This window comes from Hyalella azteca, unplaced genomic scaffold (genome assembly GCF_000764305.2).
Source record: "Hyalella azteca isolate HAZT.00-mixed unplaced genomic scaffold, Hazt_2.0.2 contig7276, whole genome shotgun sequence".
In the NCBI taxonomy this organism is placed as follows: domain Eukaryota; kingdom Metazoa; phylum Arthropoda; class Malacostraca; order Amphipoda; family Hyalellidae; genus Hyalella; species Hyalella azteca.
Window position 1 is genome coordinate 538547 of NW_025937404.1, and position 72089 is coordinate 610635.

The following is a 72089-nucleotide window of genomic DNA, read 5'->3' on the forward strand; positions in this document are numbered from 1 at the left end:
AAACTTCTCAGGCCATGATCAAGCTGATGCGCCGCCTTCGTCGTCCTCCGTCTCCAAGTCGTCGATAGGCAGGTCACCCCGCCCTCAGGTCCCGGATGTAACGTTGGACGTGTTCCATATGTTTGCCCTCCTTTGGGCCAGCTGATGCAAGATGCTCTTGCTTGTCACTTGATTAGGGTGGTTTCCCATAACTGGACAATCTGGGATCTTCTTCAGTAACTTATCCAGCTGTCTCATGAAAGTCGCAAGGGCAAACTCCCCACCTCTTAGCACCTTTGGCAAGGCGTTAAACAACCTTGGTCCGACCACGGACAGTGATCCCTCACGAAGAGTCTGTACTCTGGCCGCGGCACGGTTATTGAATGGGGGAATCCTGCACAGTCTTCCCCTTCTTTCGTTGTAATACGTCACAATTTTGGAGGTCTCTCATTTAAATTTGGGAGCTAGTCTGGTTATCATCTTCCAAGTGTACAGTATGATATACCTTTCTCTTTTCCTCTCCAGGGACTGCAGTCCCAGGTGTTTCAGCCTTTCACAGTCGTTCAGATCCAGCTCCCTCATGCCGCTGATCTTACACGTGAAGGTCCGCTGCACTGCCTCCAGTTTCCCCACGGCCCCCACCTTGAGCGGCGCCCTAAGCTGACAGCAGTATTCAAGATTGGGGAGCACGAGGGCTCTGAAGAGTGCAATCATTGGTGCTGCTTCTCTTGTTCGAAATGTCCGCCAGATCCACACCATCCTTTGTCTCCCTCGCCCAACTATTTCCTCGATGTGGTCATCGAACGTGGCTTCAGTACAGTACACATCAACACTCCGAGATCTCGAACTAGTTGCTTTTCTTCAATTTCTGTGCCATCCGATGCCATGTAGCCATGTGGCATCCCGGTCTTTGTGCCAACTCTGTATCTCATTACTTCGAACTTGGTGCCGTCGAATTGCATATTATTTACTAGGGTCCAATCATAGGTAGTCGACAAGTCATCCTGTAACCTCTCGCAGGCTTGGACCTCTGTGATCTTGTCGATATCGGCAATATTTATGGATGAAGAGGATCGGTCCAAGCACCGAGTCTTGTAGCACTCCGCTTTTCACCTTCGCTTCTCTCGATTTAGAATTTGCAATTGCGACAGCTTGTACTCTATCTGTAAGGAAGTTGTGGATCCACCCTAACAGGTTTCCTCCTGCCCCCAACAGTCTCAGCTTTCTGAAGATCACCCCATGGTCAAATTTGTCAAAGGCTTTAGCAACTTCATCCCCACCCACCCTCAGTATTCAACCCCACACACTCCCAGCCTCTTCATCCCCACCCTCCCCGTCATCCCGGCATTGTTATCCTCACGATGCATCCCGACGCTCGTAAACCCAGCAAAGCGGATGCGCGTTTCGAATTCTTCTGACCGCCGCTTGAGTGCACTCACGGAATTGAGTGAGACTTTGTCCAAAAAGCAATACCCTTTGTGCCCTTTTGCGTGTAAAACTAACCTATTTTGGCCTGCCAAAAAGTGGCTTAAGTTTTGTGTGTATTAAGTGTGTCACTATTTGCACAATGTGACTCAGTAATGTCTCTGAGTGTTCGGAAGACCGCCGCTTGAGTGGCTTATAAATCCGCTGCTGCGGACAGCCGAGAGATTGCGGCGCTTAGCAACTCCAGATCCGGTGATGCACTCAGAGAAATGAGTGCTTTTTGGCCATATATTTTGTCCACATATTTTTAGCAGATATTTTTTTCCAAATAGCGATGCCATTTTTGGTCTTGTGTGGGTCATCGTGACCCAATTTTGGCAGGCAATAAGGGCATATCTATAGTTTCTATACTACGTACGCTCTCTGTTTGCGTTGTGGATATGAAAGTGTGTTACTATTGGGACATTTTAACACATTCATTATTATAAGTGCGGCGAGAAGGGGTGGAAGAAAAGCCCTCAGTAGCGAGAAGGGCTTGAGCCTCGCCGTTTTAGTTGAGATTGTGAGCCCATGAGCTCTATATAATGAAAAATGTTCAACCCCTTTCGACATTGAGCCCGATTACCGTGCAATGGGCCCCAATGTTTGTGGTTCACTTAAAACCCCTCGATGTTGGGTTTCCTCTTCTTCGGTGTTTCTATTATGAAGTCGAAACTCCGCATTGAGGTATTTACGTTCACGTGATGAGGGATTTCAAAAATTTAGGGCTCAACCCTTCATTATTTCAGTTAATTCGCCTCTGTCCATCATGTCGGTGACCGATTAACCCCTCCACTATTACAAGTTAATTAAACTCAACCCATCATAATTGCGACGGGTTCAACCTTCACTTTTGTGTTTGTTAATTCAACTTAATCGTTATAACTATGATTCGTTCAACATCCCATTATTTGTGTTAATTCAACTCAACCCATCATAAATATCATAAGTTAAACAATTCATTATTTATGTTGATTCTGTTCAACCCATGATTGGTTTAACCCTTCACTATTTGTGTTAATTCAACTCAATTCATTGCTTATCCAAAATAAAGTTATTATCAATAATATTCTATAAATATTTCATAAATACTAATATACAATGGTACTATCTAATAAGTTGTTTCACCGCAGATTGGAGTTCAAGTTTTAGCTTCTATGTTGTTGAAGTGGTAGTGTCATTTGTATGAGAGTTGAAACTTGAGTTTATTCAACCTACATAAAGTGCTTCTATTGAACTGTTATGTAGAAACAACCCATCGTTCTGTGAATATTTTATTTATTATAACAATCATTTTAACGTTGACAAAATCTAGAAACGAAGTTGTTAACAAGGAACGATGTGAGAACTATAAAAATTTTGAATTATATTTTGAAAAGAAAGTGAAAATAGGAAGAAAAAATGTAAAGGTGAAAAACGCAACAAGAAATTAAAATATTTCGACTTGAAGAATCATATTAACACAGGAAAGTTCTAGAAGTTCAAAGTTTTAACTTCGAGTTTGATCGGAGATTGAAATTATAACACGAGTTTTAATTGGATTCTGACCAATTAATCTGCATTTCCTCACAACGACCTTCGTAAAACTAATAAAGGTGAGTAGCGTCTGATAAATGTAAGGAGTAGCGTCTGATAAATGTGAGGAGTAACGTCTGATAAATGTGAGGAGTAACGTCTGATAAATGTAAGGAGTAGCGTCTGATAAATGTGAGGAGTAACGTCTGATAAATGTGAGGAGTAACGTCTGATAAATGTGAGGAGTAGCTTCTGATAAATGTGAGAAGTAGCGTCTGATAAATGTTAGAAGTAGCTTCTGATAAATGTGAAGAATATCGTCTGATAAATGTGAGAAGTAGCGTCTGATAAATGTGAGAAGTAGCGTCTGATAAATGTGAGAAGTAGCGTCTGATAAATGTGAAGAATATCGTCTGATAAATGTGAGAAGTAGCGTCTGATAAATGTTAGATGTCGGGTTCGAGAAAAGTTTTATTGCGGGAACAATTTTCTGATGGAAGAAAAAAAGTTTGCTTTCCCGAAAGTTTCGACATTCGGAATTGCCAAGAAGGAATGTCTCGCAATCTTTAAGAAGCATTGCCGATTTATCCATTATACTTTGTTAATAAAACTTATTTTATGTTGAATCCTTCCAGTAACAAAAAAATTATTTGCGTAATGCCAACAAATATATTTTATGTCGTTCAAACATCCTTTAAGAAGCACGTCTTGGGCCACGTGCTATCGAGAATTATTTCTAACTTAAGGCTCTATTTCACCAATTTATTTGTTCTATTGATAGGATAGGTTATAACTACACGTTTTTTGATACGTTATAATTACGCGTTATATGATACGTTTTAATTACGTGTTATCGTATGAGTTTGACGCGCGTTATTTTATACGTTTTAATTACGCGTTATTTGTTACGTGATAATTACGCATTATTTGATACGTTATAATTACGCGTAATTTGAAACGTTATAATTACTAGTTATTCGATACATTACAATTAAGTGTTGTTTGATGCGTTGTAATTACGTGATATTTGATACTTTATAATTAGTAGATATTTAATACGTTTTAATTGTTGTTTGATTAGTTGCAATTACGTGATATTTGATACGTTATAATTACTCGTTATTTGATACGTTATAATTGCTGTTTGATGCGTTGTAATTACATGTTATTTTATACGCTTGCTACGCGCTGTTTTATACGTCAAATTACGCGTTATTTGATACGTTATAATAAAGCGTTGTTTGAAAGGTTTGCTAGGCGTTAATTGATGCAGAAAGTGATTGGCATTCGAATAGTCTTAATAAATTAGAAAGGAATAAGTTTAAAGTACGTTGATTGGCCGTTGTATTTGCACTCAAATATTAGTGATAAATTCTAGTGAGACCGAGATACTTACAGAATACGAGACAGTGATTGACAGGTGTATTACTTTCTAACATTATTTGTTATCGCTGGCTTACTTTTCAGAATCGACCAAAATTTTTACACTCCAGTCTCAAACATAAAATATCAAGACTGGCCTACTTTTAACTGCTAGATTCATTGATTGGCTTATGTATTAGCCATCACATCTTTTAAAACTAACATCAAAAAGCGAATATTTCATCAAATATCGGAGCTAACGACGCAAGAGGCCTCGTTAATCAAACACTCGACGAGGCTGAGGTTTTTTATTGTGATGAGAAAACCGAAGCCGGAGATGAAATGCAAGCAAACCTGAGGGACTTGAACCCGAGCCGCGAGATGATGGTGAACTTATGTACACGTGGCGGCCTAAGTACACGTAGTGGCCCAAGTACACGTAGCGGCCTAAGTACACGTAGTGGCCCAAGTACACGTAGCGGCCTAAGTACACGTAGCTGCCCAAGTACACGTATTGGCCTAAGTACACGTAGCGGCCTAAGTACACATAGCGATCCGAATGCACGCAGCGGCCTTATAGTACACGTAGCGGCAAAATACATGTATAGAGGCCTAATGCACACGTAGCGGCAAAAGTACATGTAGAGGCCTATGTACATGTAGCGGCATAAGTACACGTAGCGGCCTAAGTACACGTAGCGGCAAAAGTACATGTAGAGGCCAAATGCACACGTAGCGGCAAAAGTACATGTAGAGGCCTATGTACACATAGCGGCATAAGTACACGTAGCGCCCTAAGTACACGTAGCGGCCTAAGTACACGTGGCGGCCTAAGTACACGTAGCGGTCTAAGTACATGCAACGGCTTGAGTACACGTAGCGATCCCAGTGAACGTAGCGGCCTTAGTACACGTAAAGACCTTTGTACATGTGGAGGACTATGCACACGTAGCGGTCTAATTACACGTAGTACACCCGATTTCTCGTCTGTGTACACCCGATTTCTAGTCTATGATAGGTTGGTTGAAAAGCTACTAACTGAAAAGTTTACTTGTCTGGTCACAAATACGAGAAAATATCTCTTTTGTTTCAGCAGCAACTTATATCATATCAGTGGTGCACCTATGTTTTACCAGTCATACACTTGTACCAGTCATACTGAGTCTGGTTGTACAATATTGTATCACTTTATATAATATTTTATTAAATTGTGCAATAGTGTAACTAGTGGTTTAATATTGAATCAGGTCATACAATATTGTATCATGTTGTTCAATATTTTATCAAGTAGTACAATATTGTACCATGTTGTGCAATATTGTATCAAGTTGTATAATATAGTGTCAAGATGTACAATATTTGATATTGTTGTTCAATATTGTATCAAGTTGTGCAATAATGAATTAGGTCTTACAATATTGTCTCATGTTGTTTGATATTGTATCAAGTAGTAAATTTTTTCATGAAGATGCAACATATTGTATCAAGCTGTTCCATATTGTACCAGGTTGTACAATATTGCATCAGGTTTAACAATATTGTCCCTGGAAATGAGTAAAAGAAGCCTCAAAAAGTCGCATGAACTTTCTCTAACATTTTCCAACTTGTTTAAATTTAATTCAAAGCGGGACAACATTTTCTACAAGGCTGGATATCTTAATAAAAGTTTCAATATTTCCCGGAGGCGACAATTATTCTGTAATGACTCGCTTTTCACAGACGCCAAGGCCTTATTAAGGAGGCTGATTGATTTTCTTTAGAGGAAGCGAAAGATTTAGCTGTCCCCACAGAAAGTACTGAGAATAATTACGCCATTCCGATTACTGGATTTAATTGGTCTTAGATACGGATTTAATAGAGGACTTAGAAAGGGTCAAATTGGGGTTTAAAAGGATTTGAATAGTGATATAATTGACCTTACATTATAGTGTGTAAAGTTAAACTCTTCTAATCATGCGTTTCGAACTCATAATCATCGAGGCAAATAAGGATAATAATGATTATTAGGGTATAACTTCTGCTAAACAACGTCTTACACATGCACAACATCTGCACCAACATCTTACACATGCATAACACCTGCACCAACATCTTACACATGCACAACATCTGCACCAACATCTTACACATGCACATCACCTGCACCAACATCTTACATCAGGCACAACACCTGCACCAACATCTTACACATGCACATCCCCTGCACCAACATCTTACACATGCACAACACCTGCACCAACATCTTACACATGCACAACACCTGCACCAACATCTTACACATGCACAACATCTGCACCAACATCTTACACATGCACAACACCTGCACCAACATCTTACACATGCACAACATCTGCACCAACATCTTACACATGCACAACACCTGCACCAACATCTTACACATGCACAACATCTGCACCAACATCTTACACATGCACAACACCTGCACCAACATCTTACACATGCACAACATCTGCACCAACATCTTACACATGCACAACACCTGCACCAACATCTTACACATGCACAACATCTGCACCAACATCTTACACATGCACAACACCTGCACCAACATCTTACACCAGGCAGCAATACTCGACCTCATAAAAACTCCACGGAAATTGACGCCGTTTTTGCCATTGCCCCGCCGATCGTTTACGGAATTTTACTGCCACACAATGCGCAAAAAAGCTGAAATTGCAGCACTCCGGTGCTGGACGCTTAGAGTTGAATGCTTGGCGGTGATCGTTGAATGCTTAGCGTTACTTGAATGCGTTGAATACTTAGCATTTATCGTTGAAGCTTGGCGTTACTTGAGTGCGTTGAATACTTAGCATTTATCGTTGAAGCTTGGCGTTACTTGAATGCGTTGAATACTTAGCATTTATCGTTGAAGCTTGGCGTTACTTGAGTGCGTTGAATACTTAGCATTTATCGTTGAAGCTTGGCGTTACTTGAATGCGTTGAATACTTAGCATTTATCGTTGAAGCTTAGCCTTACATAATAAAAGCTTTGCGGTGATCGTTGAATGCTTATCGTTGGTCGTTGAATGCTTAGCGCTGATCGTTGAAAGCTCAGCGTTGTTCGTTTAATGCTTAGCGTTGATCGTTGAATGCTTAGCGTTGATCGTTGAAGCTTAGCCTTACATGTTAAAAGCTTAGCGGTGATCGTTGAATGCTTATCGTTGGCCGTTGAATGCTTAGCGTTGAGCGTTGAAAGCTTAGCGTGGACATTTGATAACTATTCGTATGGTAGTATTCATTCGTACTCGCAATGCTATCGTATTCATATGATACAAAACATTCTAATGCGTGATGCTACAACATTCGTACGGTCTTATTTATTCAGATGCAAAATACTACCGGGGTGTTAAGGTTTTCACTATAGCACTACTTCAAAAATAAATTTAACAAATAAAATACAAAAATAAAAATATATGAATTTACTTATAAGCTTTCTTTTTATTGAATTATTGAGAGCGTAATCACATTTTGGACAATTCATCATACAATTTTGATGAACACGTTTCAATTGAAAATATATATATTTTCGGCTTTTTATCAGCCATATTCTTTGTAATTGAAGGAGGTAGTACGAAGCTCAAGATGAGAAGGGGGTAAGGGGGATTTAAAGAGGAAAGATTATAACATTAACAGAGATAAGGGAGAGAGAAGAACTAAATAGTGAAGTTTGAAGTTGAAAGTTTGTGGGTTTGTTTGTGTGTTGTACTCGTAATCCTGGCTTCAAAAAAAATAAAAAACAAAGTAATCGTCCAGTATATTCATTATATCTTTATTAAAAATGTTTCGGCTACGGCTCCGTCATAATTTCAATAAGTACATATATGACATAAAAGTATTACCAGAAAAAATTTAAATGTACACGAAAGAAATCAAAACTCAAAAAGACGACAAAACGACAACGCGACACGTGAACCTATCGATTTGTATTTTCAAGAAAATCCTAACTGTACGCAACCTTGAGACAAGGTTTCCGTTCAAATATATGTAACGACTCTATAATCCTCTAATCTGAACCGCCATGGGCTATAACCGAGTATCTGGAAATTACTCTCAGACACATTGCATTACTCTTACTCTCACTGAATTACTCTATTACTCTACAATGGAAATTACTCTTACTCTCACATTGCACTGCTCTGCGTGAAGTCACACAGCAGAAAGGAAAGCTTAGAGAGTGGCATGTTTGAACGGAAAATCCAGCTGCAGAGTTCAGAAACCAGGATGAAGAAATTACGTCACGTCTTTCCGAAATACGCTGATGCGTAACGCCCACAACTGTATTCACAAACCAGAGAAGACTGCATGCGTGCCGGAATGCCATGTATATGAATAATGAACCAATTTTTAAAATTATTCTCCAGCAAAACATGCAAGTTAGCATTCGCAAGATATTTCAAAAATCATTTTTCAGTTTTCAGCACATTGTTTCACACAAGCTACCACAGTTAAGCTGAGTACAATAAATAGTTTTCCTACTATCAACCTCAATCACAAATTCAGAACATTTCTTTGTTTAAAAATTACTTTATTTTACTAAACACAAGACACAAGAAAATCAAGCATTTAAAATATATTACGAATAAATACGAATTCAGAATGCATTTCACGAACGGTGGAGCAAATTCAGTCAGTATCCGTCTGGGGCCATCCATATATTAGCCCAAGATAATATTTGGTTTATGATACAATGAAATATCGTAAATATTTTTCCAGTGCGCCTCACCAAGAGCAAACATTTCCATATAAGGCGCAAGCACCCCATTTGAAAGCTATAAAGCCTACATCATCGGCGTCAGCCGTTTTAGGCGAAGGCCTAGCCAATTATTCAGACTGACGTTCTCAGTATCATTATTTTCAAACACATGCTATTATAACGGTAAATATTTTCAACTATTTAACCGAAATATAAATAAACTCAAATACATACAAATATTATGAATAAAATTAAGAAAATAAAGCTAAATATTGTATAGAAACTGTGATCACAGTGTAACCACTGACATATGTTATCGATTATGTTGATGATATGGCTTCCTTGTGAAAGGATTTATCCAGAAGCCAAAAACGATTTCCTTGTCGATCGCCATGCGACAAGCGTCGTGCACTTAGGCGCGACACGAGGCAAGGTTATGCCAAGGCAGTATGTCAAGGCTCAACTGTTACTGCTACTCCTACCAGTTCCACCACTCCCGATATTTCCACCCCTCCAGCCACTCCCACCATTCCAGGCGTTCCCGCCACTCTCACAACGTCTGTGATGGCCGCCACTCCCTACACTCCAACAAATCCCGCCATTCCCGCCATAAACACCACTCCAGTGATTCCCGCTACTCTCACCACTCCCGAGATCCCTGCCACTCCCGCCATGCTCGCCACTTCTTCCACTCTCGCCAATAACTGAAAATTTTCAAGTTAATTATTTGATCGAACTCAAATATACGGACTTATTGGGCAGAAAGAATTCGACATTGGACAGAACCAGACTCTGTAAAACATCCGCTCACAAAAATAAGTGGGTTATTTTTGTCCAAATAATGGCAAACTTATTACCCAGGGTACAAACTGAAAGTAGCTTAAACGTAGCACTTTTTACAGAACACAACTGTGGCAAGATGACTCGCATGAGGGTAAAAGGGAATCGACATTTGGCCGAAATCCCACTCATTTCTCTCAGTGTTAGCTACAGTTGAGGGGAACTAGCCTAAAAATTGAGCAAAAATGATGGTAAGTGTTGGACCAAGGAGGTCAGCAATATATCAGCATTCCGTCAAAGGCGGATTTCTCACAAATCCAGGCCTGCGTGCCGATAAAACCGTGAATTTTAGTGACTCACTCAATGGTCGGGATTCAGAAAAATATTTATATATATTTGAAAAAAAAACTAAATTTTAGCTATGCCGTACATCTCGCTGACGATGATGGTTGCTGTCGTAAAAGTAGGGGTAAAACATCAAAGACTAAAAAAAATAATTTTTAAACTGTATATATTTCTTGCTGCACTTGTATTTTTGGAGTAAATTGTGTATTTATTCTAACTTGAATATTCCATGCGAATGCTCAGGCTACACTTTTTCCTCACGGTTGAAAAGTAAAATATAGAAAGATTTTACAATACACGAGTAAAATGAAGAATATTATTGGAACATGTTAGTTGCAGAATATATTACATTTTATCATAAATACAATTCATACAAATTATGCCACTGAACATGCATTCTTCAAGTGAGTCCAGCTTTTTACCTGAGGCTTATGTATAGATATCAGCTGTATCTCCGTAAGGCATATCTACAGCTGCCAGCGGGATCCCCCTGATGCATATTTACAGCTGCCAGCTGTATCTCCGTAAGGCATATCTACAGCTGCCAGCGGGATCCCCCTGATGCATATTTACAGCTGCCAGCTGTATCCCCCGATTCATATTTACAGCTGCCAGCTGTATCCCCCCGATTCCTATTTACAGCTGCCAGCTGTATCCCCCCGATTCATATTTACAGCTGCCAGCTGTATCCCCCGATTCATATTTACAGCTGCCAGCTGTATCCCCCGATTNCTTGCGTTCCAACTGAATGACTCAGTTGAATGCTTGCGTTCCAACTGATTAACTCAGTTATATGCTTGCGTTCCAACTGAATGGCTCAGTTGTATGCTTGCGTTCCAACTGAATGACTCAGTTGAATGCTTGCGTTCCAACTGATTAACTCAGTTATATGCTTGCGTTCCAACTGAATGGCTCAGTTGAATGCTTGCGTTCCAACTGAATGACTCAGTTGAATGCTTGCGTTCCAACTGATTAACTCAGTTATATGCTTGCGTTCCAGTTGATTGGCTCAGTTGAATGCTTGCGTTCAAACTGATTGGCTCAGTTATGAGCTTGCGTTCCAACTGCTTGGTTCAGTTGTATTCCAAATTAAGCCGGCTTAGCTAATGGCTTGTGCGTATAATTGTAAAATTAGTTACAGCTGAAATTTAAATAACGATCCAATTAAATTATCTATGAAATATCTAATTAACGGTACCGCCATTGCAACGCACTTTATGTAATGGCGATTTTTCGTCGGCCGTGTATATCAACGAACGCCGCTCAAACCTTCGCTTGTGAGGAAATTCCGAAATCCAATAACTCTAAAATATCAACAATATTTGCTATGAATTATTGTTCCTGTTAATACTGCTTCAGTAAATAATGCTCATTTGAATACTGAGCTATAAATATTGTTCATAAATGATGCTACATTAAGTATTCGCGTAAATGTTGCGCGTGTGAAAATTTTATTGTAAATACTGCACATATTAATGTTGCGCTTTAAATTATAACAATTTAGTTTAAAATGAATGAATTAAATCATAGGCAAGTCGAAAAAATCTTTGATATGCAAAGAAAATTTGATGTATCGGAGGATAATTTATGCTTTCAGTGAAATTGAATGCCTACATAAAGGCAAAAGCAGGAATTTGATTCTTCCTCGTCTTCGTATTGTCGTGGCGCACACACCGCCGCAGTCTATACGTGGCTACCACTCCGTAAAAGCCTTACCATCGCATAGTTTTGGTAGTACACTGCTGCCTTTTGGAGGATAATAAACAAGACAATAATCTCTGACGCTGAATTCATGAACTTTACACTGGGTACATATGTCATCCACAATCGACTTCCACTAACTAACTGACTCTTCTTGAAATATCCTCCCTAACGACAGACACCATTTCTCCAAAGAACCATTTGTTCAGTTCCTAAGTCTGACTAAGAATTGATACAAATACGTTAAGAAAAATAAAGAAAATTAAAGATGAGCTCATATAATTTCAGAATAACAAAAATAAATACGGATTCATATAAACAAACAATTATTATACGGTATTGTGATCATAACAGTATTAAATTGTTTTAAATTCTTCATCAATTTTTTTTTTGCTCCATAACTGTACTTTTTCCGTCTCTGGACTCTTTGCTGCAACAATGTGCAGGCATGTCTGGCGGGCACACTTCCCGCTGTCGACATGCGTCCAGCACAGAGTTAATTGGAGTGATGGCCTTTGTCCTACGGGACAGAGATGGGGCAGAGATGGGATTGGGAAGGGACTTAAATGGGACAGAGACGAGAAAAAGAAAGGGTATAAGTGAGGCAGAGACGGAACTGCGACGAGAGAAACATTGAGCAGAGATAAGGCAGAGACGGGTCAGATTACCAAAAGAGATATAAAAGAGCGTAAAAATACATAATAGAGATGCAGCAGAGACCTAAAAGCGATTTGAAAATTTATGGGACTTGACGGTACAGAGATCGTTCAGAGATTGCACTCAAATTTAGAATAATTACAAACATATCTCGTGTGAACTTGGCAGAGGCAATTACCAACTAGCATTATTATTGAATTCTTGCTTACCTATTGCTTTGATACTGAATTTATCGTTTGATAATCTCAAAGTTCGAATTAATTTTGAACTTTTACTCTAAAAAAGTACCTCAAATTAAGAAATATATCTTAAAATTTGTAGTTGGTACTTTATTATTATTTTCCACGATGTTGTTCTTTATTTGTTTCATATGGCGTTCTCGATGCGAAAAATTTCAGTTTCAAAGCTCAATTGCCCACTTTCCTCAGCCCTTAAAATATTTCAGATACAATTAATTATCGGCCTTTGTAATAAAATGGGTGATGACAACTGACAATGGGTGATGCACTGCACTTACACTGCACTGACAATGGATGATGAATGCAGTGTAACTTTATAGCACTGTTCTCCGCACCCGAAGATGTCTATCAAGAACACCTTCAATACCTCCTATTAACGACGTTCCTGTCGTAATAGTTCTTGGCTTATCCATGCTTTTTCACGGGTTACCCCGACACTTGCTCACCTGCCAAGCATCCTTTATGCTCAGTCATTCTTGTCGTCTCGGCCGTTCGCTCGATCATAAAGCTTTAGGCTACGATAAAGATGGCGCTCAGGTGTCCGCTGTATAGAGCAATACGAGACCCAACGCGCCAGTATTATTAAGAATAAAGCTTGACATTCCCAAAATAAATGACATTCCCAACACGCAGTGGTCGCAAAATGTCCCCACAGCGACACGCATTTGTGTCAGGAGTATCGGTGAGAGAGAATATTTTGTGAAAGATACATGTGAAAAATACCAGAGAAACATGCAGCACTGGGAGCATCAATGTAAATATCAATGTATAAATATTCATTTTTGTGTGTTTGCTTGCAGCTTGGCTAGTTTAAAAATACAGAGGGCGATTTAAATAACGCAAACTGGATCGAGAGAATAATGTTTTTTTAACTGGAACATGCATGGGGAATTGCAAACGGCGATCGGATTGAATAATATTGAAAAACTTTCTTTGAAACTTTGAACTTTCCCTCATTAAACTTTGAAGAAACATAGAACTTTGAAGTTTGAACTTTCCCTCATTAAAGAGGGAAAGAAAATACTCCAATTTATCAACACAAACATCAATAAGAAATTGAAAATTTATCGTTTTTTTTCACTTCAATGATTCGGTAATTGAAATCAATGATGAAAAAAATTAACAGCGGGAGAAGTACGTGACGCCCTCTTGGCGATCCAAAGTGGGTCAGTACGACCCACACCAAGGCATGAAATGCATCGCTATGTTGACAGAGTATCAATAATATCTCTGAGTTATCTGTGAAAATGTATTCACAAGGTCGAAAAGAAAGTTTAATGGCTTCAAGTTTTTATGCTAATGTGAAATCCAAAAATTCATTCCCGAAATTTTTTACCGTCTGATTCGATAGAGGAAATATATCGCTGAAATTAGACAGCGCAGAAATTGTGAACAAAATTAAGCAGTTTTTGACGTTTAACAGAAAAGTTTCGCGAAATTCCGACCAGCAATCGGCAAGCAGACGCAATGTTGCAATGCCCAGGAAAAAATATTGCAACGACGTTTCAGCCTCGCTCATGCGCTATAACGTTTGAACTTCAGCCACAACGTTCAGGCTTCAATCACAACGTTCAAATTTTAGCCACAACGTTCAGACTTCAGCCATAACGTTCATCCAACAGCGACAACGTTCAGATTTCAGCCACAACGTTCAGACTTCAGCCACAACGTTCAGACTTCAGCCACAACGTTCTGACATCAGCCACAACGTTCAGACTTCAGCCACAACGTTCAGCCCCCGTCTTACACTGCAACGTTTAGATTCTCGTCCAACGGTATGAAATTTTTTGACATTGCTACTACGCTGTCGCATAACGATGCACGAAAATGGAAAACATGCAAAACATGCAAAACATTAAAACACGCAAAAGGTGTAAAACATGCGAAACGTGTGAAACATACAAAAGATGGAAAATATGCAAATATACAGAACATGCTTATCACGCAGAAAATTCATCCAAAGCATGCAAAACATACAGTTCATGCCATACAAGCAGAAGATGGAAAACGTCGGAAACACACAAGAATGCAAGACGTGTCGAACATGAAAATATTTTCAGAACATGCAGAGACCAGAAAAAATGCCGTGCTCCGCTGACGCGGTCGTTCTGTTGCACTGCAAGATGCTTTGGAAGAAAGTCAATGCCAATGAAGTCCCCCAGGTATTCCATCCGAATGAAATTACTGTTTTAAATGCAGATAAGTTCGAGCTGAACCTCAGAATAACCCAATTCAGGTGCTAGAACTTAAATAGCAAATAAATTATACGTAATGTCAGTATTAACATACAAAAGCAATTTGGACAACAACTTCCAGTATTTCTTTTTGTGGTCGAGGACCAAGAGGGAATAAGGGAGTCAGGCCCCACCCTGAGGGGATTTATTTTCCTCCTGCTCAGCAGGTGATATTGAGCCTCACAAATTAGATATTAAAAGGGAAGCCCTCTGCTGGATGAGTTCTTACTTCTTTTATATTTCTTTTTCTTGTATAACCGTCATGACTGCAGATGATCTTTCACATGGAAAAACACAAAAAATTTCATACACAAAGAAATTCACAAAGATTTGTATCTATCATGCGTGTGCACGTTGCAGATTTGCACATTGTTCTTCATCCCACAAAAATACGCTGCAAATTTCTACATCTGCATGCAGAAATAACGTTCGGATTATTCCCCTTCACAAGGAAATGCGCTGCATATATATATAACCTTCAAGCTGAAATTCGCTGCAGATCCATACGTTTCACGTTTATATACGCTGTAGATTTGTACCCTTCATGCTGAAATGCGCTGCAAATTCGTACCCTTTGTGCTGATATACGCTACAGATTTGAACCCTTCACCCAGAAATACGCAGCAGATTTGAACGCTTCACCCAGAAATACGCTGCAGATTTGAACGCTTCACCCAGAAATACGCTGCAGATTTGTACCCTTCATGCTGAAATACGCTGCAGATTTGCACCCTTCGCGCTGAAATACGCTGCAGATTTGTACCCTTCACCCAGAAATACGCTGCAGATTTGTACCCTTCATGCTGAAATACGCTGCAGATTTGTACCCTTCGCGCTGAAATACGCTGCAGACTTGTACCCTTCTTACTGATGTACGCTGTAAAATTGCAGCAAGGTCTCCCTCTAAAGAGGAACGTTCACTCGATCGTGCACAGTTTCTGCTGAGGAACGAGGTTTCAAAAACTGGTGTACGGTTGCTCAATGCAGAGACCATCCTGAGACTGTTTATTTTTAAGTATCAATTTCACGTATTGTGCATTCGGTGGATTTGCCTCTTGGCTTTAGCTTCTCTTCACATCATGACTGATGGGAAATGTTAGTCAATTAATTAGTAAGAGACATGTTGCACTCAATTAATTAGTGTGAGAAATATTACACTTAATTAATTAGTATGAGATATGTTACACTTAATTAATTAGCAAGAGAAATATTACACTTAATTAGTTAGTATGAGAAATGTTACAATTAATTGATTAGTAGGAGAAAGGTTACACTTAATTAGTTATTAAGAGAAATGTTCCAGCTGATAAATTCGAGAAAAAAATGTTGCATTCGAATGATTAGCGGAAAAAATTTAGGATGAAAATTTGACAAAAGAAAAAGTTATAAATTTTTAACAGTAAATGAGAAGATTTATAACTTAAATTCAAGTTATCCGTGGTCGTCTTGTTCTCGTTGTTATGACCCGAATGTCAGTAATATATTTTACTACTACTTCTAACGCTTCATATCTTACATTATTATGTTAAATAAGTTCATTTTAGAATAAAAACAAAGAAAAACATTTAAAAGTAATGAAAAAAGATGCATTGTAATTTGTTTTGTAGGTAGAAGTGCACAACAAAATTTATGTTTCATAGGTACGGACAATTAATAAAAAGTTTTTATATTTTTTTCGTTAATATTCGAGAATATTCGTGTCCCTGAGACATTCACTGCTTGTGACTGCATAGCATTCACTTACAAATTAATAAATTTTATTTTTTTATACAATTGATTTCGTTTTTCCTTTCTTTAATACATTTTCCAGACAAACTGAAAAGCAAAACTGAAAAATGTAACTAATTTTAAGGCTTATTCTTTAATTAATTTATCCGGTACAATCTTCTTCTGCTATTCTGATCGAATGATTTATAACTTCCAATCCCCAATAAATTTAAGGAGCTCAATTAATCAAATTCATTTCCACTAATTAGTGGCAGAAAACGAGCCTTGGAGTCTTTTCATTTCCATTGCGCAGCCCCTCGGATCTGAGGGAAAGCCTGCAATGATCGAGAACCGGCCCTCAGATCTGAGGGCAAACTTCCAATAATTGAGGGCCACCTTTGAGATCTGAGCGCAATCGTGCAATAATCGAGATCTACCCTCAGATCTGAGGGTAAACCTGCTATAATCTAAATCCACCCTCAGATGCAAGGGCAACCGTGCTATAATCGAGAGCCACCGCACAAGTAAGAGAGCAAGCGTGCAATGGTTGAGAAACGCCCCTCAGATCTAAGGGCAAACTTTCAATAATCGAGGGCCACCTCTGAGATCTGAGGCATGCTATAATCAAGGGCTGCCCCTCAGATCTGAGGGAAAATCTGCAATAATAGAGGTCTGCCCCTCAGATCTGAGGGAAAATCTGCAATAATCGAGAGCCACCCTCAGATCCGAGGGCAAGCTTTTAATAATCAAGGTCACCTCACGGATTTGAGGGCTCACATGCAATAATCGATGGCTCGCCATTCATTTCATTTAATCCCGCAAAATGTCGGCATCAAGCGCTGTCATGCCGCGGCATTCCCTCCACTTATTCCCTGCCAGTCATTTTCTCGATCAATATCGCTGAGTTTATTTCAAGGTTTCCTGTCCAGCTTTGCCACGCATTTCGATCAATCTCTGTTTCTGTCGAATTTATTAGTTTATGTTATTCTTTCCGATTTATTTCGGCAGGCATTTATAGCAAACAACGTCTTTGTTAACATTTTTTTAAAGTTATGTTAAAATATTCTGTTCAATTTTTTGCGAGCATTTCTGGCAATTGACTGACATAGACGATCTGTACATGTTATGACAGCAACAGTTCTACATAGACTGTATTAAAATGTCTCAAAGGACATTCGATTAAACATCTTGAGCACGAATGGTTTATGAACGTTTGGAGGCGTAATATCGCCCGCTGTTCGAGACCAAAATGAATGAGTAATGAGCCTCTGTCTTGAGTTTGAAGCTGTCGCCAGATCAAAATTATTAAACCTTTTCTCTCGATACGCCGCCTCCTGATCCGAGCAATTCCTGTTGAAAATCTTGGAAGGCGAATCCTCGGCTGCTCGAAGGTCTGCCGATGATAATTCTGCAATAAATTTGAAGTAAATCGCTAAAGCCGTCGTAAGGTTTCAGCAAATCTAGCGATGCAGTTCCAAACGACAGAGCGCGGCACTCGGCGGTATACATGGCAATGCTTTGGCCCTGCTATAGCCATTCAGTGTCACGACACTGAATATGAGGCATTCAGCCTCGTTATACTGAATTAAATGACTACTGGATTTTAGTTGCACAGTTTCGCTATGCTGTAGGAGATGAAATACTGGATATGATATCATGTCATAGCATATGATATAATATATTATGTATAATAATATATTATTATTATTATTATTAAAATATATGTTTATTATATCAAATTATGTTATGTGCATTTTTCAGGTGACGACATAGCATTTCGTAGGAGACGAACACGTCGACTAAATTCTCATTTAAATCGAAAGAAATTAGCATGTATATGGCGAAAAAATTAAAATATCATGAAGAAAATATACTAAACTGATGAGTCACAGCTATAACTAGTCTCGACTGACTAGTCCCCTGAGCTAAAGTCTTGTTTGCTTTACTTCGGACGAACGTCAAGAAGTTTACTGTCCTGATGACGCTAAATAACGTCAAGTGTCATGGACGCTTAATAAAGTCTCATATATGTGCAATCATTTCGAGTCAAGTGAATAGAGAACCTGTATAATATTCCGACTCTTTATTTTCTACGTTTTTTACTGACTGAATATACTGAACCCTTGACATATATACGCGGACCTCTACTAGGCATGATAGTCTCATGATCGCCTAGCGCGCCCGCAAACACCAGCAAATCTCCCTAAAATTTTGACTGAGCAGTTATGGTGTGTCGTTGCTGAAACTTAGGTACATGACAATAGCGAATAAGGGTTCAATTCGTATATAATTCTAGTGAGTTACTGGATGTTTCTTGAATCAGTTACCTCATAATTTTGTTAGGCATGAAATTTCGTAATCTTACTTTGGCTCAGGATACTGTTGTTTATGGTGGAAATTATGTTTGTAGATGTTAATACAATTTACTACATTTTTAGGCTTACACCGCGCATTTAGTTGCCGATTTTAATTCAAAACTATTTAGTACGATTATGGAAATTTATTAGTACTGATTCGTAATTAATAAATGTAATATTTTTAATGAGTGCACATTCTTCAATACGTCATCTTCATTCGTTGGTTAGCTAATTTTCGTTAAACTTATCCACATAATACTCGTCTTTAAATTTTAATAAATGAATGTTATTACTATCCATCTATGTGGAATGAGTTTTTTGACATTACAGGAACAACAATTAAATTCCTTCATTTTTTCCAGGCACGCACGTTTCTGGCCAGATCATCCCAACATCATCAGGACATTCCCCGCAATAACATATCTTCACATACTGAAATTTCAATAATATTTTCCAAAGTTTTCATGAAGAAACTGTAATATTTCCATTCAAAGTTAATAAAGTTACTATGCCAGTATATTTTATATAATAACTTTAGGTTTCAGTAATCTGGATCGGAGCTCAGCCGTTGAAGATAACAATTAACATATTCCGCCGACTGAAAACGAAGATGATGTTATCAGCTGATGGAATGAAAAATTTTCAGCATTTAATGGGAAACCAAAGTATTTCTTTATTCCCTTCACCAAAAAATAATTTTGCTCAACTATAGAACGATATTCCGTTCAGACTGGAAGTTGAAATCGTTTCCACAAGTTACTGCGATTTTGATGGAATAATTACTGTAACAAATTTTATTATGCACAAGGAACCTGATCATCCATTGAATTTTATGTGAACTTGTTTTTCTATCAGCCGCCGTGTGCCAAGGTCCCTGCCAATTAGCAATCAAGATATACTAAAATACTGTGTGTGAATTCCGTAGACTTTCTCGAATGAATCTCTTGCTCAACATGAAAAAAATTCACCGTTGTAGTCAGCAGCACTTTGTTCAAGCCATTCATTGAGTGGTTAAAGTGCGACCATTTTTGGCATCTCCACTAAAATATTAAATTAAAAGTAAGTCAACGTCCCAACGGAAGATTTTATTATGGGCTGCAACGTACAACACTAGTTAGCGATACTAGTAAATTTATATACATCGGGATCTCCATCGTTCAATATTGATTGTAGTGACTCATTTACATCCGAGTTACCCAATGTTTATTTGCATGGTCGCTCGTCTCACGTCCTGGTGAGCTTACTTCAAAATATGACGTTTTACTTGAAAGTGAGTTAGCATGGTAATAAATATATTTTTCAAAAATAGTGCATAAATTTCTTAAACGATTTTTTCCTAAAATCCACCAGGATTATTTTAGTGGATTTAGTTCCCCAGACGAGATTAAGTATATAACTGGAGTAATATATAACTGAATTAATGATTGCCGGTGATAATAAAGTTAAAAATACCTATAAGTTTACATAAATAACCCTGTGAATCACCTCGAGGTGTATAAATAAAATGACGAAGCACAGCTATCTTTTTAAACCGGTACTCATATAATAATCAAATTTCTTGACGCGAATATTTTGGTAACTAAAATAACATAAATTAATTCCTAAATATATTCGCTTTACTCTGCCACTTTGTAGGTAACAACATGCGGGTTCTGTACCACTGTTGCAAATTAGATTTTGGTAGATCAAGTTTCGATATTTCAGATAATCGAACGTTCACTTGACCCGACATACTATGCGTACTATGACCCGTAAATTGCGTAATTACACCAAAAGGAACGTTTATTAATTTTTAACTACAGAACTTCATTAGTTTACACAGGAACAAAAAGTTCTTCACATCAATAAATTTATTGAAGAAAAAAATATAGCCGAAAATATTGGAGATAAAACATAAATAATTTTATATTTATTTGAAATTTTTCAAAAGAAACTCGTGAATCTTACTCTAGGCCCCGAAAAAACGTTCCTCCAAGACGAAAAAAAATTATAAAAATAAAAATAAACTTACATTTTCTGTGAAGCACCAAGCCGGATTAGAAACAAAAAACCTACCCTGAATAACAACCGCAACACAAAGACAGATACAACATACATGGAGCTCTGGTTCGAACACATGGCACAGGGAAAAAACTAAGAAATTCAGGGCAAATTGTTCTGTGATACTAACATTTTCGAACCCAAACCACCTCGGAATGTTGAACTTTTTGATTTGAAAAACCCATTCAAAACAAAACCTATTACTGAAATAGAAATTTAAAGTGTGAAACAAATAAGCTGAAAATGTCGGGTGCAAATCTTCGCTTCGGAGTGACCAGCGCGGATACCCAAAACCGGACGTTCGAATGTCACCCCGGCGGAGTGACATCAGCAACCATCATTCTTTCGCTGGGGTTCCTAGGCATGGCCGCCAACATCGTTCTCATGGCTCTTCTCGTCGTCATGAAGAATCTCAGGAGGCAAGTATATACCCATAATCATTTCAATGATGTTTATACCTAGTTCATTGAGTTGGTAAAATTTTCGATTGCTGAGTGCTATTCGGCATCGTTTATGTACCCGCGAAGCTACTCAAGAGGTGAGTATCTATTTACAATTTAACTTGCATAATATGAAATTATTTGTTTACATTGTACGTGCTTCATTCAGTAAAACGAACACCGAAATTACTTACACTTGGCGCAATTACATCAGGAGGTAAATTTCTCGGGGAAGCTTGCATCGTTCGTTAATTTCAGAGCTGTGCCTTAACGAATACTTTGACTTCGAACAAATTAATTATTAAGTCCCCATCTGGAAAAAATTTCTTCTTACCCCCTAAAAACTAACTGATCGATAACTAGATTAGAATGACTTTCATTCGGCAGAAATAAAAAACTGCAGTTCAATCTTCGTGGCAATGAAGTGCTGCGGCATAGAGGATGGGAGAAACGTAGGGGAATGCTGTCGAGTAGCACCGCATAAGAAACGTATTCGGTGGTTACTGACTGCTACCAAAATAGTGACACATCATATCCCAGTAAATGGCCACTTGACCACTTGCCTAACCACCCGCCTCGTCTTTCCCAGATGGTCTCAATGCTTGCTGTTCCATCATGCGCTGGTGGACTGCTGCCAAATCATCGCCTAACCACCTGCTTGACCTCCCTAACCACCTGTCTCATCGCCCAGATGGTCATAACCACTTGCCTGACCACCCTAACCACCTGTCTCATCGTCCAGATGGCCCTAACCACCTGCCTGACCACCCTAACCACCTGTCTCATCGTCCAGATGGTCATTACCACCTAACTGACCACCATAACCTTCTACCTCGTCCCTCCAGATGGTCACAAGGCCTCCTCTTCCACCAAGCCCTAGTGGACTGCCTGAGGGCGGCCATCTTGGTACCGTTGGGCCGGTCCATCTACGACTGCCAGCCGGTGGCCAAATGCTCGCTGGTGGAGACAGCGTTCCTGCTACTAGTGACCGTGTCTACCATCAATATGCTAACTACGGTAGTCAGTCAAGTAAAGGAAACTAACTCACGCGCACTTGAGCGTCGTTAATTACCTTCCTCAATCTAAACAATCACTTTAAACTTCAAACAAAAGCTGTTATCTCTAATGGATGCTGGTGCTGGTCATTTGTGTGATTTGAAAAGTTTAGTGAAATTTTTTATAACTGAGTCGGAGAACGGAATGGAATTGAAGACATAATATAAGTTGTCAATCCTTCAAATATTTATTGTCCGACTATAACTTTCTTCTTCACATCACGTCATATTAAAATATTTCGAACCAAATTTTTTTGTAAACTCTTTTACTCAGTACTCATTATTATATTAGTATTAAATTATTTTCAAAATTCATTTCCGAAGAAAATAACTGCAAATTTTCTCAGTAATTTATCAATAAATTAACAACTGCCCGATTGTTACTCCGACTATGTTACTTTAATTAAAGGTAATCAAATTAAAGGTGCCTAATTTAATTAGGGATTATCAGCACCTGCAATCCATGACTGCATCCACAAGGGAAAATAATTCATACATTCATCCATACGAAGATAAATATCAATCGTACCGTGTGGATAAAATGAGCTATTTTCCCTCCTGGAGAAGATAAAAAGTAAAAAGGCGAAGCGACTTAGCTAGAACTTCTGACGTTGTCGTGCTGTAGAACTTCTCACTTCCGACGTTGTAGTACAATAGAACTTTTCAATTCTGACGTTGTATTATAGTATAACTTCTCACTTCCGACGTTGTCGTGTTGTAGAACTTTTCACTTTTAACGTTGTAGCATCGTATAACTTCTCACATCAGACGTCATCGTGTTATAGAACTTCCCATAACAGACGTTGTAGTAGAATAGAACTTCTCAATTCAGACGTTATATTATAGCATAACTTCTCACTTCTAACGTTGTAGTATCGTACAACTGCTCACTTCTGACGTTGCCGTGTTGTAGAATTTCTGGCTTCCGACATTGTAGTATCGTAGAACTTCTCACTTATTATATAGTCGGGTGTCGTATCATATAACTTTTTACAACAGCCTTTAATCTCTTTACAAATTATATCGGTTTGAAAGGTATTTATATTTAGTCGTTGTTTACGTAATGGTGCGGCTAGCTAAAAATATATGCTCGAAATTGAGCTGTGGAATTATTTTTGATTGCCTATCTGTTTTTTGGGGAATAATCGTTTTTGGCACCGAAATCTGTTATTAACTAGCAATCAGCTCTTGCGAGGGCAATCAATTCCTGACGTGCAATCTGTGCTTGACTGACAAACGGTTCTTGACTGGCTAACTGTTCTTGACTGGCTAACTATTCTTGACCAGTAATCTTTTCTTGACTGGCAATAAATTCTCGACAGGCAATCAGTTCCTGACGCATACAATAAAAGGTTCAATACCATATCACGACGGCTGCCGTGCCATCTCTAGAGGTTTAAAAATCTACAGCTTTAATCGATATTTATTGCAACAAAATCACCTCGCAATGATTTCTTATAACTTATTGAACAATCAAAACTTCTTGACTGAAGACACGGGATTTATTCCATGGGCTTAACAATGTAAGACTGTGTTGTGACAAGCGTTAGCGGGGAGACTAAACTAATATACGAGTCATTCGGAAAGTTGGGTAGAAAAACATCACGACATGATACTTTGTTTGAATGTTAGTGCTCAAAACCAGTCTTGAAACCATGTTCTTTTTTTGAGTGAAACACAAAATCTAAATTTTCACTGACGAAATATGCCGTCACCATTGATGAAACGATGGGATTAATACAAAAAATTAGTTTACAGCACAAGCTTTCATGGTGCAAGTTCGCATATATGTACGCTATGGATTCCTACTCAAATTCAGCTATGAAAGAAAACAGCCGAAATGCAATATGAGATTTAATTACGATAAAATTTCATTGAAATTTATGCCAAAGGGTTCTCACCTACAAGCTTTATGTGATTTTTTTCCATGAAAATTTCTCCAAAAATTTATTTATGGCACGAACGTTAGTGTGAATCTGGTCTTAAATCATGACGTCTATTATATCAACACCCTCAAATTCCTGACCTTCTTTGTAAACTATCAATATTTTTATCAACGATATTTCTGCTGAAATTTTTCCAAAATAAAATTCATCTTTCGTTTTCACCAGGATTTTATTTCGTGTATAAATTCGTATAATTTTTCCTTGATTTATAAGTATAATGAATGATTTATCAGTCTTCCGAGATTTATATCAATTAAATCATATTGACTTGTCATCATGACTTGCTATTATTTTCTTCCATTTCGAGGAATATAATTTTTTCTGAAGTACTGCGAAATAATACAATTAAATCACTGAAATGTTATTGCAGTGAAAGAATGACAGTTATTGCTCAATTATTAAATTATGAAATTATGAATCACTGAAATGTTATTGCAGTGATAGAATGACAGTTATTGCTCAATTATTAAATTATGAAATTATGAATCATCGAAATGTTATTGCAGTCATAGAATGACAGTTATTGCTTAATTATGAATCTATTTTTATCCAAATTTGCATTTTATTTGATAGTATCGATTTGCTAAATATACTATAGATTTTTGATCAATATTGACACGTGCAAAAGGTTAACTTCGTACCTTTAATTAGCTACGTAGTTAGTTTATTGCATATATCTTCCAATTATTATTAAATTTACCAATTCTTTATTGATTTTAAATATTTAATTTTTAATCAAGAATTTAAATAACTAATTAGGAGCACGTAATAATATAAATCTATATTTTACTTCTTACTTAATTCCTAATACCTAATCTAGCATTTACTACTTAATATAACACATTCTACTTAATCTCACATTCATCTTCATCTCACACATTCTACTTCATCTAACACATTCTACTTAATCTATCACATTATACTCACTCTCCCGCATTCTACTTACTCCCACACATTCTACTCACTCTTACACATTCGACTTACTCTCGCACATTCTTCTTATTACGTGCTCTCTAATCTCCTACTTATCACGTGCTCTCTAATCTCCTACTTACTACGTGCTCTCTAATCTCCTACTTATCACGTGCTCTCTTATCTCCTACTTATCATGTGCTCTCTAATCTCCTACTTACTACGTGCTCTCTTATCTCCTACGTACCTACACTATGTTGATTATAAAATTTCCGCGTTTGTGCTCAACTTTTATTGTCTCGACCTTCTCCATCCCAGCTCTCAATTCTTTCTCTATTTTTCACATTTTAGGCTCCTCATTTATGTCCTAATTATGTCCCTAAATTTAGTTCTCTTTATATATTTATATACAACTCACCGTCTCACCATAAACAGTTCTTTAACCCTCTCCCACTCTTCAGCCTCAATAAGTCCTCCTTCTCTCTCCCCTTTAAGCCTCATTTAACCTTTCTCTCTTATGCAAGCCTTATTAAATCCTCTCTTATTCTTTCTCTCTCTCTCTCTATTTCAAGCCTTATTAAATCCTTTCTCTCTCCTGCAAGCCTTATTTAATCCTCTCTTTCTCTCTCTCACTCTCCTTCAATCCTCATTAAATCCTCTCTCACTCTCCTTCAATCCTCATTAAACCCTCTCTCTTTCTCTCTCTCTCGTTCGTCCCCGTCTTGGACAGAACGAGTTTCAGTTGTATTCTCTGGTAAGTTTAAGTCCGGCCATCTTTATGCATTTTATATCCCTTAGCCTTGCCATACAATACACTTTACAGGCTCAAACCCCGCTGTCTCCAAACGCTGCCCAACGCTCATGTATTTTTCATTATACATAACGACTTATTTCTGCGTTTTAAAATTAAAATGTCCTAATCAATCACATTTTATTCATCTTCGCTTTGTTGCATTGCATGACGCTATACGGCTGCTTTGATATTTGTTCGAGGTCTTTATCAATTTTTTTATTGATTAATTTAAAACCAGATGCGCAATATGAACTTCAATTGCAATGCTATTTTTATCAACATAAAGATTATACAGATAATAAATAATTAATTTATTTTACTCCTAACGGTAATTGTTAAAATTCAATTTCCATGAATAGCAGTTAAAATGCCATTCCAAAAAGAATAGTTTGTGTGTCTTGCAAACATGGCGCTTTAAATCACCTGCTTGACCACTTGCATAAGAAAAAGTTTATATCTCAACAAAAATGAATTAAGTGATTTAAATAAATGCTTTAAAAAAATCAAATATGCTAGGCATGCAAAGAAAGGCATGCATTCCTCTGTCTTGTATTTATACAAAACACACCGGAATGAATGAGGGATGTTCACGCTGCAGTTCACTCTTTCATCAACAAAATTTTGTCACGCCATCATCCCAACATGTGAATAGCGTCCAGCTATTGTCCTGCAGCCGACAATTTTCTCGCAATGTGGAAAGTTGCGTCCATTTGCATATTTTTTAGTAAGCTTGAGATTTGACGCATAAGCTTCTAGCATGAATTTTTGTCTGAATATTATAAGCAGATAAAATAATTGTAAAGAATATACGGTCCTGAAAACATACATCAACAATTAAGAAATTATGTAATAGCGACTGAACAATTAATTTCTACGTAACAATAATTAATTTATTCCGAGTTATTTATATTGAATTTTCACCTTACTGTTCAGAACCGGTGTGGTTGTTCTCAGTTGTGAACTTAATTGTGTTCTAGGAATTTAAAAGCAAAAACAATACCACAAAAATTCACCATATCTTTATAAGAGAAAACGTTTCAGAGTCCAGCTCCATCGTCAGTTCACAAAATTCAGTTCAGAAGAAGTTCAGATCTAGAAACACAAATACAATCAATTAGTAAAGTAAAAGGCACTGCTGGGTTTTAAAACGGAGAATAAATAAATAAGACATGAAACTAACGCTAGTAAACGGCCTATCTATTTACTATTTCAAGAGCAACGGAGCTAAAAGCAGCATTTAGACTAGGCTTCTGCTTGAATATATATAGGGATTCTAAAATGCGTAGATCAGTAACACCGGATGCGGATGCTAGAATTTTAAAGTCATTATCGGATACAGAGGTGTTGCACTGCTCAGCAAGAACACGTACAGCAGAATGAGGTGGATGTGCAAGTAGGTTCCCCGTCCTATAACTCCTGCCCCTATGCTCAGCCAGCCTAGTATAGAAATTGCGTGACGTCATACCGACGTACGCTGATGCGCACTGCGTACAAATATATCTGTAAACTAGTGACGATCGCATAAGAACAGGTAGGGTATCCTTAAACCTGAAAAACAAGCTGATTCTAAAATTGTTAACTAGCAACACATGAAGATTTACATCCGGAAGATATTTAGCAAATAAAACTTTTAATTCCTTTGAATGCGGGGCCAAAGAAGGGAAAAGAACAGTAAACAACTTTCCTATTGTCACACTTGGGAACAACTGCAGTATATTGCTTGGACGTAAACTTCTTAATTTGGGTAAACACCAGGTGCGATGGAAAGCCATTTTGTGAAAAGATATTGCGCAACAATTCAAATTCAGAGTGCATGGCTAGATAAGTAGAGCAAATGCGAAAGCCGCGGTTTATCAATGTTTGGATCCCATTTAATTTGAAGCGATTACTAATTGATTGTATTTGTGTTTCTAGATCTGAACTTCTTCTGAACTGAATTTTGTGAACTGACGATGGAGCTGGACTCTGAAACGTTTTCTCTTATAAAGATATGGTGAATTTTTGTGGTATTGTTTTTGCTTTTAAATTCCTAGTTAACTTGCGATTTAAGCAAACAAGTGATTTTAATAATTGTGTTCTATCCTAGATTTTTGGACGTTTTGTTGCGAGCTTAATGAATGCAAATAACTGCATGTTAAATGCACGCATTAAAATTATTTAAATTAAATGCAGCATGTATATTTTAGAATATTTTTTGTGTTTAGCATGTACAGCGTGCATTGGTTTTGCAGGCATGTGAGCTTTTTTGTGCTCGCAATTGATTTATAATTATTAAAAATAACTGAGAGTGCTCGAGCTTTGCTGGATTATAAAATGGCCTGATATAAAGCGATAATCTTTTTTGATTATTAATAGGTATAACAAACGGGTATTAACAACAAACCACTTATTCATTGAATTGATAAACTGATCTAAATTAATTTAAAGTATTAATTAACTCATTATGGAACAACAATTTAATGAAGGTTTTGTTTGTGTAACATTTGAACGTATTTAGGGCTAGAAGATATATTAAATTTGTAGATATAGTTTGAATATAAAATATATAGTTTTGAATATATGATAAATATTTTCATGATTTATAAGGTCAATGCGTCACAAAATTCATTCAAATTAGATCGGCGTCAACGAATTTTCTTCCGCGCTTCATTTTGAGAATAAATCGTTTTTTCGCAAATTCTGTGAACAAGTTATTATGAATTACTCGCTGAATTGAAGATATCACCCAAAATCATTCCCTGGAATAAATGCATTCATATCGAATTGCTTAAAATTTCACACCATCAAATTTTCGACAAAGTCAACAAATTCCATTTTACTCCATAGTTAACAAGTTCAAATTTTTGCTCTTCTTCAGGCCCTCTTTGAAATAAAAATAATTGACAAAATACGCAAAAAATTCAAACGTATACTAATCGAAACTTACGTCAAATAATTACGTCAAAATAATTAACATTACGTGCCGTGGCGCCGACGCAGGTTCTGAACGACGCGCCGCTCCTGCCGGAGGACACGGACCAGAAAGCCATGCCCCTGATGATGGAGTCACCACAGTGCGTTCTCTTCGGCACCTCCATGATCTGGTTCGCCTCCATCACCATCAACCTGGGGCCTACATTCCTCTCCGGGGCCCTCGCTGCCAACATCGATGAGGTCAGCAATGATGGAGGTAGCAATGATGAGGTCAGCAATGATGGAGGTAGCAATGATGAGGTCAGCAATGATGAGGTCAGCAATGATGGAGGTAGCAATGATGAGGTCAGCAATGATGGAGGTAGCAATGATGAGGTCAGCAATGATGGAGGTAGCAGTGATGAGGTCAGGGTTATTCTTGATTGGAATATTAATGGTAGACATGAGGGCTCTCATCGCCTACATCGACCAGGACAGCAGGGATGATGCGGGCCCCAATTAAGGAGTCCGTCCCTCCCCATGCTCCACACTCCCTTCACTCCCCTCACTCCCCCAGGTGTACCACTCCCCATCGTGCCCCATCAGCATGGGCCCGCTACGTCACTACATGCTCCTCTCACTCCCCCCACTCCCCCAGGTGTACCACTCCCCCTCGTGCCCCATCATCATGGGCCCGCTGCGCCACTACGTGCTCAACGTGCTGTGGATCATCACCAACCTGCTGGTGGTGCTGCTCACCGTCTTCCACCTCGTCAAGCTCTACAGGGACCTCAGCACCTCGTCCCTGGAGGCCGTCCGTGTCGCTTCCCTCGTCACCACCATGATCAGCGTCACCCAGGGTGAGAGGGGGAGTAGTAGGGGGAGTAGTAGGGGCAGTAGTAGGGGGAGTAGTAGGGGGAGTAGTAGGGGCAGTAGTAGGGGGAGTGATAAGGGGAGTAGTAGGGGGAAATAAGAGGAGTGAGGTAAGCGTTACGACCATGATAAGCATCACCCTATGTGAGCTGAGGGATTGGGGAATAGGGTGAACAGAGGGAATAGGGGACGTGCTAATCTCCACCAAACTTTGAGATGCGGGAACATCGTCAGGTGAAGAGCGACATTTGCTGACGTGCTGGTAACAGCGTGCTAATCGCGACATGCTAATCATGTCGGGTTAATCAATGTTAATCATGACGAGCTCAGCAACACGTGATAATCAAAACGTGCTAATCCCTGCTAATCATCACGTGCTAATCCCTGCTAATCTTGACGTGCTAATCCCTGCTAATCATGCCATGGTAATCCCTGCTAATCATGACGTGCTAATCCCTGCTAATCATCACGTGCTAATCCCTGCTAATCTTGACGTGCTAATCCCTGCTAATCATGCCATGGTAATCCCTGCTAATCTTGACGTGCTAACCCCTGCTAATCCCTGCTAATCTTGACGTGCTCACCCCTGCTAGTCCCTGCTAATCATGCCATGCTAATCCGTGTTAATCCCTGCTAATCCCTGCTAATCAAGACGTGCTAACCCCTGCTAATCCCTGCTAATCTTGACGTGCTAACCCCTGCTAGTCCCTGCTAATCATGCCATGCTAATCCGTGTTAATCCCTGCTAATCAAGACGTGCTAATCCCTGCTAATCTCCCAAAGACCCCGAGGCGCGTGAACACCGTCAGGTGAAGAGCTACATCGCGCGCATGGAGAAGGAGGGCGTGGAGAGGGTGAAGATGTTCGTGGTGGTGGTGGTGATGTACCTCGTGTGCTGGGGCCCTCTCTTCCTGGTTACCCTCATGACCCCTGCTGTGGACAAGCCGGGCCTCAGTCATGACGTAAGACGTCTTCTTGAATTATGTTGTTGTTGTTGTTGTTTAAATATGTTGTTGCTATTGAAATTTGTTATTGTTGTTATTGAAATGTGGTATTGTTGTTATTGAGATATGTTATTGTTATTGAACTATGTTATTGATGTTCTTGATATATGTTATTCTTATTATTGAAATATGTTATTCTTATTATTGAGATATGTTATTGTTATTGAACTATGTTATTGATGTTCTTGATATATGTTATTCTTATTATTGAAATATGTTATTGTTCTTATTGAAATATAATATTAATAATATTGAAATATTTTGTTATTATTATTGATATATTTTATTTTTATTATTAAAATATGTTATTGTTGTTATTGAAATATGTTATTGCTATTATAGAAATATGTAATCATTCTTATTGAAATATGTTATTGTTATTATTGATATATGTTATTGTCATTATTGAAATTTGTTATTGTTATTTATGAAATATGTTATTGTTATTATTTAAATATGTTATTGGACTATTTATTGCTTTGTAATTGTTATATGTTATCTTCTATGGAGCTAAACAAATTTTCGCAATAAATTATTAAATACCTTATATCTAGAAATATTCATAAGTAAATATTTCCAAATTGCTCGGTTTTGAATAGATTTAGAACAATTATTAGCCTGATATCATTCATGGCGTGACTATCTCTGAAATATCTGAATTCGTTTGAAAAAAATTCTAATTTTAGTACTAATTTTTCATGTATCTTCTATGGAGTGATAATCGCGGTGAAATATCTATGCATTTCTCGGATTTGAATAGAATAGAAATAATTATAATGATGATAACTTTTACTTTTTTCTTTTAATGTTTTATAATTATTTAATACGAATAAGTTAATCTTTAATAAGTTTAACTTAAGTAAAAATGTGTTAGGGTAACCTAAAGTTACTCAAAGTGTAGTGATGATTCAGTTATTTTTCAGTTAAGAGTGAATTTTATTCAGCTATTTTTTTAAGAACATTTTTACCAGACCTGAAGCTGCAATTTGTTCAAACAACTGGCCTACTTTTATCATACGGAACTAATTAACTAAGTTAAATAGCTTTAGTTAAGCAGATAACTGATTATTTTTAATAAACTCCTGTAGGTGACCCTACACATCGCCTACATCCACGCGTTCGTGAACCCTGCGCTGTTCCTCGTCCTACATAAGGGCCTACGTCGCGCCGTAGCCAGCATCGTCTGCTGCACCTGCTATCAGGTGACTGCAGCTGCCATCAGGTGACTGCAGCTGCTATCAGGTGACTGCAGCTGCTATCAGGTGACTGCAGCTGCTATCAGGTGACTGCAGCTGCCATCAGGTGACGTGACTGTAGCTGCCATCAGGTTGTTTTTCTCAATAACTGTATTTAGCTACATTATAATAATTTTTGTCTCCAATAAAGAATAACTTATTTTTCACTGAATTTTTTTTCTTTGAATTAATGTTGAATTTGACGGCAGGGGCGCGACGAGCCCCCCAGCCCCGACCCTGCCGACAGCCTCGCGTCAGACGCCGCCATCACCGTGGCAGGTGAACCCTGAACCCTTAACTATGTACACTCAACCCTGAACCTTGAACCCTGAACCCTGATCTGTTGAATCTGTTCCCTAAACCCTGAACTTTGAACTTGAAATATGAACACTGAACTCTGTATTCTGAACCTCAAACTTATACCCTGAATACTGAACTATGAACCCTGAGCCTTGAACCCTGAACCCTGAACACTCAAACCTGTATATTTAAACCTCAACTATGAACCCTGAACCTTGTACTATTATTCTTAAAAGTGAACCCTGAATCTTTACACTGAATCTGTAACCTGAACCTGAACCCAGAGCCTGAATCTTGAAACTGTACCCTGAACCTGAATCCTGATCCTGGAATTTGAATCTGAACCGCAAAGCTTTGATACTTAATCTCGGAACCGTGACGTAAACATTGAATATTAAATAATAAACCGTGCATGGAAAGTTAGGTGCATAATATCTGTGTACTTAACTTTCTTTGGGAACCATAAACTTTGCGACTTTTTGTCAAGAAAACAGGATGCTCGTTTCAACCAAACAGACATAGCAGGAGGAATAAGCTAAATGGATATGGTTCTTGGTTTCTTTACCCGGACCTTAATACGTATGATGAAGAAAACAATAATGAATTATATTAGGGATTTTAGCTAATTCAAAAGCCGATTCGAAAAAAATGCGAATAAAATTCTCACGAATACTTCCAGACCGTAACGTATATTTGTTAATTGGACCCTTCTTCGATCACGGAAAAATTTCATAGTCTAAATTCATGTATTGTTTAATGAATAATCAAGTTAGTCTGGCAGATATGAATTCCAAAAAAGTCATAACGAAAATGATAAGATTGAAGTCAGACAAACGATTAATGCGTGGCTACTACCAATTACCAGGTTTTCATGTCCGTTTAAATCTTTCATCTAAAACTGGAACACAAGCGTACGAAAATATGGCAATTCATAATATTTTCTGGCATCAGGTGGCTTTGGTGGACGTGGCATGAACCTGGCTGGCGGTGGCATGGCCTTGGGTGGCGGTGGCTTGACACTGGGCGGCGGTGGCATGACACTGGGTGGCGGTGGCATAACCCTGGGTGGCAGTGGCATGACACTGGGTGGCAGTGGCATGGGCGACGACAGCGTGGCAAGCGTCAACACCCACTTCGCGAGCCTCGAGCGAGCTGGTTATGTGTGAGTCCCGCTGACCCACTTTGAATCTTAACGCTGACTCACCTTCCGTGTTATCCTTGACTCATCATGAGTGTACCTAAATCATACCTAGTGTTATCCGTAACCCATCATTGGTGTTATGTCTGCGTAACTATGACTCTTATGATTGACTGTATATATCATAGATATCATAAAATATATGATATATTTCTACATAAATTTTGTGGCCGACTCACTGTTTAAAATATTTTTTACTTGCCATACTCATAATAACGAATCATATATCTTAATCACCCGTCGATCTTTAACCCATCATGTGATCTCTGACCCATCATGTGATCTCTGACCCACCATGTGATCTTTGACCCACCATGTGATCCTTGACCCACCATGTGATCTCTGACCCACCATGTGATCTCTGACCCATCATGTGATCTCATGTGATCTCTGACCCACCATGTGATCTCTGACCCACCATGTGATCTCTGACCCACCGTGTGATCTCTGACCCATCATAATGACGCTGCAGGCTGAAGGAGGTGCAGGGGTCACCGGGTGCAACGGGCGGCGGAGGGGCACAGGTCAAGGGCAGGTAAAGGTCACCATTAAAGTTCTGGGGTTTGCATTCTAGGTCAGGGCCACCATTCATGGACAGGTCAAGACCTCTGATACTCACTCCTAGGCAATTCGAAAGGCTTTTAAAGCCTAAAATCCGTCTTACAGTTTCATTACTAATTTTTTAAAAACTAAGGTTGCGCATTACAAATTTCCATACAATTTTCTGATAAATGCCTCATATACATCTAATATTCTGATGAGTCGCAGGACAACGAAAATTTATTTACATTTTTCTTGTGCAGGGAAACTGTCCTCTGATACGAGGGTGAGTTATCAAACGATGTCGGTCGACCGGAATCAAATATGACGCGCATTAAAATTTTATAGCATGTATACTCGAAGGTTTGCTTATGTTAAGATAGAAGAATGTGAGAAACGGAGTAATGTGTCAACAAAGATAACGTGTGAAAGAGTGTAACGTGTGACGGAGGTTACATCTATACATGACTGTGCATTCTGGTTTGTGTACAACTCGAGGCATATCAGGTCGGGTGAACTACCCTTGAACCTTTGCATTAACTTAACTATTATAAATCAAACGATCCGACTCGTATTTGATTCATTTTCGTTTACTTCAGGGCTGCCTGAGCACCTGCTGGAAAACAGCACCTCAGGCATGGTCTCTACTAGCATATCGTCTCCACGAATCCAAAAATCCGACGCCTACAACTCTTCCACCAAACTACATTCCACCGCCACCTTCTCCCCACCTGTCGCCAGAACTGCAGTTTCAGGCAACACTACCGCTTCCGTTTACGCTCTCCACAACCTTTCGCCACCTCAACTCCACAAACAATCTTCTTTATCACTTAAAAATGCGTCACTAAACTCGCTTACTAAGCCGACGGTTTCCTACAGCGCCCCAGCACCGGCCGCACCCTTTGGCACCAAGTCTAACTACTTCGGAGGGAGTGGTGGTGATTTGGTCACCGCTATCCTGATGGGGGAAACATCTCTAGATGGATTCGACAATGTAGAAAGTGTCTCGAACAGGGGACTGAACAGGGTTAACAGTGTCGGCAGTCGTCGGAATTCTCAGGTGTCGGGTCGGATGTTCGGCCGACAAGGTAATCGAATGTCGGTCGCTTCCATCTTGGGTGGACAACACGGGGAAATTGATACGCATATGACTCCTCTAGAACACGAGCTCAAAAAAAGGCAGGAGAAAGAGAAAATGGAGAAACGTATCACAGAAATGGTTATAGGTGACTTTTATTAGCTAATAACGTTTAAATAGCGATGTTAGTTGAATACACCTTAAGAAGTGCCCATATACGACAAGGAGTGTACTAGTTGTATACGCGTCTATTCATTCGGAATTTGTTCTCTTCCTTCTGATTATGAATGAATTGATGAAAACGCCGTTCCGAGAAGACAAAATAAGTTGTGCAGGCAAGGTCATGTCTCACTCTGGAAACACCTAAGGGTTATGTATGATACCCCGTATCTCGAGATACGCTAGAGACACTCTGTGGTCATTATTGGTACCGTGACTGGAAGACTCAGGAATCATGAATCCGTAGTTCTCAGGTATCCTAATTGAAATCACAAATGAATTACTGAGGAGCACAGAAAAAAATATTTTAGGTATCGCAAGAATCATCAATAAACAGGAAGAAGGTTTTAACTCCGCTTAATATAAGCAAATGTATAAAAACATTATACCTACACATAAAGTACTAGCATCGGAATGTGTTGAATGGTCAATCATTGGCCGCTCATAATACGCCGGTGATTATTAATAGATCTAACTTTGCAATAAATAAGCAATTCAATCAAAACTCATAATTGTTGAACTAAGTGTCTAATGTACAGTGTTGAACTGTGTTGGACTGTGTCAAATATCCAATGTTGAACTGTGTTGGACACAAGCGTTGGACTGAGTTGAACGCAATTGTTGGACCATGTGTCAAAAGTACAGTGTTGAACTGTGTTGGATACAAGTGTTTAACTTTGTTGGACACAAGAGTTGAACTGTGTTGAACTCGACTGTTGGACTATGTGTCGACTGTAAAATGCTGGTGAAATGTTTAACATTATATCTGACTGTGCGTCTAGGGCACTGCGTTGAATTGTGAGTTTGATGTACAGTGTTGTACACAAATGTAGAACTGTGTGTTGAATTATCCAATCATATTTTAGCCTCAGTGGAGTATTTTTCAACAAGTTTTACCATAAGGAAAGATGTATTGCGCTGCAAAGCCATGTATTTTAATTTTACACCACGTTTAAAAAGACTATAAACATTCCGGTAGCGTAGAAATATATGTTTTATGCAAGCATTTGGCTTAATTTTTTGTAGTCACTGCAACGCTTCACTCGGTGTTTGTTGTTCTGCATTCGTAATTTCTACATGATGAACTATCAGCACGGACTAGCAGATTTTTATGCTGCTAGAAAATCCTTATAGACTAAGAGCAATTCAAAGAGTAACCATTGAGGGTAATTCACTGATGAATAATCATTGAAGGGTAGCCATGGAAGGGTAAATATTGAAGAATAACAATTGAAGGGTAATCATTAGTTCTAGACAAGCTAGACGTCTCAGGTTCTAAGAGGTGCTGCAAAGCTTAGGCCTTCTAAGGCACCTAAGCGTCTTTCCCGAATAGTGGACAAGCAAAGTATCCTATAGAGTTCTCTGATTGGCTAGGATGCCTATACCTTGTGGTATACCAAGAAATCCTATAGCAGCCTAGAGGGGTCTATAGAGGGGCCATCAAGGTATCGTGTAAGATGCGTGCCTATTGGACTACCGAGGTATCCTCGTGCATCCTACTAGCCCATGAAACTAAACCTCAAGGTCCACCGAGGTATCCTAGAGCACTCTACTGGGATATACGTCCAAAGCACATAGACCACCTATAGGTATCCTAGAATGTGCTGCTGCTGCTGATTTTCGTGTATGTTTGGCACTGCTTTTAATTTGTGTGTGTTGTTGTTAAATGTTGCATGGAAATAACATTCGTCACAAGCTTTCTACGGCAATTTACGAATTAGAATGCTTATACATTTTATATTTATATTTATACTACCAAAAGATAATCTATCCTAAATGTAGAATAATAATTGGAGTTAAAATGTATAGTACCAGTCACACTGTGGGACAGTGGCCGTGATCGCAACTGATGTCGAAAAATATAGCTTCTAAATCGTCTAAGGACGATTACGTTAGATTGGTTGAATTTGAGATTAGGTTCAGGTCGCTAAGCAATTTATAACAAACTTTTCGGCCACTGTAATACAGTGACCGCAGAAATGTCGTGCTGTTCCTGTGACGCATGATATGCAATTGTGCAATGCTGTTACCGTCAAAAAATGCTGTAATATTTGCTAGAGTATCCCAACTGAAATCTATATTTAATCTTTTTGAACAGAAATTATTTAGGTTGGCCATAGCATATATTCATCGTTTTGAATGGAATAATGTTTTTAATGTATTTCTTAATGTTTGTTAGTGTTAATCATGCAGTCCGTCAACATGCACCTGGTCTCAAGAATAAAAGTTTCTCGCCAACTAGAAATTTTACAACAAAAACCAGGCTCCAGTAATACATGTGCGAGAACAATTTTGTAAGTTCATTACATCAAGAAATTTTTCGTGATTTTTTTGCAAGAAAATATTTCCTGTCAAAAGCAAAAAAATCTGTCAAAGATTTCTAACATGTACCATACGCCCTCAACCTGCTGGAGCCAGCGGCCTAACTTCAATATCAAGCAGTTACTTAACTGTATTCTAAAAGAAATATTAGGTTGAAGTCATTCAATATCATCTTGCTTGCGAACGCATCACATTATTTTATTTCATTCATAACTCAAATATATTTCCTAATCTATTCCCCATCAATTTACTATTTCCTTATCCATACTCTTTAATATATTCCTATCCACCTCCAATCCATTTACCACAATATATCCCTATCTATCCCTTATCCATTTACCACAATATATCCCTATCCACCCCTATCCATCTACTATAATATATCCCTATCCAACCCCTATCCATTTACTACAATATATCCCTATCCATCCCATATCCATTTACTGTAATATATCCCTATTCATCCCCTATCCATTTAATACAATATATATCCCTATCTATCCCTAATCCATTTACTGTAATTTATCCCTATTCATCCCCTACCCATTTTCTAAAATATCTCATCGCGTTCTTGCCTATAACATAAATATTCTAATATCTTGCCCTTCATTCTGCAAGATCAATATTTTATCCTATTTCTATTTATTACGCATATCCTTATTATATCCCTCTCATCATCAAATTTCTTATAAATCAATTTATTACATAAATATTTAAATTTTAAGTGATATACAATGGTTATATTAGATTTCATAATTAGTGTTTGTTAGGTTAATTCATTTTCAATATTTGTCACGTTCGTAATTATGGTCAATTACTACCCCTTTTATTGGCTCTTAATAATTGTTATAATTGATATATGATAAATATATTTTCTGGAGGATGTAATTGCGAAATGATCGACTTCATGGAATGAAATAATGTAGAATGAAACGTCGTAGTGACGTTTCATTCGCAATTATGTCACGTCAATTTATACGTCGTGCCGCGATTTTGCTTTAGGATACATTTTCTACTATTATTTTTTTGGCGTAATGTGTGGTTTGTGGCTTATGACACCATGCACACTAAAGGTATACTAAATATTTTGAACCTTATATGTATTTGTCATAGTTTATGGTTGTAAGCATGCGTGCAGCAAATATATATAGGGGCGTTTGTTGCTTAGCCCTGAAAATTTCGTCTCACAATAGGAAACGGCTTGGAAAAAAGGAGTGAAGAATCGGATTGAAAATTCAAATTTGATTTTGTTTTTGTCAAATATAAATTTAACTTATAAGACACCAAAATTTTTTTCCCTATTTTAAACGAGAGTAAAATGGGAGTCCTATCTTCTTTGTAAAATGTTGATTTGAAAGGATTTATATGTAATAAAAATGCATAAGCTATATTATTATCAACGTGATTAAGGATTACGGCAATGACAGGATTTGGGATGAAAGGATTCCAATATTGCAGGAACATATAATTGTCACGACCGGGCTAACCTATTAGTATTTAATATATAACATAATTATTATGCAGGGTTGACGTCTTTAGAGTATTTGTTAAAGGAAAGGGATATGCAAGTTATTTAATGACAAACTGTTGATATATTTTGCAAAGAATGATATCAAGACGACGAGCATTACTATACATATACTATAGAACTACAAGTATATGGTCCTCATATACATTATTATATGATACCCGACAACATGGGTGACATATTTTTAAACAGAAATAATTATGCCTCGTCACATGGCGTCGGACTAGCAATAGATTTTATATGATGTTTACTGGGTGTGTAAAGGAATAATCTATTTGTTATCTCAAAAATTCTAAGTGTAAATAAATGCTCAATCTATGAATGTTGTAGATTATTTATATATGTGAAGGTAGGCTTGGATATGTACTTTTGGGCTTAGTTATTACTTTAATGTGCAGACTTTTTCTTAGTTGTGGCTTATTGTACGGGGTTTTACATAACAATGGCTTAATGGATGGAGGGTTTTACTTAATTAAAGCTCTGTTGAATAAGGTTCTGGTTAAATATGTCTTCAATGTCTTAAACGAGCCACTAAGGTTGCCATGGCAGCTACATGCTATGATTATTATTTGGTAATTTTATTCTTTAAATAAATTATTGAAAAATATGTATTGCAAATAAATTTGTATATTTTTAACCTTCTGAGAAGGGCTAATCCATTGGGAGCTTTGCATATTGGCGAACTGATCTCCGATTGCTCATTAAACGAGTATATATTCCTAGAGGGTTTACCTGAAAAACTTTCTTGTTGGAAATAACGTAGGGTTCATCTGAAAAACTTTCTTGTTGAAAATAACGTAGGGTTCATCAGGAAAACTTCCTTGTTGAAAATAACGTAAGGTTCATCAGGAAAACTTCCTAGTTGAAAAGAACGTAGGGTTCATCAGGAAAACTTCCTAGTTGAAAATAACGTAGGGTTCATCAGGAAAACTTTCTTGTTGAAAAGAACGTAGGGTTCATCAGGAAAACTTTCTTGTTGAAAATAACGTAGAGTTCATCAGGAAAACTTCCTTGTTGAAAATAATTAACGTAGGGTATCAGGAAAACTTTCTTGTTGAAAACAACGTGGGGTTCATCAGGAAAACTTCCTTGTTGAAAATAACGTTGGGTTCATCAGGAAAACTTCCTTGTTGAAAATAACTTAGGGTTCATCAGGAAAACTTCCTTGTTGAAAATAACGTAGGGTTCATCAGGAAAACTTTCTTGTTGAAAATAACGTAGTTTTCTTCAGAAAAACTTGCTTGTTGAAAATAAAATATGTTTCTTCAGAAAAACTTGCTTGAAAATAACATCAACCGGCAAAAAGTCAACGTTGGTGGCTGGAAGATTATGCGTCCGAGGCGGTAGGTGCGATTTATTGTTCCCGCCCCTGTGTCACGATCACGAGTTTGATGAGGAAGCATATCGCATTCTTTATCTAGTCCATCTTTGGTCTTTGGGGCTCTGAACCACCAACTAGCCTGCATGATCGTATAGGTTTAGTCACTAATGCACCAGAATTTATACACTTTATTGCCTCACACTTTAAGATAAACTAAAAATGATCAACGTGTTGTATTTATTTTTAACAATGATTAAAGACGCATAAACGTTACACTTCGTTGCATGCTTTCATCTTGAGGTGCTTCTTGCGTTTAAGATTTGAATTGACATTTGAAATTCAGTTCCTGCATTTGAGGCTTTCATAAATATAAATGAAAATATAAATAAATAACAAATATTAAAAAAACATAAACGTAAATATAAAACCTATATATTGACAAATTTATTCAGCAACAATTCTATTCATATTCATGTTTACACATTGACATCTTAACGCAGCGCATACCTTCACTCCGGCTTTCCACGCAATAATAATTCTAGCTTCTCATCCTTCCGCACTTGGCCTGCAGTAAACTTTAAACTAAAATCACAATTTGAAATTTTCCTGTTTCTCGGACAAAAACTTATTTTGTTTTTTAGTGTTTTTATCATTCTTGAATTCAAAGAAATATTTTTTGTTTAATTAAGAAGTGGACGACTCGTTTAACGAACTTTGTTTGGTATTTAGCTGCATAGTTCGGACATAAATTATTAACTTCTTCACTGTCTTCATTCACTTATCTGCCCGAAAACAATCTGTGTAATATACTACGTTAAATTTTCCTATTAAAAACATAATTCTTCAGAAACTCAGATCCCTCATTTGGTTAAATAGATCCACCAAATTTCAACCTTGAAATCTGGAAGAAGATTGACTTCCCATCTCATTTAAAATTTATTTAAAATGTTCCCTTAGTAAATAAATGTTAACGAATTCAAATTTTGTAGCTGATATTTTAAAGGTGACTCAAGGGTTACAAAACTGGAATTGTTGTCTTCTTTTTTCGTGTCAGGTTATTATTTTATAAGAAGAATTGGAGACCGGATTGTCGTATACTTTGTTTTATTATCCTTTACTATCTTTATATAATAAGTGCGGACTGTCCGTGAAATAGTTTACCAGCTGAATAAAAAACAACCGAGAAAAATTATTGAGTCGTATTGTTCAAATACTTGCACACTTTCTTACCCAAAGCACGAGAAGGGAGCGCATGTAGCACTGATACGCTCATTTGCCGGGTCAAACTGAGTCAAGATGACCTACATAAGGGGAAAAAGTTCAACGCTATTTGGACTCCTTTTCTGCTCATGAACACAAGCCGCACCTTATTTTCCAGCAACTTCCATACAGTGGACCAGAAAACCTACGGAAATAGATTTTTTTGGTCAGCACAGTTCACAGTCTGACAGTTTTGGTCAGCATAGTTTACAGTCTGACAGTTTTGTCAGCATATAGCGTGCAGTTTCACAGTTTTATTCAGCATGGTTTACAGTCGTACAGTTTTGGTCAGCAAGGTGCACATTCGTACAGTTTTGGTCAGTATAATTTACAGTCTGACACTTTTTGTTAGCTAGTTTGCAATTTCTCAGTTTTAATCAGCATAATTTACAGTCGTACAGTTTTGGTCAGCATAGTTTACAGGCGGACAGTTTTTGTCAGCATAGTTCACAGTCTGGCAGTTTTTGTCAGCATAGTTCACAGTCTGACAGTAAATTCTTATTTTATGCGGCAAGAGCTTTTAGCAACTGTACCTGTTAAGAGCAGCTACATCATCATTTTATTTTTCGACATGAATGATAAAACGTGGCAACCATTCAGAGAACCGAATAATGAGCGAATGACTTTTTCCATATCCGAGTGAATATTTAGAGCATGGAACAGTGCTGTCATGCGCCAGCTTGAAGCCATCGGTTGGGAATAGTGATACAGTAAAATGACAGACAATATGTACTTTCTCGGTGAATATTTAGAGCATGGAACAGTTCTTTCTTGCACCAGCTTAAAGCCATCGGTCGGAAGTACGAATGCAGTAAAAATGGCAGACAATATGTACTATCTCCAGCCCATGGTATGTACTTAAACCTTAACTTAACTTAAAAACTCAAGTAAACCTTATGGTATTCTAATGGCTTTTACATGAGCAGGTATTCGGAGCCAATCTAACAGGTATCAATCTTCTACAAACATTTAATAATTGAATGGTCGTTCAATGTACAGGTGTTTGGAACGAATGGAACACATAATAAACCTTTTAAACCAAATTATATTTAACGGTTCTTCAATGTGCAGACATTGGGCGTAGGTAAAACAATTAGTAAACCGTTGCAAAAGTTTTACTAACAGAACAGTCGTTGTATGTGCAGATATTTGGCGTGGTGCTAGCGATGTTGTCCGTACGGAGGCTGGGGCGTCGTGGGGAGATGTTGCTGTCGCAGGGGATGACGGGGCTGTCTTTGGGGGCACTTGCGGTCTACGTGCACCTCTTCCCTACAGCCGGGGCCTTCTACCCTCCACTTGGAGGCTACCGAAACAGTTCTTCCCTCACTCTCGAGGGCAATATTACTGAGTGAGGCAATACATTCACAAGAGAGAGGAATGTTTTCAAGAAAATTTCAGGACTTAAATTCGTTATTAAGTAATAACAAAAATGATATGGGCCGACCTGGTTCTAATACTTCATCTATGTGTAAAATGAAATAAACTTCATTTCAGCTCGACTACGTTCATCTTATGTATTGTTTGACCAATAGATGAAATGTACCAATAAGTGTAGTTTAAATGTTTGATAATCATTGATAATGAATTTTAATAACAAATTTTTTGATGAAATAAAAAATAATGTCGATGCCTAAGGCCTAAATTAAGATTTTGTGACGAACGCCTGAGCAGCGGCTTACTCCGTCGCTCACGGTTAATCGCGGACCGCGTAGTTATGAACGCTCTGATATGAACGTAGCAGGTTATTGATTGATATTAACTACCTAAAAGTGAAATTGCTACTAATTACCTATTTGGAAATCGCTGTTCATTACATAATTTTGAACCTGGCACTACTTATCAATATTCCTTACATTATTACTTATTACATTACTATTACTACTTACTTATTACTACTTACAATATTAAGACTGAAACAGAATGATAGTAATGTATGGTATAGTATGTGCAGATCAGAAGTCCTCACAAGAGCCTCACAGGCACTAGAAGACAGGGAGGCCCCAGCCCACGGCTGGGTGCCTCTCTTGTGCCTCACGTTCGCCCAGATGTCCTGCAGCTTTGGCCTCCAGAACATCCCCAATATTCTCTCATCAGAATATTTCCCCACGGCCATCAGACGGCAGACTAGTTTTATTCAAGTGGGAATCAAACTCAATTTGTTTCCTGGTCAAGCTCCGCTATTTATATTCTTAGATAGTTTAGTAAATTTCAATTTCCATCACTCAGTTTCATGGCAAAGAAACTTTTGCCTAATTTACTAAATCATCATCTTCGAATAAAGAACTATAAAATTTATATCTTATAGCGTATTTGATATTTTCTAAATGACCAAAATTAGTTAATCAATCTATAATAATTGAATATACTTTCAGAGCAAAGGTTATGTTTTGTAAGAGACAATGTTGAAAATTTTCCTTAACTCACTTCACTACTGAAAAAATATAAACTCAGAAACATGAATCCCACCAAAAGGAATTCATGATCAATTCCTTTATTTTATTCCAAATTGGTCTTTCTTATTAACGAGTTATGTTTAGGCGTCCAGCAACTGTTTTATGATGGCGGCAGCGATGCGGGTGATACAGCTGCAGCTCTACTCCCCCATGAGGGCAACCCTCACCCACCTCGGTCTGCTGGTGCTCTGCAGCGCCTCCTGCCTCCTCTCGCTGCCTCTTAGCTTCTTCTGCATCAGGGAGTCGCTAGGCCAGAACATCGGCTGAAGTTCTGCAGCGCCTCCTGCCTCCTCTCGCTGCCTCTTAGCTTCTTCTGCATCAGGGAGACGCTAGGCCAGAACATCGGCTGAAGTGACATCCCAGTAGGCAAATGACGTTGAAAAAACGTTGTTATGCGCATATATGCTGAAACAACGTTTAATCAACGTTATTTCGATGCCGGATGCCTGTTGTGCTGCATTTGGTTTGCATTTTCTTGTAGAAATGCAATACTGAGGCGACAGAGTGAAGAGTTAAGTTGTTCAAGGGACAGTTTCTATGTACACTGAAATGGTTCCATACATTTTCCGATTTTAATTATGAATAGCTCGTCACAACAAGCAAGCTACCCGTTTCACGAAAATTGTTTAATTGTTGGAAAATTGTTTAATTTCTAAAAATTGTTAACGTAAATAAAGTAGATTAATAAATATTCCCGTAGAGCATGCGTAGTATCGCCCTATTTTTGTTCTAAAAATAATGCGATTCAATTAAGGCGAATTTTATTTCTGAAAATCAGGCGATTCGTTAAAAAACTTTTAAATAATATTTGTTACCATACCGGATAAAGAATCTTCAAGAGCAAGGTTTAGATAAAAGGTAGACTCGTATTACAGATCGCATCATAAATACGCCTGGGAAGACATGAATGCTGTGAAATTATTTTGGCTAAGATATTCCTCAAAAATTAATATCTAATTTAATGTATCGTTGGCTGAAGCAACGTTTAATACACGTTATTTGAACCAGAGATGCTGGTGGAAATATCATTAGTTTGCCTTTAATTCGTTTTCAGCAATTGTGTATGGCGCTCTTCTTTTCCTCGTTTGTTATGACGATGATTTCACTGCCACAACAGGCTGGGCTGTAGCGTAAACTACATGTTCAAGCTGTTTTGTTGGTTAATTAATTTTTCTATTTTGTTGAAAAAAATCGATACAATTATTACTTTTCAATATCCTTTCTATATAATTTTTCTAGTACCATACGCAATATACTGACCGAATATTAGGTAAAATCTCGCTTTGTAACTTGAGATATTTAGAAAACTGTAATGTATCCAATATTTCTGAGTGTCACTGTATATGTATTACTTTTATAAAAAACTATTTCCGTAGGCTTCTGGTCCGCTGTAAAGAAGTTGCTGGAAAATAAGGTGCAGATCGTATTCATAAGCAGAGAAATGAATCCAAATAGCATTGCAGTTTTTCCCCTTATGTAGGTCATCCTGACCCAGTTTGGCCAGGCAAATGAGCGTATCAGTGCTACGTGCTCTCTATATTCGTGCTGTAGCGAGTGAAAGACTTCTCGTGCTGTAGCGAGTGAAAAACTTCTCGTGCTGTAGGTGAGTGAAAGACTTCTCGTGATGTAGGTGAGTGAAAGACTTCTCGTGCTGTAGCGAGTGAAAGACTTTTCGTGCTGTAGCGAATGAAAGACTATGGGCTGAAAGTATGGAAGCAAGGAATGGAGGGAAAGGACTCTCTAAGACTGTATCAGATGAAAGCGATGCCAAAATATGAATGTATGTATGATGGTAATTGGTAGTAGAGGTGGGGACCTTCTGTTTTGTGTTAGGGCAGGCGCGCTAGGTGTGAATGGACGTACATACAGGTGGAATGAGAGGAGGGAAGATAAATGTTTTATGTGTGATGGGGATGAGAAGGAAACTGTAGAGCACTTGTTGATGGAATGTGGGGCGTATGAGAGAGAGCGTCAGTCTATGATTGAGGTGATTCTGAATGAGAGAGGTGAGATTAACGAAATGGGGCATGAGAGAACAAGCGAAGAGTGGATGGCAATTGTTGAATCTTGTATTGCTATGCAGGATCTACCCGACCTCAGTTCGCAATTCCGGTGTTCACAACGAGTTAAACTTTTCTCTTTGATCTGACTCTAAAAGATCTTGTTATAATAATTAGTCAGTCGTCGAGGATACAAAACTGATTTACACTAATTATTTTTTTATTTCACTCACATTTTCAAGCTCCCTCCCCAAAGGTTGACCATCGTGTTTATTAATGTCACTTGCAACGTTAAAATTTTGCCATCGTGAAAATCGATTTCGACTGGAAATAAGAGCTTCGGGCGGTAAACTGGCTACGAAACGCGCTACACGCGAAAATTTTAGAACTCACAAATAAATATTGAGCTACCAAAATATCTAACACAATTTCGACCGCACTAACTCCAAAATACAACGAAATCAAATCTCACAGCAATAATTACGGGTCTGTCTGAGGCAGCAACTGCGGCTATGTTTGAGAGTGTGAAGAGATATTTGGAAAACGTGTGGAGGATGAGGGAGAGGAAGAGGATGATAAGAGTGGGGTCGTGAAGAATGGAGGGTTGTGAGAGGGGAGGATGGGAAGACATGTGACCGTGCCGAATTGTTTGAGTACGTTGTTTTATTTTTTTAGGTTGTTGCAAAACGAAACGAAATTGTTAAGCTTTTCTTTCTTAGGACTGCTGTGAATACGGTTTAATTGAACTTTTTTGTTATGATACGAGTGTGAACTTTTAATTTTTTGATGCTAGTAGGAGATTTCAGGCAGAGTGTATTACCGATATAAAGGTCGTGAAAGGAGGTCACCAAGCATTTCAATTTCAGGTAAGAAAGTGCGCCAGTATTTGGACAATGTGATGCATTAAATTTTCTGGGTGTTTTTTTCTTCAGCTGGTAAACTATTCCACGGGACAGTCCGCATTTATTATATAAGGATAATAAAGGATAATAAAACAAATGATACGACAATTCGGTCTCTCCCGTTCTTCTCAGAAAATTAAAACCTAACACTAAAAAGAAGACAATAATTCATATTGTGTAATCCTTGAGTCACCTTCAAAATATCAGCTACAAAATTTAGATTCGTTAACATTTATTCACTATGTGAACATTTTCAATAAAATTAAAATGAGATGGGAAGTCAATCTTTTTTTTGCAGAATATAAAGATGGTTGAAATTTAGTGGATCTATTTAACCGCGTGATGGATCTGAGTTTCAGAAGAATTATGTTTTTATTAGGAAAATTTGACTTTGTGGTAAATTACCCCGATTGTTTTTGTGCTAACAAGTAAATGAAGACAGTGAAAAAGTTAATCATTAATGTCTGAACTATGCAGCGAACTACCAAGCAAAGTTCGTTAAATGAGTCGCCCACTTCTTAATTAAACAGAAAGAAATGAATTTTGTTCAAATACATGAATGATAAAAAGCCCTGTAAAACCAAAAGAAATTTTTGACTGAGAAACTTAAAAAAAAGAGTCAAAAATCTAAAAAAAAGTTGAAACTTTTTAGGTTTCGAAAAAAAGAAGCCTTTTGCACAGAGAAAAATTTATCGAACTATGTTATTTTTTTCAATCAAGGATATTGCCGAAGCCCTCTCGACGTTATTGAATGCACAAAATTGCGGCCAAATACGAATTGCAGTCGACATTTTTGATCTTCTTGTTGGTGGTGTTGAGGTAAACGCACTGCAGAGTATTATAGGATGGATAAGGGTTCGCCAGCCAGTATGTGTCATAGGAAGAAAATACAGAATTGTTCCCTTCCCAATGCCAATTCCATTTCACGCCATCCAGTTTCTTGTACTGCAGACCGATCCAGACCACTGCAGAAGTATAAAGAAATGATTAAGACCACTGCAGAGATGGAAAGAAATGATTAAGACCACTGCAGAGGAAGGAAGAAATGGGCAAGACCACTGCAGGGATAGAAAGAAATTATTAAGACCACTGCAGGGATAGAAAGAAATGATTAAGACCACTGCAGGGATAGAAAGAAATGATTAAGACCACTGCAGGGATAGAAAGAAATGATTAAGACCACTGCAGAGGTAGGAAGAAATGAGCAAGACCACTGCAGAGATAGAAAGAAATGATTAAGGTCACTGCAGAGATAGAAAGAAATGAGCAAGACCACTGCAGAGGCAGGAAGAAATGATTAAGACCACTGCAGAGGTAGAAAGAAACGGGCAAGACCACTGCAGAGATAGAAAGAAATGATTAAGACCACTGCGGAGGTGGGAAGAAATGAGCAAGACCACTGCAGAGGTGAGAAGAAATGAGCAAGACCACTGCAGAGGCGAGAAGGAATGAGCAAGACCACTGCAGTGGTGAAAGGAAATGAGCAAGACCACTGCAGAAGTAGAACAATATGCGTAAAACCGCTGCAGTCCTGATTGGTGTTACTAATGCATCATTATTTATTCAGTCGGTAACTCACAGGCAGTCAACTTGAGATCCTTATAGAGCAGTAAATTTGACCTATAGTCGATTAAGTGCAAGCCGACATCGCTGCACGCGGTCCTCGCCACGTCCACCAAGACGAGAGAGTCGATGAACTTGCAACATTTTCCGGACTCCGGGTTCGGGAGGATGGTCATGCCATCCGCTGCTGTCGCTGAAAAGACGGAAACATGAAGTTCAATTTGAGGCCTGCAAAAATTTTATGCTGTGATAGTAAACTATAGAAATTCATTTCTCGTATGATCTAACCAATATTTCAGAAATGGTATCAGTTTGAGGAATTCTTTTTTTTTTCAAATATTTCAGGCGTGAGAAAAACATTCTCCTATTATCTTCTAATCGCACACACTAAATTTCTGGAAAGAAATTGTAAACACGTCATATTTTTTCTCGCAAATAAAGTATAAGTTGGTTTCTCATTATGAGTAATGTAAGGTAATATGCAATTATTATAGAGAGGTGGGTCAAAAATAATCAAGTTACTACAAATTGCATTGTCAACCATATCACTTGTTTATTATATGTCTAGGCACTATTATCTTAGAAATATATTAGTCTGACTTTTAAACTATCGACTGATAATTTATTGCTGTTCAAAAATTTAGTGGTTATAATATTCAGAAATACCATTTTAAGATATAACCGTACAAATATTTATCCGCATTCAGCCACTGTAAAAAGATGCTACAAGTTATATATACATTATACGAAAAGATACTAGTAAAAAACCAATTGATATTCATTGACAACTCACTATTGATATTAGATATGGTCATGGTTTGCACCGGAGAGTAAGGGACGGTGGTCAAAAGAGTAATTTTGAACGAGCTGAAGTCGTTGGCTTGTGAACAATTGACGAAGAAATCGAGCGGAGACGCGGGGAAGATGTTGGACGTTGTAGAGGAGCCGTACGTCTGCACGTCGAAGCCGCTAACCAAGTTGCAAGGGTCCGTCATGTCAACGCGGATCTCAAGTCCGTTCGTCACGGTCACCGAGAGAACCGTGGCATTGTTCAACTTCAGTGCTGCGTCAAGAACGTGTGATGAAAAGAAATTATTGTTTCAAAGTCAAGAAAATGAAGTGTCACTTGCAATAGTAATACCGGTTAACAGAAAACTCGTTAAAGCAGTAAAAAGATCATGTTTTTTAATATTTTAATTGTAATTTTATCAATTTTAAATATTTTTCAAAATAAATTTTAATTATTTAATTTTTTCATTAAAAATGACTTGAATTTTTTATTTTATATAGGTTTCAGGAAAATTTGCAATTAACGCAAGCTTCTGAAAATGCAGGCTGTGTTGTTATCATCATCAAACGTTAACCATATTTAGGTTTCCAAATACGTATCAGACGATGACATATATCTTCAAAAGTAATTAATTTGAACAGAATTATCTATTGCATTAATCTCACCATTAGGCGAGGTGTAGCTCACGGTCATGGGTTCCCCTCGGATCTCCTCATAAGAGGGCGTCAGGGTGAAGTTCATGAGTGTACAGGGTGGTACATTGTACTCAATGACGTCACCGGGAGAGACAAGTCCTAAATCTGTACTTTCATACGTGAGTCTACTTGATGTATGCTGAACAGGGACCTCTGAAGTTGACGGTGAAGGATTTACCTAGGATGGAGTCGGTGACGCTGAACTCCGTAATGGTAGGTGCTGAAATTTTCACAGAAATTTTAAATCCGTCAAAATTTACTTATAAAGATTCGCTGCTTACGTTCCTTTCACAAATTGTAGTTTGGTCAATAAATACATATATATTGGAAGCGTTGTTAGCAATTTATTTTTCTCGAACAAAATCATATTTTATTTGGTCCGTTTAAGAATTTTTGTTCGATATTAAGGCAAACGAAAAATCAATTTTTAAAATTTATACCCTTTTCATTAAGAATATCTGTAATAAATTAACAAGCTTGTAAAATAATAAACTAAATTTGAAGATTTTCCTTAAAAAATTTCATTTACAAAGCATTCCGGAATATTCCCAGAAATATATGACAAGAAAATGGTTGATTTAAATGAATTAAAATAGTTTTTATTGCAGTAAAAAATATCCCTCACAAGGCACGGTGAAGTGCGAGAGCTTGACGCTAGAGAAGTAAACTACGACGCCTTCTCCTGTACAAACTTCCGTAGCCTCTGCCAACGAAAAATACGAGGCCCAACACTCGCTCTGGTCGTCGAAGAAAAACGAATTCCAGCCTGGAAAATTATACTTCGCTTAAATTAAGGATTACTATTAATCGTAGGATTACTATTAATCGTAGGATTACTATTAATCGTAGGATTACTATTCATCCAGTAAAATGAGTGTGACTTTGTCCAAATGACGATGTATTTCATGTTATAAAATATTAGTTCATTTATCAATTATCTCCAAGATTATCAGAGATATTTACAGTATTTATTCTCAAATTTTAAATATTGGGGATGAAAGTGGATTGAAAGGAATTATGTTCACACAGCACCTGAAGAAGCTGCAAGCTTGCTACACTCAGAGAAATCTGTGGTGCCGAATTTGACAGCAACGGAAGCCATGCACTCGAAGTCAGTCTTGCTCACAACTTTTCGCAGGAACTTCACACCACCCGTCCTGTAGGATCTGAACTGAACTCCTACGGCAGTCCTGAGACACGAACCATACGCGGGATGCCGTATCAGAATCTAGAGATGAATAAACACTTGTTATTGTTATTGAATTCTTTATCAAACGCAAGTGACATAACATGCGTTATAAGTCTATGTGTTTTATCAGTAGAATGTTTATATCGATCAAAATATAAGGAAGCAGCAACACAAGTAACAGCTACGCAAGTCTGCCTCTTATAAAGTATACGAGAAATACCTTACTACTCAGCCTCTCCTTTTCAGAAGCTTCTCCTACTACTTCCTATAAGCTATCTAATATCCAATACTTTTAATTACTAATATATGCTTGTTCACTACTATTTATATAATTGATTTACCTGACACTATACCTGGCTCGTGTATGTTTGCTAAAAGAGACTAAGAATTAATACTTAGCAAATATTTATTAATCATGGCCATTACACTACCTTTGATGTAGGTACAGTTGTGCTGCATGCCGTCTGAAAAAAAGTAATTTTCATACATACTTAATACTTTTATAATTTAAAAAATTATATCTATAATTTTTTAAAACAAATTATAACATCAAAGTACAGTGAACGTGTCAAGAAATATTCAGCAATAAAAACTGGGCATGTTCTCGTCTAACATCGCGACTTTTTTTCCACATTGAATTTCTCAAACATAATGTAGAAAATATTGATTTCCGCATATGTGTGGAAAATGTGAGTTTTCGTTTTGCTATCAATTCACATTTCAATTTAAGGGGAGCAGAACGTTTGAATAAAAGTTTGTTAATATTATAAATCACTTTGATTGTCAAATCTCTCAAGTTTTTTATTGCTTACGACAGTAGCATGCATACAATGGATTCAATAAATATCATGAAAAAAGAAAATAAGCGTTTAAAATTAAAGCGAAGGAATCCTTAAAAACTTTTAAAAAAATCAAACATTCAAGTGAAACTTCTGTATCTTCGCTTAACATATTTAAGTTGAACAATTATCTTAATAACGTCACTTAAAATATTTAAGTTGAAGAATTTTTCACAATTAATTTAATAACTTCACCTAAAATATTTATTTTCAAGAATTAAGCGTAATCAATTCTGAAGCTCAAGACTATAACATAGTTGAGAATTCAGTCGTCTTGCCAGTGAACGAGTTCAAGTTTAAGCTTTTAACTTGGTAACTATAACAATTTCTAGCAATGTAAGCACGGAGAGAATGGCAAGATTTAAATGGAATTTAAACTTAGAAGGCAAATATGAAAAGTTTATAAGGCAAAAGTTGAAGTTTTTCGAAGAAAATTGTAGATAATTTTTATCTATAAAAACGACTGCATCACTTACCTCGAGAATGAGGAAGAACCACAATAGTAGCATCTTGCCTCAAAATTAAGAACAAAATGTCTAATAAAACTCTTGGCCTTGCCTAAATCTGTTCTTTTCTGAAAAAAAAATATTTCATTTAGCTATTTCTGGCGACATTAAAACACAGTTGATAACGGACTTGTTAATTAATGAAAATTTATTTCGGAAAATCAAAATCTAAATTTAAATAAATTGAAATAAATCACACGAAATTGATATTGCCAAACTACCTTAGATCCTTCGGTTTTGAAATTGTTATCATTAATTTATCATAAAAATTATCAAGTTATTATCGTAAATTTTATTATCCCTTTTTTTGTTACATCAGTAAACGAATATTATAGTATTTTAGCAACTATTACTTTAAACCATTTCCAGATATACTGATAATAATAATACAGTTTAAGGCCTACGGCTGGTGATAATAGGGTTATTATTATATTTAATAATAATAACAATAATACGCCCTAAGTCCTAAGAACCACGAATAAAATTAAAATAACTAAATCAACAAACAATATTTCTACTCGACAACAATAACAATAACTATCACCTAATCTTTTATAAATATTAAACCTAACTATAATTTAACATGACTATTATTCATTTTCATGTATGTCAAGACCGAGAGTGTGTTCAAAATTTTACTTGAGCTGATCGAGCCTTTTATGGCAATCAGTATTAGTTGAAAGTGGATTAGAATTAAGTTGAAAATAATTATTTTGCAATGCTTATGGTACTCTGATTATGTTACGAATGCCACGATCGTTAACGAATCGTTATGAAATCGTATTTTTTATGAAATCGTCGTTTTCGAAAATGTTTTATTTAATTAGAAATTACATTATGCGCAAAATGTTTTTTTAACTTTACCCTTAGCAGAAATTAAACAGAAAAACAAATTTTAAATTGAAAAAACAAATCAAACTCGCATTTTTTGAGCAATGTTCGGAAAAAATCGTCATTATTATTAAGAATTAGATGATTTTGCGATAATGATATCTCTTTATGATAAAGATATAATATAGATAATAATATTTTAATAGATATTATAATATCTTTTGAATATATTGTTATGTAATAATATTTCTGTATAATTTTTATATTATCTCTCTTATTACAAAAAAGAAGGTTCCATGCACAGTGGAAATGTAAAGAAAATAAGTACTCCAAGGTCAACCTTGAAAGTGTTTCTACAAGCTTTTACACGAGTCGAAATTATAACGCAATTCATTCAATCATATTTTTTGTAATTATGACATTTTATGCTATGATGATTTCAATAATGATTTTCCCACGATATTGTCAAAAGATGATGAGTTTTTTGATATCCTAACTTGCTGAAAAATAACTCAACTGATTACAAATCACAGAACAAGACAGAAATTATGAGCCTTCCGTTTGAAATTTAACTTAAATATATAAAATTTAACTTAAATAAAAGTAAATCGGATTTCTCGCTTTATTCTCATGAGCAAATTTTTTCTTAATTTCAATCTTATATCAAATCAATGTTAAAATTTTGAACTAAAAACGACGGAGGACAAGAAGAATGTGAATACACGGGCAAAAATATTACGAACGAGCTAAATTTCATGCGGAGCGCCCCGGTCAAGCATTATATGGCGGTGTCTGGAAACTTTATTTTGGCGTGCACGCTTGAAGCATCAAACACATGTATGCTTGCACAAGTGTTTATAACTGACGCGTTTAGTATTTGAAATTTTAGTTAGTTGAGTATGATCTAGATCAAACCAGTTAATATAACCAGTAAATGCAATAATCTAGATCAAAACAGTTAATATAACCGGTAAATGCAATAATCTAGATCAAAACAGTTAATATAACCGGTAAATGCAATAATCTAGATGAAAGCAGTTAATATAACCGGTAAATGCAATAATTTAGATCAAACCAGTTAATCCATGATGAAGGTAGGGTTTCTGATGAACCTTACGTTATTATGTGAGCAAATAATGCACACAGAAATTTTTTATACGTTTTTTTTTTTTTGCAAAGTAATGTTCTTGTGACAATGATAATTGTTCCAATTTTAGTAATTTGGCTTTCTAATTAAGATCAACCAGCAATAGAAGCCTGATAATTATTGTGCGTATTTATTAATTAAAGGCTATTCGTATTTATTACTAAAGCATTTCTTTACCCTCTTAATTTTACCGAATGTCTGTACTTTTGCTCGAACTTTTTATGAAATATGTTAGGTATTTATTTTAAAATATTTAATTTTATTATTTTTTAGTATTTTTTAATATTTTAAAGTCTTTTTAAATTTCTGTGTTTTTTTCAGTGAAAAGTCTTGTAGCTTCCTAGGAAGCCGTAATTATTTTGGTACTTTTTTAATATTTGAATGTGACTAAACAACTGAAGGCAGGGCACAATTCCGATTCCCTCGATTGCATAGTTGCAATCTATATTCAACCGGTAATTTATTATCATTATCTGATCACTCCGCCACCCGAACAAAAAGATTTAGCAATTTGTGATCATTTGTGGCAATCGCCAAATATGGACTCGAGTTTTTCTAATGAACCCTACGTTATTTTCAACAAGAAATTTTTTCCGATGAACACTACGTTATTTTCAAAAAGAAAGTTATTCCGATGAACCCTACGTTATTTTCAACAAAAAATTTCTTCTGATGAACACTTCGTAGTTTTCAACATGAAAGTTTATCCGCTGAACCCTACGTTATTTACAAGAAGAAAGTTTTTCCTGATAAATTCTAAGTTATTTCTAACTAGGAAGGTTTTCTGATGAACCATACGTTATTTACAAAAAGAAGGTTTTTCTGATTAAACCTACGTTGGTTTCAGCAAGAAAGTTTTTCTGATGAACCCTACGTTATTTTCGTAAGGAAGGTTTTTCTGATGAACCCTACGTAATTTTCAACAACAAATTTTTTTGATGAACACTACGTTATTTTCAAAAAGAAAGTTTATCCGATGAACCCTACGTTATTTACAAGAAGAAAGTTTTTCTGATAAATCCTAAGTTATTTTCAACTAGGAAGGTTTTCTCATGAACCATACGTTATTTACAAAAAGAAGGTTTTTCTGATGAACCCAACGCTGGTTTTAACTAGAAAGTTTTCCTAATGAACCCTACGTTGCTAGGGACGCACTCAACAAAATGAATAAAGCCATCTTCATCCCTGCATTGTTCGGCCTTGTGATCGAATAGCTTCTTCCGTAGCCAGTGATAAAACAGTTTCTTTGGTGACTTTATTACAACTAAAATCATGGATAAGCACTGAATTCGTATGACGCTATAACTAAACCTGGACAAACACGAGACCGAGACTTCTTGGAAAACGGAAACTGAGACTGAGACTCCTTACGCATCCACGGCATTCACTATACTAACCCTGCTTACAAACTTCAGTCGAGGTCACGTCAAACTTACTCTAACAAAGAAATGAAAAAAACGTACAATCAGCTCAGTCCCTAACAACGTTATTTAAAAGAAGAAAGTTTTTCTGATGAACCATACGTTTCTTTCAAAAAGAAAGTATTTCCGATGAACCCTACGTTATTTTCAAAAGGAGGGGTTTTCTGATGAACCCTACGGTATTTTCAACATAAAATTTTTTCTGATGAACACTACGTTGGTTTCAACAAGAAAGCTTTTCTGACGTTATTTTGACGTAGACCCTACGTTATTTCAGCCAGAGTTCGGGTGTCGTAGGAGGACGCCACGCTTGCAACATGTGATGGAGCCCTCATTCTGAAAACAAAAGAGTGTCTTCGATTTTAGAGTGACTCATTCAGTGAAGCCAGTCTGCTCTAGGAAGGAGAGACTCACAGTTATCTATAAAAAAATGTTTACTTCATAATAATTATTGATGCTGTCCATAGCTTTTCCCTCATCAATATGTGAGATCATTTGCTCGACAGTTTCGCTTGTGTGTTAACGGCATCAAAAATGTTACTTCAAATAATCATCATTTTGAATAAATTTTCTTTAACAAAAGGAAACTAAGCTGCGCTATTGTACTAAAGACAAGATTACCAAAAATTCTCAATTATAAAGCTTAAATTAATTTTAGCCTGAATTTGTTTAAATTACCTAGAATTACTTAGAACGCTAGCCCGCCTATAAAGTACACGTTACAAAAGATTACTAGCTAATGTGGTCGTTATGAGAATAAATGCGCAAGTAATAATATCTCGGAAGTAGGCGATCTAACAAAAATAATTTTTTTAATTGCCTGCTAACATGCACGTCCCCCTTCTAGGTTCAGCTGAAGGCCAAGAGAACACTTTTTTTGAATCCTGCTCGGATGCTAAAAATCTTTCAAAAATGAAGTTTAAGTAACGATACTGTATTATATGATGAGACAATGGTGCAAACAAACTGTTCTTTGTTTGGTGTTATGGACAACAACCATAACATTGGTGTTATGGATGAGGAGCGAGCGCCGTGGTAGAGAGCTGTGGAGGGCCACATCAGCACAGGTGTCAGCTCACCGCCGCAAGTGCTCCGTTGACGTCATCGGTGGCCTTGCATTCCACAAAATTCGAGTATGTACATTAAAATTTTAGACGTCTCATAGTTGTAATGTTACTTAAAATTAGTTTTCAAGCAACTTATCTATTTTCGCAGGCCAAAAAATTCATTCGCACATCCTAAATTCATTAGCCCATCCTAAAACTTTTTTATGCTTCAATTCTCGTTTTTGCGTATTATTTAATTTCTGATTTTATGATCAAAACATAGTAACTCTTATTTGTATTTGTTGTAAAAAATCTTTTTAAAATTATCAATTCAAGGAAACACTTGTTTTTTTAATATGGATAAAAATTGTGTTTTTTATAAATATAAACTAGCATTAATTTGAAGGATCCCTGTTTTCATTGTACATAACCGAATTGTTAATTTTTAAGGAATTTATCGGTGATACATTTAGTGATGACAAAATGTTCCCGTGCTATCATCGTTTCAGTGAAACGCTAAATTACACTAGCTATATAAACTAAACTAAACATAAACTAAACTAGACAACATCGGTCAACCTAGTGGTATAACTTAAACTAAAGAGGCAATAGGCCTCGAATTACACGTGTAACAGGTGAGCTGGAGTGTACGTGTAACAGGTGCGCTGGAGTGTACGTGTAACAGGTGCGCTGGTGTGTACGTGTAACAGGTGCGCTGGAGTGTACGTGTAACAGGTGCGCTGGNGCATTCGTATTTCCAACCGATGGCTTCAAGCTGGCGCATGACAGCACTGTTCCTGTCTCTTATACACATCTAGATGTGTATAAGAGACAGAGTTCACTCCATCTGTTCCAGTTCACTTCATCTGTTCCAGTTCACTTCATCTGTTCCAGTTCACTTCATCTGTTCCAGTTCACTTCATCTGTTCCAATTCACTTCATCTGTTCCAGTTCACTTCATCTGATCCTGTTCGCTCCGTCGCTTCATGTTAATTAACCAACATTATATACAAGAATAATTTTTCTATTTCATTTTCCCACCTTGTTAACACTAAGCTTTGAATTTTATTTTTGTAAATATTTTTTGGATGAATTGTTTTGTGAATTTATTAGGGTGAATTGCAAATAAATATTAAGTTACCATGAATAATCAGTGTCAAATAGATAAGTAAAATGAGAATAAAATTATAATAAAGAATAAAATATAATTTATTAATATTTATTTATATAATTATAAATAAAGAATAAAACAGCATAAATGGCTAGGGCCTAAAAATCCATTCAATATTAAATAAATTAAGGAATGTATTTCGCGATCATGGAAGGAGCTCGGTTGACTTGAGTGATTTGCTGTCATAAATAATTAAACTATTTTCCATTAGTTTTATATTGTTAAATGTAAAATTAATTAGTAAAATGTCCATTGTTGTAATTAGGAAGCTAGTTAATTCATCGTACATATATTTTCGAAAACTTTTACAGTCACGGGGTGTTGAAATTACGTTCAATTGGGGTAGACAAACTCGAATAACCTGTAATCAGGAATTGTACATAATTTTTGTCGCCACATTAACATTCAAGTTAGATGGGAATTTTTCAGCTACATACGTATAAGCACCCTGACGTCAGATAGCGCGCACAGCTTGACAACTATCTTACCAGCGTTTGGGAACAAAGCGTTCTGTTAATATAACAATAGAAACTGTACTAATCGCTCTAGATATCCAAAATAATCATGGATCCTGTATAAGACGAAATTTCGATGTCTCGAGTACTCTTTGCGGCGATCAGCATTCGTCATTTCAGTCCAAGTAGCAGAAATTAATTATTAATGATACTCATGTCTCATTATCAACTTCATCTTTTCTCTCTTAAATACGCAGTAAGTTTAACCCAATCAATCCTGGTCTAGTTCATCATATTTTGTGCATCATTATTTCTCACTGTTTCCATCAGCGATCGTGCATCATCATTTCTCGTTTTCCCTTTAGCGATTGTGCATAATCATTTCTGGCTGTTCCCATCAGCGATCGTGCATCATCATTTCTCACTTTTCCCTTTAGTGATTGTGCATCATCATTTCTCGCTGTTCCCATCAGCGATCGTGCATCATGATTTCTCGCTTTCCCTTTAGCGATTGCGCATCATCATTTCTCGCTTTCCCTTTAGCGATCGTGCATCATGATTTCTCGCTTTCCCTTTAGCGATTGCGCATCATCATTTCTCGCTTTCCCTTTAGCGATTGCGCATCATCATTTCTCGCTTTTCCCTTTAGCGTTTGCTATTCACACGATCGTTACTTCTTCGACGTGTTACTCACACGAGGACATAAGCGATGAGTGACACGTCGCTTAGGCTCTCGGACAAATATTTGTACAGTTCTATCTTAAAATGTTATTTTTGAATATTATTACTGCTAAATTTTCGAACAGAATGTAATGAGCAATTTCAACCATCTTGAATGTAATGATCTTTCGTGCCGAGGTTCAATAAAGATTTCTCACTTAACACAATTACTTTAATTCAAACGAAAAGTAAACACTTAAATTACGAACATTGAAGTCAATTAACGTGAATATAGATTTAAAGAATACTTTCAGAGCACAGAACTGTTTCTTCTTTCATATGCTATGGCAGCACATATAGTTCCACACAACACAGTAGTACCTAGAGTCCGACATGCACGAACACTGAATATTCAAGATATCCCAGCTTATTTTGATCTTCTATCCGGGTTGACTTTTCCCTACATGAACAAAATAAAATTTACAATCAGTCGGATAATTTCCCTACTAGATTTCTTACATAGTATCAACAAATTGATAATAAATACAATATTGATACATATCGACAGTAGAATATCTTCACAACTCTAGAATATTACACATACCTCTGCAGTTGTTTGAATTCACAAAATAGTTCTTGCTTTTGTCCCTCAACAAATCTGCTCTGAATTCGTACGCTGCTACAGGATGGTCAACACCTTAAATTATCCTACGTTCCACACATAAGTTACTATTGTTCTTATTCTCCCTATGTTTCCCGAAGTACTCCTGAATATTAAGCTAACATTGATCACTGTTCCCTACAAATTCTGGTAAAAGATTGACTTCCCACCTCATTTTACTTTTATTAGAAATGCTCACATAGTAAATAAATGTTAACGAATCTAGATTTTGTAGCAGATATTATATCGGTGACTCAAGGATTGCAAAACTTGAATTATTTTCTTCTTTTTCGAGTGAGGTTTTAATTTTCTGAGAAGAATTGGAGAGACCGAATTGTCGTATCCTTTGTTTTATTATCCTTTATTATCTTTACATAATAAATGCGGACTGTCCCATGAAGTAGTTTACCAGCTGAAGAAAAAAACACCCAGAAAAATTATTGACTCATATCGTCTATATACTGACACACTTTCTTACCCACATTGCGAACAGAGAGCGCATGTAGCACTGATGCCTGATACTTTTATGCCTGGTCAAACTGAGTCAAGACGACCCACACAAGAGATAAAACTTCATTGCTATTTGGAGTCACTTTTATGCTCGTGAATGCAAGCCGCCCTTTTTTTATTCTAGCGACTTCCATACAGTGAACTAGAAGCCTACGGAAATAGTTTTTTTATAAAACTAATACATATACAGTGTCACGCAGAAGTATTGGATGCATTACAGTTTTCTTCATATCTCAAGTTAAAGTGCGATATTTTTCTAATATTCGTTCAGTATATTGCTAATTGTACTAGAAACGTTATATAGAAAGGAGATTTAAAAGTAAGCATTTTATAGATTTATTCAACAAAATAGGAAAATTAACTCGCTAAACTGCTTCAATATATTATATATACGCGACCGCCCAGCCTGTCGAGGCAGTAAAATCATCGTCATAACAAACAAAGACATGAATGCTGTGAAATTATTTTGGCTAAGATATTTCGCAAAAATTAATATCTAATTTAATGTATCGTTGGCTGAAGCAACATTCAATACATGTTATTTGAACCAGAGATGCTGGTGGAAATATCATTAGCTTGCCTAAAGGCATGTATTGTACAACATGTATTGAATGTTATTTCAGCCAACGATACATTAAATTAGATATTAATTTTTGAGGAATATCTTAGCCAAAATAATTTCACAGCATTCATGTCTTCCCAGTCGTATTTATGATGCGATCTGTAATACGAGTCTACCTTTTATCTAAACCTTGCCCTTGAAGATTACTTATCCGGCATGGTAACAAATATTGTTTAAAAGTTTTCAACGAATCGCCTGATTTTTAGAAAAAAATAATTCGCCTTAATTGAATCGCATTATTTTTAGAACAAAAATAGGGCGATACTACGCATGCTTTCCGGGAATATTTATTAATATACTTTATTTACTTATATCATTTTTAGAAATTAAACAATTTTCCAAACAGAAAAAAGTTAGCGCATATTTATAATTTATTATTTAAAAGTTTATCGATATTCGTGAAACGGATAGCTCGCTTATTGTGACGAGTTATTCATAATAAAAATCGGATAAATGTAAGGAACCATGACAGTGTACATAGAAACTGTCCCTTGAACAACTTAACTCTTCCCTCTGTCGCCTCAGTATTGCATTTCTACAAGAAAATGGGAACCAAATGCAGCACAACAGGCATATGGCATCGAAATAACGTTGATTAAACGTTGTTTCAGCAAACATGCGCATAACAACGTTTTTCAACGTCATTTGCCTACTGGGATGTCACTTCAGCCGATGTTCTGGCCTAGCGTCTCCCTGATGCAGAAGAAGCTAAGAGGCAGCGAGAGGAGGCAGGAGGGACTGCAGAGCACCAGCAGACCTCAAGAGGCAGCGAGAGGAGGCAGGAGGCGCTGCAGAGCACCAGCAGACCGAGGTGGGTGATGGTTGCCCTCATGGGGGAGTAGAGCTGCAGCTGTATCACCCGCATCGCTGCCGCCATCATAAAACAGATGCTGGACGCCTGTCACTCATTAATAAGAAAGGCTAGTTAGATATCAAGCATTGGAATTGATCATAGATTATTTTTTGGTTGGATTTTTGAGCATCAATTTTTTCAGGAGTGAAGGGAGTTAGAGAAAATTTTTAACATTGGCTTATACAAAACATTACCTTTGCTCTGAAAGTATATTCAATGATTATAGATTATTAACTAATTTGTTTTATTTCGAACGTCTTAAATACGCTATAAGATATCGATTTAATAGTTCTTAATTCGGATGCGCTGATATAGTGAATTGGGCAAAAGTTTCTTTACCATGAAAGTGAGTGATGGAAACTGATATTTACTTAACTATCTAAGAATATAAATAACGGAGCTTGACCAGGAAACTCCCATTAGAATAAAACTAACCTGCGGTCTGATGGCCGTGGGGAAATATTCTGATGAGAGAATATTAGGGATGTTCTGGAGGCCAAAGCTGCACGACATCTGGGCGAACGTGAGGCACAAGAGAGGCACCCACCCGTGGGCTGGGGCCTCCCTGTCTTCTAGTGCCTGTGAGGCTTTTGTGAGGACTTCTGATCTGCACATACCACAACATACATTACTTTCATTCTGTTTCTGTTTTAATATTGTAAGTAGTAATAGTAATGTAATAAGTAATAAAGTAAGGAATATTGATAAGTAGTGCCAGGTTAAAAATTATGTAATGAACAGCGATTTCAAAAATCGGAAATTAGTAGCAAATTTACTTTTATGTAGTTGATAAAAATCAATAACCTGGCGCTTTAATATTAGAGAAAAACTACGCGGTCCGCGGTTAACCATGAGCGAAGGGTTCCACAGTTGCTCCGGCGCTCGTCACAAAATCTTAATTTAAGCCTAATGCATCAACAATTATCTTAATTCCGTCAATAAATTTGTCAAAATTTACTATCAATGATTGTCAAATATTTAAACTAAACTTACTTTTACATTTCATTTATTATTTGATTAATACATCAGATGAAAGCAGTCAAGCTGAAATTAAGTTTTTTCATTTTACACATAGATGAGGTATTAGAACCAGGTCGGCCCATATCATTTTTGTTATTACTTAATAACGAATTTAAGTCCTGAAATTTTCTTGAAAACATTCATCTCTCTTGTGAATGTATTGCCTCACTCAGTAATATTGCCCTCGAGAGTGAGGGAAGAACTGTTTCGGTAGCCTCCAAGTGGAGGGTAGAAGGCCCCGGCTGTAGGGAAGAGGTGCACGTAGACCGCAAGTGCCCCCAAAGACAGCCCCGTCATCCCCTGCGACAGCAACATCTCCCCACGACGCCCCAGCCTCCGTACGGACAACATCGCTAGCACCACGCCAAATATCTGCACATACAACGACTGTTCTGTTAGTAAAAGTTTTGCAAACGGTTTACTAATTGTTTTATCTACGCCCAATCTGCTCATTGAAGAACCGTTCATATATAATTTGGTTTTTAAAGGTTTACTATGTGTTCTATTCGTTTCAAACACCTGCACATTGAACAACCATTCCGTTATTAAAAGTTTTCAGAAAGTTTGCTATTTGTACTATCCGCTCCGAGCACCCTCACATGAAACAGCCGTTAGAATAATAAAGGTTTGCAAGAAGTTTGCCAGTTGTTCTATCCACAACAAACAACTTTTACGGTTTAAATCTACGTCAAGATGTTGCTTATGTCTATTGACAGCCATACTCAGACTATTGGCAAGTTCGAACCGTAAAAACAGGGGAGGTGATTAACTTGTCTGCCAAAAGATTTTGCTTGACGAGTGCAAACAGCTAGGTGAATAACACCTGAAAATTTTGTAAGAGTCTCCTGTTATGGTTAGGCTGAAACCGTACTTTCACATATAGTTGAAAGTGTGTAACTCCGTCAGCTAAACATTCTCTATCAAGCTAAACCCACAAATTACATACTAGAAATTGGCCGCTATGTGCAGTAGTTAGGCCGTTATGTGTATCTACATGAGTTTTGTTGGTACACAACCTGGGCTGGAGAAAGTAAATATTATCTGTCATTTGACTGCATTCGTATTTCCAACCGATGGCTTCAAGCTGGCGCATGACAGCACTGTTCCATGCTCTAAATATTCACTCGGATATGAAAAAAAATCATTCGCTCATTATTCGGTTCTCTGAGTGGTTGCCACATTTAGCATTAATGTTGAACAATATGAACTCTGCTTCGTAACTTTAGGAAAACTATTTCCAGTCCATATGATGTGGTGATGTTGGTTGTAAACTATGCTGACCAAAACTGTAAGACTGCAAACTATGCTGACCAAATCTGTCAGACTGTAAACTATGCAGGGCAAAACTGTCAGACTGTAAACTATGCGGACCAAAACTGTCAGACTGCAAACTATGTTGACCAAAACTGTCAGACTACAAACTATACTGACCAAAACTGTCTGACTGCGAACTATGCTGACAGAAACTGTCAGACTGCAAACTATGCTGACCAAAACTGTCAGACTGCAAACTATGCTGACCAAAACTGTCAGACTGCAAATTATGCTGACAGAAACTGTCAGACTGTAAACTATGCTGGCCAAAACTGTCAGACTGTAAGCTCAGAATTTACAGAATAACTGAAGACTCAAGTAATGAATGCTTCACGTTCACAATTCACAAGCACAATTCATAGTTATGACTCAAGAAACGAAATGCACAGTAACTGTACACAGTAACACATGAGCAGAGTGAATGTCACCGGGCCAATCTAGGTCAGGATGGCACACACAGGATAAAAAGGAAAACGCTACATTGACAAAGTATAGTTTATTTGGCTGAGAGTACCTGCGCGGACTGCACGATGATGGTGCCGGTGGTGAGATCGATTGTGCTGCCTGAGTCCTGTAGAAATCGAGCTGTTTGCACAGTAAACAAGGCATACCCTGAAAAAAATTACATATTACTACTTCTTTGTTCTTAAATTTGCATATAAATTCATCGATTTGTATCGATCGGCGAGCTATATATTGATTACATGAGTACGAAGCAATCTTGTAGATATTATAGTTAGCTGTAGTTGAAAATATTAAAGACACCATGAATAATTTTTTTTAATATCTGCTCATAGATGTTGATAAAATTCTAGATTTTTATAATTGGCCATTTTTCTTTGGGTCTTCATTAATGGCGCAATGTCAGTCCTGTAGTTGAACAAAATTAACTAGATACAACGTGGTCTAGTAGTCTCAAGTACCTGAAGACACTTGAATTAGGAAGAGCGCAAAAACAATAGCGAGATTTTTGATGACGTCACTGCGGAACAGCGCTTCTGACAGCTTGACGTTCTGGAAAGTTTCGTTGAGACGTTCGTAGCTGTCGATCTCAGCGTCGACGTCGGAGCCTCGCACTCTCAGGCGCAGCAATATCTCGCGTGCTAGTGTTTTGTTACCTTTAAGAAAATACTCTTGATAAGTTTTTTGGAGAGAAGAATCGCATCTTTTCTGGCACATTCTGAGGCTATTCTCAAGTAAATGTGTCAAAAAAATAATCTTTGCGAAAAGAGTGAAATGAAAATGGTGAAAATTTCCTGTTGCTGTTTAACTCTTCAATACTTTTTTTAAAAGAGGAATCAGAAATTTTTCTTGTTAAATTCTGAGGGTTTATGAGCGGCCTTAAAGCACCACTCATCTTAAGAAGTTTTGGAGAAAGAATAACAATTTTCTGGAAGACGTTGATATGCAGAAGGTGAAAAGGATGACGAAGAAAATTACCTTGGATGACGAGGGCCGACGGGCTGGGTGGCATGCAGAAGGTGGCGAAGACGATGAAGATGGCAGGATAGACGCAGTTTACGAGCGCCACGCCATAGTACCGCAGCCAGTACGCCGGCATCACGCTCAGTGACTGTCCTGCGACACACCGACCGAAGGATGTTGTGACTTATACGTAGGAACTTATGAACTGAGGTGAAAATATTAAGTTGTATCAATACATGAAGTTGAATGAATGTATGAATTCAAATAAATATATGAACTCGTAAGAATGTATGATTTCATATGAATGAAATCAGAAGAAGGATAGGAAGTTGAATGTTAGAGCCATTGTTCGAACACTCAAATGTATGCATCTTTCAAGCACGTACCTACGTAATATTTTCCTACTTTTTAAACCAATAATTTAATTTGTTTGAAATATTGGCAGAAAACATGGGACATAAAAAAGGTAATTAGAAGTTAAAAACGGTAATTAGAAGTAAAAAACGATAATTAGAAGGCAAAATAAGGTAATTCGAAGGCAAGCCGCTAGTCCTGGAATATTCAGACCAGTCACCCAGGAAGAGGGATATCGAGGCGACGAGAGTGAGGGGACCCCGCGTGACGTCATCAGCGATTTCCACGACATACGCCAGACTCGTCGCGCACACCCCTCCGTTAACGGCGCCGTTCAGAACCCTGGCCAAATGGGACTTTAATTAATTAATTATTATAATGTAATTAAACAATTTAATATTCATTATTTCATTATTAAATTATTTACTTGCTCGTTAATAATATGGTAATTGCATAATTTATTATGCAATTATTTTATACTGCGATAACTTTTTGATCCATAATTATATTAAAAAAAATTTAATATCAATTATTTCATCATTAGGCAATTTATTTGATCAGTAATTCTGTTATAATCATATAATTTACTAGACCGTAAAAATTGCGCCCACTAAATCAGCGTTAATTAATCTCTAGCATTAAACTTTAGAATTAAATCTTCAGACATGAATTTTTTACCTAAATTTTGAATTTCTCTCTCTCGAATCGCGGCAAAATGTGACTTCAATTTAAACGCCTCGAACCTAAAGGACAAATCGTATGCACAGAAATCTGTAATTCAGCTTAACCGATCTTAGGAACGATAACCTCAGAGAAATAAATTGTTATTATATGTTCAATTGTCTCTTGAATTGTACCGGCAATTCAATTTCACGATTTTTTTGTTCTAATCAAGGATATCATCTATAAGCTTTGAACTTACGATCGCCATTCATTCATTCACTAAAAAAACTTTTATGACCTCTAGCAAAGTTTTAAGTCAAGGAAACTTGCACTTGATATTTACACAAACACTTATTTCATTATATAAAATCATTTCTATTGAGATATAACCGTGAGAGTTTTCAATTAAATAATTGGCATTTCAATATGCAATAGACAGAAAGCAATATGACAACGAACTTCAGACTTCTGTATGATAACTCTCTTCGCACAAACAACACTCTTTACACTTCTGTATGACAACAGACTTCACACTGCTGTATAACAACACTCTTCACACTCCCATCACAAGACACTTCAACTCTTATATGACATAACCTCAAGGCAGTGGCCATGCGACAATTTTATCAACTCATGTGCTTTTCTATTAAAAACGCCACATGGCAATGTTTATAAGGAAATTTAGTAACACATAGACATTTCTAATGAAAAACATATGACTTGGCTTTAAGACAATTGTATTAACACACTTCATTTATTAATATAAAAAACATTACATTACAATGTCTATAATTAAGACAATTTTAGCATCACACCAATACACACATTTCTGTCTCAGCACCACATAATTTTAGATACACATTATTTATGTGAATGGCGCATATTTATAATAATATAACTCAGTACTCACTGCAATGAGTGACAGAGAGCGCATTTTCTCGTTGACGAAAATGTTAAGTCACGGACAGACAGACGGACAGACGGCCATGACGAGCACAATAGCGCCTTTTTTCCATAAATAAGAAGATGCGCTAATTAAATCGACCACATGAAGGTATGGTCAATACAAGTTATTAACTCGCACACTATTGAATAAAAACACCACATGAGAAGGCTATAAAACAATCCTTGCAATATTCATATTAAAACACCACATGACGATTGCTATAAATATCACTGGACCCCACACCTCATGACGAGCACCACCCAAGTGGTGGGGGCGGCAGCGACCCCCAGCCATGACACGACCCCCAGCAGCATGACCAACCGCAGCGTGGTGAGCTTGCCTAGCCGGCGGTTGAGAGCAGCGCTTACGGCGATACCCACAAATGCACCTGCGCTGGTCAGACTGCCTGCGTGGGAAGCAGGGAAATTTTTATATCAAACAAGGAACACATTTACACAGAAACTAATTAACCCTCTACCGCCTGACATGAGTAACCGGAGCAATAATGTCACACAAGCCAGCCCAAAAAAGATACATTCTAGTGAGCGCAAAATGACTTGCAACGATGGTTGCCGCAACGTACGAGAACTTTAGTAAAATGTTCTCTGTTGCGTACAAACGTCCTCAGGTTGCTACACTCAATAGTTTACGCATAACTTAAGTTGAAAGTCATGTTCCCGGAGAGTGACATACGGTTGTAGTTGTAAAGGGTTAACTTGAGTTACACGATAGCACAGATACCTACTAAAATTTTAATTTTGAGAAAACGTGCTCATAAATACGATAAATGAGAAATGATAAAAGTTAAAAAGATACAACGATAAAAATTGTACGTGAATTCGAAACATGGTATGATAATTGAATATATATTATAATACTCATTTTATATTTCCCATATATCACTATATTTATACACATCTTATCTTAATCCTACTCACCTATCAGATCCTTCTCGATGTCGGTAAATGCCATGGCTGCGCCGTAAATGTTCGTCCCTTCCTCTTGTACGTCTGGGATGATGACAGATGGAAACGCCACCGCCGATCCTGCTACCATCGTCGTAAACGCCGTCATGATTGTTAGAGCCACCTGCAAACGTCGTCATAAATGTCAAAACAACTTACAAACGTCGTCATGAATGTCCAAACCACCTGCAAACGTTGTCATGAACGTCAAAACCACCTACAAATGTCGTCATAAATGTCAAAACCACTTACAAACGTCATCATGAACGCCAAACTCACATGCAAACGTCGTCATGAACGTCAAAACCACCTACAAACGTCGTCATAAATGTCAAAACCACTTACAAACATTGTCATGAACGTCAAACCCACATCCACATGTAAACGTCGTCATAAATGTCAAAACCACTTACAAACGTCGTCATGAACGTCAAACCCACATCCACATGCAAACGTCGTCATAAATGTCAAAACCACCTACAAACGTCGTCATGAACGTCAAACCCACATGCAAACGTCGTCATATATGTCAAAACCACCTACAAACGTCGTCATGAACGTCAAACCCATATGCAAACGTCGTCATAAATGTCAAAGTCACCTGCAAACGTCGTCATGAACGTCAAAGCCACCTGCAAACGTCATCATGAACGTCAAAGCCACCTGCAAACGCCATAATGATTGTAAAAGCCCTCTGAAAACGTCGTCATGAACGTCAAAACCACCTGCCAAACGTCGTCATGAACGTCAAAACCACCTGCCAAACGTCGTCATGAACGTCAAAACCACCTGCAAACGTCGTCATAATTGATAAAACCACCTTCCAAACGTCCTCATTAACGTTAGAATATTAACGTAACTATATGCGTCATTCTTTATTATTCGCATCCAACCTGGTACGGCCTGCCGCTGAGTCGCTTCGTCGTCACATCAGCGACATTCTCTTCACTTGCTCCTGACGTGTCCTGGGTCTTCTTTGTCCCGAGAGGCCAGTTTGTCGTTAACTTGGAGACCGACATAGCGTATGGGACCGAGGAAGAACTTTCACAAAAACCAACGGATGTTTTCTCGTCATTTTGGAATTTTGTATTGAACACCCCCCAATAGCCTCTGGAAACGAAACATTCACAATTCCTTATCTGATGATTTCCGTTGTCGAAGTTGTCTGTCTTTTCACGAGATCCGAGGTTACCTTGAATTGAGTTTAAATTTATACGAGCCGTGTTGTCCAGGTTGTCTTCAAGGTTACGCTCATCAAAATATTTTTGTTTGTCCAGCAAACGTTTGATTGGATTTATTTTTGCATTCGGTTTTGTTTTTGCAGCGATTGTATTTCCAGCAGAGTCTCTTCTGCAGTACAGGGAGTTCTGGAGCGACAGGGAGACATCACGCGGGTGCATGGAGTTCTGAGGGCGCATGGAGTTCTGAGGGCACATGGAGTTCTGTGGGCGCATGGAGTTCTGAGGGCGCATGGAGTTCTGAGGGCGCATGAGGGTGCATGGAGTTCTGAGAGCGCATGGAGTTCTGAGGGCGCATGGAGTTCTGAGGGCGCATAGCATTCTGAGGGCGCATGGAGTTCTGAGGGCGCATGAAGTTCTGAGGGCGCATGGAGTTCTGAGGGCGCATAGCATTCTGAGGGCGCATAGCATTCTGAGGGCACATGGAGTTCTGAGGGCGCATGGAGTTCTGAGGGCGCATGAAGTTCTGAGGGCGCATGGAGTTGGTTCTTGATGCGAGCGCCTGCCTCTGGTCTCTTCGATAGCGTCCATCGGTCTTTCGGTCATCGGCAGAAATAACGGAAGAACAGTTTTCATTTCGGTAATGTTTGTTGCCACGCTTCGAACCTTTGTTTTTCAATGAATATGAAACGGAAGGATCAATTTTTATTATCGGATTATTAGAAGAGGACGTTTTTTCGCCATTGTATAAACCTGCTGACAGATCTCTGATGCTCCCGTTGCTTGCCGCCATTTGCAATAAGAAGTTGTAATGAAAACAATCTATTAATTCACTCAGTCTTTGTTTTTCTATATCTAAGCTTACTTAAAGAAATAAAATTGATGGGTTTTGACCACTATCTTGCTTTTTTAGTTTATTGGAACCAGGAAGTTATTGCTGTTCTATACTTGAAATGCTCAGTGCACACTTAGATCAGACGTAAGATGAATGTCTCGAGTAAGAAGTTAGCAGCCAAATGGTGGGTATATCGACAAGTGGTTGGTAGGCAGATAGTTAGTGGAAATGACATGCAAGTGTCAGGAGACATTTTGCTTTCAAGACTGATAAGCTCAACTGATAATAATGACCTTGGATTGAATCTAAACGGCCGGGATGTGTGTTTCCTTTGAGTATTTGTTAATAGATTAAAATCTTGGATTAACTTCTGAGGACGACCTTTTTTCTGGAACGAAAATAACTTATAGTTTCTTCACTACACATTAATAGATTAAAATATGTGAATAACTATCCAGGTTGATTTCAAATACTATAGTAATTGGCGTTTTAATAACTTATGTATTATCAATATTAAGTAGGTTTATGATCATGGCTCCTGGGTGCCTAAATAGCGACTTTATACGAGACAATCTATAACTGGTCAGTCTGGACCACGAGAGGACTGGGCCCTAAACTAAAGTTAACTAAACTTCTTGACTAAAGAAAGCCCTTTTTTAATAGCCAAAGAAGTTTGTCGTGGCTTGTTATACATTGCACAAGCTTCATTTGCCTTTTCTGTGCTTCTTTTTAATTTCAAGTATTGCCGATTACTCTAACATATTGGAATGTGCTGCATTGATGTCTTTTATTTTATTGTCAGGTGCAGCTGACAACGCTGAAAATGAATAAATTCTAATGAATAAGTTCGATGCAATCTGCATAGGATAAAGTTGAAAATGAAACAAAATAAATATCTTAGTTTTTGTATTTAAAAATGAGTTCGCCATTCCGAGAAAGCTGTGCCCTCCGTATTTTAGGGATAGCTTGCGTTTGATTACGCGCAATATTTACGTATCGCCTGGTGTGAAGAAATTAAACCATTAATGCATTGTAGTGATTGTACGTGTGGGAATTCCGTTACGG

The 72089-nt window shown here is 37.4% G+C and overlaps 4 protein-coding genes across 4 annotated transcripts; 2 read left to right on the forward strand and 2 right to left on the reverse strand.

The window, feature by feature from the left end:
• The first annotated feature begins 20941 nt into the window (after window positions 1-20941).
• Window positions 20942-40036, forward strand: LOC108678196 (melanocyte-stimulating hormone receptor). The gene is made up of 11 exons (XM_047881192.1): window positions 20942-21513; window positions 22380-22563; window positions 29220-29393; window positions 29791-29992; window positions 30789-30967; window positions 32098-32211; window positions 32454-32523; window positions 33496-33706; window positions 34215-34277; window positions 34546-34568; window positions 34882-40036. Exons 1-10 carry the CDS (start codon window positions 21338-21340, stop codon window positions 34559-34561), a joined length of 1389 nt encoding a protein of 462 aa, XP_047737148.1. The 5' UTR covers window positions 20942-21337; the 3' UTR covers window positions 34562-34568; window positions 34882-40036.
• A 2791-nt stretch (window positions 40037-42827) lies between these two features.
• On the forward strand, window positions 42828-44730 carry LOC108678205. Its single transcript, XM_018166574.1, has 4 exons — window positions 42828-42860; window positions 43156-43358; window positions 43962-44148; window positions 44548-44730. Exons 1-4 carry the CDS (start codon window positions 42828-42830, stop codon window positions 44728-44730), a joined length of 606 nt encoding a protein of 201 aa, XP_018022063.1.
• Window positions 44731-48951: 4221 nt separating this feature from the next.
• Window positions 48952-53017, reverse strand: LOC108678236. Its single transcript, XM_018166607.2, has 7 exons — window positions 52918-53017; window positions 52034-52066; window positions 51446-51641; window positions 51039-51179; window positions 50384-50633; window positions 49722-49991; window positions 48952-49121 (listed from the first exon to the last, which is right to left on the reverse strand). Exons 1-5 carry the CDS (start codon window positions 52948-52950, stop codon window positions 50539-50541), a joined length of 498 nt encoding a protein of 165 aa, XP_018022096.2. The 5' UTR covers window positions 52951-53017; the 3' UTR covers window positions 48952-49121; window positions 49722-49991; window positions 50384-50538.
• Window positions 53018-62153: 9136 nt separating this feature from the next.
• LOC108678215 (facilitated trehalose transporter Tret1) lies at window positions 62154-70468 on the reverse strand. The gene is made up of 10 exons (XM_018166584.2): window positions 69905-70468; window positions 68985-69135; window positions 68290-68452; window positions 66658-66779; window positions 66099-66236; window positions 65582-65776; window positions 65173-65270; window positions 63514-63716; window positions 62760-62931; window positions 62154-62369 (listed from the first exon to the last, which is right to left on the reverse strand). Exons 1-10 carry the CDS (start codon window positions 70463-70465, stop codon window positions 62154-62156), a joined length of 2019 nt encoding a protein of 672 aa, XP_018022073.2. The 5' UTR covers window positions 70466-70468.
• Between the last annotated feature and the right edge of the window lie 1621 nt (window positions 70469-72089).

Bases quoted from the DNA above. Each gene is read 5' to 3' on its own strand.
- LOC108678205 (XM_018166574.1), top strand. From the start codon at position 42,828: ATGGCAGACAATATGTACTATCTCCAGCCCATG. The intron at 42,861-43,155 runs GTATGTACTTAA...TTGTATGTGCAG, and splicing joins TGTACTATCTCCAGCCCATG to ATATTTGGCGTGGTGCTAGC. The intron at 44,149-44,547 runs GTGGGAATCAAA...AGTTATGTTTAG, and splicing joins GGCAGACTAGTTTTATTCAA to GCGTCCAGCAACTGTTTTAT.
- LOC108678236 (XM_018166607.2), bottom strand. From the start codon at position 52,950: ATGCTACTATTGTGGTTCTTCCTCATTCTCGAG. The intron at 51,180-51,445 runs GTGCTGTGTGAA...ATAATTTTCCAG, and splicing joins CAAGCTTGCAGCTTCTTCAG to GCTGGAATTCGTTTTTCTTC. The intron at 50,634-51,038 runs GTGAGGGATATT...TGAAAATTTCAG, and splicing joins CTCGCACTTCACCGTGCCTT to CACCTACCATTACGGAGTTC.
- LOC108678215 (XM_018166584.2), bottom strand. From the start codon at position 70,465: ATGCGCCCACAGAACTCCATGTGCCCTCAGAACTCCATGCGCCCTCAG. The intron at 65,777-66,098 runs GTAATTTTCTTC...ATTTTCTTAAAG, and splicing joins GTCGGCCCTCGTCATCCAAG to GTAACAAAACACTAGCACGC. The intron at 65,271-65,581 runs GTACTTGAGACT...AATTTTTTTCAG, and splicing joins CCTAATTCAAGTGTCTTCAG to GGTATGCCTTGTTTACTGTG.
- LOC108678196 (XM_047881192.1), top strand. From the start codon at position 21,338: ATGTCGGGTGCAAATCTTCGCTTCGGAGTGACCAGCGCGGATACCCAA. The intron at 32,212-32,453 runs GTGACTGCAGCT...ATTTGACGGCAG, and splicing joins TCTGCTGCACCTGCTATCAG to GGGCGCGACGAGCCCCCCAG. The intron at 32,524-33,495 runs GTGAACCCTGAA...TTCTGGCATCAG, and splicing joins CGCCGCCATCACCGTGGCAG to GTGGCTTTGGTGGACGTGGC.